This window comes from Thermobia domestica, chromosome 8 (genome assembly GCF_964235325.1).
Source record: "Thermobia domestica chromosome 8, izTheDome1.hap1.1, whole genome shotgun sequence".
Lineage (NCBI taxonomy): Eukaryota > Metazoa > Arthropoda > Insecta > Zygentoma > Lepismatidae > Thermobia > Thermobia domestica.
The window spans coordinates 203,110,719-203,182,807 of NC_137461.1; the positions used below are offsets into that span (position 1 = coordinate 203,110,719).

The 72,089-nt window shown below is 34.9% G+C and overlaps 1 protein-coding gene across 2 annotated transcripts; it reads right to left on the reverse strand.

The window, feature by feature from the left end:
• Positions 1-15,578: 15,578 nt before the first annotated feature.
• LOC145691921 (uncharacterized) lies at positions 15,579-59,949 on the reverse strand. Of its 2 annotated transcripts, XM_081767229.1 has the most exons (7): positions 59,855-59,947; positions 57,442-57,458; positions 54,767-54,801; positions 44,045-44,180; positions 38,272-38,427; positions 24,896-25,044; positions 15,579-15,933 (listed from the first exon to the last, which is right to left on the reverse strand). In XM_081767229.1, exons 1-7 carry the CDS (start codon positions 59,925-59,927, stop codon positions 15,747-15,749), a joined length of 753 nt encoding a protein of 250 aa, XP_081623355.1. In that variant the 5' UTR covers positions 59,928-59,947; the 3' UTR covers positions 15,579-15,746. The 2 variants fall into 2 exon arrangements, with proteins under 2 accessions (XP_081623355.1, XP_081623356.1); XM_081767230.1 differs by lacking the exon at positions 57,442-57,458 and having other exon boundaries at positions 59,855-59,949.
• Between the last annotated feature and the right edge of the window lie 12,140 nt (positions 59,950-72,089).

Here is a 72,089-nt window from a genome sequence, read left to right on the forward strand (position 1 = left end):
AAATAGAAACTAATTATAAAATAAAGTTGAAGGACAATTAAAAAAACAATAAAACTTGAAAGTAAAATATACTTTTAAAACAGTTTTGCATTTATGCAGGGCTACAAACAGTGAGGAATGCCATGTAAATTTAGTAACAAATATAATATTGGAAAATTATTTCGAATTAAACTAGCTGTGACTACATTACTTCAAAATGGACCTTGTGGAATATACAGTATGAGCGTAGCTCAAATAAAATAATCACTAAGAATGGTCTTGATTGGAAGCTCGGACCATCCACGTAGGAGTAACTTACATTAACCATTCACCTAACAGACAATGACGCACAGGGCTTGGCACTACTTTATCAGATGGTTCTATCAAATGTAACTTAATTAAAACAATAGTAACAAATTTTAAAGCTTTAAAAAGTGTCCTGAAGAAGAGGAAGTTCATTTTGCACATTGTAACTAAGTTACAAGAGGTTTACGTCCTATCTGAACGGCGCATCCCCAAAGGCAACTTTTGGAATGTCTCCTTAAGGTAGCTTGCAACGCAGCTAAGGGAAACGTATGTGAACCAGTAATAGAATTCTCCGTAGCAGAATGGATAATGTCATGGTTCGATAACCACAAGGTTCGTGGTTCGAAACACGTCGCCGAAATCAGATTTTTTAAAATCTTAATTCCTCAGTTCTGAAGATCTTTCTCTCCTTTCGTAATCATCTGATGCTCTAAAAAGAGTTCTCCACATTAATTCGACAACTGCCTAATGTGATCCTCGCAGTTCGAAAACTTCCCTTCTTATCTTTCATAAAATCAGAATTTTCGTCATAATACGAATGCTGTCCGATCATTTTTTCCCCAATTCTAAATCTGTGTATACAAATCATCCCTCTCTGTCTCCATACTTGAATCCCTCTCTCTATCTCTCTCTCTCTTTCTCTCAATGTCACCCAGGAAGTCATATGGCTTGAGATCAAACCTTCGACTCTTGAAACCAAATGTAAGCTCTTTAGTAATGTGCTATCGTAGCTCTATAAGTTTGTTGTTAAAACCAGTGTCTTTTAGACTTTATTCGGGGGGTGGGGCGGTGGAAGGAAAAGATTCTCCAGCAACATAAGATTTTCACTTTTTATTAGTGTATTACTATACATTTGATCAAAAAATACGTATTTATGAAGCTCAAGAGAGGGGGAATTACACCCTCCTGTCCTGCCCAAATGACGCCCTGAAACATTTGCTTGCACTTACGGAAAAGAAATTAAATGAATCATTGAATAAAACTCGTTTCTGTCCGTAGATATTTTAGAGCTCTTGGCAATTTCCATAGATTTCTTAGGGAGAATCTTTCTAGCTTGCACTCTTTAAAGAAAGAAAAGAATGAAACGAAAGATATTTATGAAGCTCTGGGAAGATTGTGTGACTTTCCTTTAATTTAGGCTCTTAAAAATATTTCAGAACAAACGAATGGAAAAGACTGTTTTAAAGCTATAACGTTGTAAACTTGATTCCTGTTTCTTTTTCAGCGGAATGGAAAGAGTGTACTACGTCACACACACTGTTTTAGACAAGGAGAGGTGGAGGACGGGGAGGAGTTGGAATAAATTCTAGAAGCAACAAGATTGATAAATGTATTGCGGGAATGCATAAGAAAACTGGGCAAGAGTTTGTTATTACTTTGGACTTAGAACTTTTGAACCAAATTTTATGCCGCGGACTGTACCGTGAGCTATTCCGTATATACATAAATCAGTGTTTAGATAAGAATTTTTTTTAAAACTGTATATTTTGTTTCAAAAGAATCTTTTTAATTATCAGAAAACAAAATAGAGAATAATAAAAGCACTAAAAACTAGACAATAATAATAATAATAATAATAATAATAATAATAATAATAATAATAATAATAATAATAATAATAGTAATAATAATAATATAGCTCCTGAAAGCAGAAAGTAATTTATTACTATTACTTATATAAAATATTTTGAAGTCGTGCCAAGCTGAACATAATATACAATTATTTCGATGGTAATTCTATAAGTCGTTAATCTATTTGGCTTGACTTATTCTTTGGTTTCGAGAGCTTTATTATTATTATTATTATTATTATTATTATTATTATTATTATTATTATTATTATTATTATTATTATTATTATTATTATTATTATCGTCTACATTTTAACGCTTTAATTTTCTTCTTCCTTTTTTAAAGGCAGCTCATAGTTTTTGAAAATACATTTTCTTTTCAGCTTTCCAGTGCGTTTTTGAAATAAATTATTTCTCTACTAAGTTTTACTTATGTTTTTAATTTTTTCATTCTTTCGCTACCCAGTAGTTTAGTTATATACCTAAACCAATGGTAGGTCAAACTCCCTACGAAACATGCGTGAAGAAATGCGTAATAATTAATTATCAAATTATTGATTTTTTTTTCTGAAATATAGGTAACAGCCTTCCTTGAGACTAACTCATTATATTAGTGGAAAAAAAAAACTACAACAAAATATCAAGTAGTCTAAAATGTACATGCGATGGTGTTAGTGTACCAAATCACAAAATGTAGGGTATATCAGTCGCAAAGCGTGTATCATCGGGTCCAGCTAAACATCATTTTACAGTTGATAGTTGAGGTGTATGTGATATTTGTTGATCTAGAAAAGGCGTGAATAGGGCGTTATTATTACAAGTCCTACACTTAGTTCGGTTGGAATGGAAAGGTCAAAGACTCATAAGAAACGAATATGAATATGAAGAAGTAAGTGTTAGAATAGGAGAGGAAATGACAGAGAAGAGTGCAATTGTGAGGGGATTTCGACAGGGATGCTGTCTTTCGCCTACATTATGTAATATCTGTCTAGAAGAGATAGTGAAAAAGAACCTACAAAAAAAGAGGTAGGAGGTAAATGATTAGGTGTATACGGTCTGCAGATGATATGGCACTTGTTACAGAATCTGAAGAGAAGATCAAAACGTTGTTGGAAAACGTAAGGAGGGGCTGTGAAGAATATGGAATGAAAATGAATGTTAGGAAGACAAAAGGCTTGGTGATTCGAACGGGGGTCAGTGTTAAATATAGAAGTAGAAGGGGAGAAAATATGAAACGAAATCTTTGAGTTTTAAGTCCCCAGAACAGGTGAGTAGTTTTCGATACCTGGGTACTATCATTAGTGATGATATGAAATTTGAACGAGAAATAAATGCAAGGATAGGGATGGCGAAAGAAGCCTTTAGGAAGAAGAAATACTATTTTGTGGGACCTTGAATAAAGATTTGGGGGGAAAAAGACTTATAAGATGCTTCGTGTGGCGTATTGTGCTGTTGTGGATCAGAAAAATGGGCACTACGCAAAAATGACGAAAAACGGCTGGAAGCTTTCGAAATGTAAGTGTGGGGAAGAATGAAAAGAAATAGCTGGGTCGAGCGCAAAGCGAATAAGAGAGTGTTAGGAATGGTGGAAGAGAAAAGAACAATTTTAGATACTATTAAGAAGAGGAAGAGAAACTGGTTGGGACATTGATCAGAAGGATCTGTATCATGAGGGACGTGCTAGTGGGAATGGTAGCATGAAAGAGAGGGAGAGGATGAAGGAGACTACAATTAACAGACGATATCAAAACAGAAAAGTCGTACGTGAAGACAAAGAGGTTAGCGGAAAACCGTGGAGCATGCAAGCTTTTTAGTTGCGGCAAGTGAACGATTCAGTTGCGGCTAATATTGGCAGAATACCAATGATGATGATGAGTTGAGACTACTAGATGTGAAAAATGATGGAATTCTCAGAATCAAACGTATGGTATTGTGTGTTAATATTTGTTAACTTTTCGCAAAACTGCGTTGTACACAATTATTTCCGTAAAGATGAAAAATTGTATAAAACAGCCGCCATCAACTCATTGTTTGTAATATAATAATGCTTCCATTCAGAGAAGTTCGCCTGGACTCGTTTACTTACAAACTACTGTAACAAATGGCATGTTCTTCAGTGTTTAATTTCCTTTGTTTCTCAGTAACTACATGCAAATGTTCATATAGTTCTTGAGAACTTTTGATGTAGATATGTCTATTTTGGCTATTTTATATGCATATTTTTAGTTTTTGTGTTACTAATTTTTATCTATATTTCCTGTTTGGAGGACCTAAATATCTGCAGCCTATTAACAAAACAAATGGGGGCTCACGATTGTTCATTGGTAGAATGTTTATATCCGGTACCAATAGTCAGAGATTTCATCTCAGGCCATGTGAGTGCGTGGTGGACGGCATTGCGAGAAAGCAGTGTTGGGTAAGTTACTTGTGAAAATGTAACGCATTACAAGTTACATTACTTTCTCTTAAAATGTAACGCGTTAGTAACGCGTTACTTGCCCCCAAAAAGTAACTGTTACTTTACTTCGAAAGTAACGCGTTACTAACGCTTTACTTTTAGGTGCGAAACTTCAAAAATGTGAAAAAAAATTATGACTTCAATTTTCCGTACTACTATTACTACCATTATTACTATTATTATTATTATTATTATTATTATTATTATTATTATTATTATTATTATTATTATTATTATTATTATTATTATTATTATTATTATTATTATTATTATTATTATTGCACGTTCTGAATCGCTTTATGTAAATGCAAGTACAAATTTTTACTTGGTATATGAACATTTTCATATAATGTAACAATGATAAAATGCCATACTGCGTTACTCGTAGGGTTGGACACGAGCGAGCTTTCTTTGAAACTCGATTCGACTAGAAACAGACAGCTTTGAGCTCGACCCGAGAACTCGACTCGAAAAACTTCCTCTAACTCGACTCGAATTGGAGTCGAGTTTCGAGTCGAGTCGAGCCGAATCAAATCCGGTGTGTAGTTTCGAGCACATTCTTCAAGTATATTACATAGACAGTATAATTATTATCAATGACACTACTACTACTCTACAACTTTTATTATTATTATTATTATTATTATTATTATTATTATTATTATTATTATTATTATTATTATTATTATTATTATTATTATTATTATTGCACGTTCTGAATCGCTTTATGTAAATGCAAGTACAAATTTTTACTTGGTATATGAACATTTTCATATAATGTAACAATGATAAAATGCCATACTGCGTTACTCGTAGGGTTGGACACGAGCGAGCTTTCTTTGAAACTCGATTCGACTAGAAACAGACAGCTTTGAGCTCGACCCGAGAACTCGACTCGAAAAACTTCCTCCAACTCGACTCAAATTGGGGTCGAGTTTCGAGTCGAGTCGAGCCGAATCAAATCCGGTGTGTAGTTTCGAGCACATTCTTCAAGTATATTACATAGACAGTATAATTATTATCAATGACACTACTACTACTCTACAACTTTTATTATTATTATTATTATTATTATTATTATTATTATTATTATTATTATTATTATTATTATTATTATTATTATTATTATTATTATTATTATTATTATTATTATTAAAGTATAACAACACTGTATATAGAAATGAAAGATGGGCGGTTTGTATTTGAATACTAAAAAGCTAGTTGATTGCCAACCTCGGTAGTCATGAAGTCTAGGAGTCAAGGACATTGTTCATGAGCTTCTGAATTTGGGTTGAGGGTCTGGGTTCAGTATTCGGGCTCGAGCCAAACACTGTTAAAAGTTATAGGGCACTGGCCAAATATCTTCAAAATTGCTCGGCCCGAGTTCAGAATTGTCAACGACTCGAGCAGCTCGGCTCACAGCTCATTCACTATCGATCCGAACCGAGAAGTGAGCCGAGCCAACAGCTCACCCAACCGACTCGGCTAGAGCCCTCGGCTCAGTTGAGCCGAACCGAGCAGATGGCTCATCCTTACCAAGCCAGCTCGAACCGATGGTTTACCCCTAGTGAGCCGGCTCGATCTATCTTCTCAGTTGAGCCGAGCCGAGCTGAGCTTGTTATAAAAAAAATATCTTGTGGTGTCGCTATCGAGACAAGACGAGATGCGAGCAGTGTCCCCTCTCGTGAGCAACACTAAAAGTATTCCATATTACTGTTTATCTTACATTTCTCATGACTTTCGTTTTTCAGTGTAATCAGGCCATGATTTCAAGACGAGTTAAAACGAACGAGCCATTTATCAAACTCGACTGGACTCGAAACTCGACGCAAAAAAGTGAATCGGCTCGGAACTCGACTCGAGGATATTACCTTTGACTTGACTCGAAACTCGACTTGAATTCGAGTCAAGTCGAAGTTTAGATTGACTCGTGCTCATCTCTATGCGTTAGAAAAAATGGTCGCATATTATTATTCTGCTAAACTAATTATATAATAATAACAATGTTGTTATGTAAAATTAAAAATACAGAATATAGAGAAAATTACACTACAACTAATAAAATGAGAACACATGAACTGGGAGTGAATCAATATTTGCCAGTAACTCTAAAATCGATACATGCTTTTTAAAGCTAGTTTCAAACTCTATAATCAACGGGCTCTAGGATAAGTAAACTGAACTGAAAGAACTCCAATATTACATACCATCAGCAACTATTTTCTAGTAGTAAGGTAGGCCTGCTCATCAGAACACAATTTATTCATATTAACCCTTACTATAAATCGTTAATTATGGCACCCTAGTAGTAGATAAATATTTTCCACCGGGGCACTTCCGACACTTTACTTTTAAATTCTGTCCACCATTATCCTCAGCTCTTAAGAAAAAAGTATTCTTTCATATGTTCGAACGGTAAAATATTTTCGTTCTCCATCTTTATAAAAACAACACCAATCAAAGTAAAATAGACTACCGGTACCATTGCACTCGTAGTTCACTCACTGAATGTATTGATTTGGAGCTGTCAAAATCTACGACAAAATCTTCCAGGTGCTTGCAATAAGTACGCGTGATTTCCCTAAGGCTGTCCTCATCTTCAAAAAACAGAAAGTGGCACTACGAACTTGTCTGTTTCTCTGTTTGTCTATGGCTGTGGGTCACTGACATACGTAGTTCATGCTCAATTGTTTCATTCTGAGAAATTCACTTACAGGAAAGAAACATTTGTTTCCGAAAAAAATACGTATACATATATTGTAGTTATTCATCCGAAATGTAACGCGAAAAAAGTAACGCAAACTAGGTACATTACTTAAAAATTTGTAACGCGTTACCGTTACAGTTACTTTAAAAAAATGTAACGCGTTACTAGGAAACGTTACTTAAAAAGTAACGCGTTACAAGTAACGCGTTATTTGCGTTACGTTACTTCCCAAGACTGAGAGAAAGGAAGACAAATTCAAATGTAGAGACAGAATTTGATACATTTACGTACGCAAGGTTAGAACAGGAGGAACAAATTATAGGATAACATACACATTCGGAAGAAAATTGTGATTTTGTGAAGCATAAAAATCAAACTTTCTCAGTCGAACATAATGTAGAAGTTCAAGAAATGTAAATGTTTAGATTTACTTCCCATGATTATTCCTTATATACTAAAGGAGACGTTTAATAAAACTGAACGATTGAGAAATTAAAATTTTGTACTCTTCTACCGGAAATCGAACCCGGGACCACGTGCATCAAAGACACAAGCGCTAGCAACTGTTTTCTCTAATTATCATTATTTCTCACTTCATTTTATTTTTCCCATTAATATTTAAGAACAGGAACATGAACACAGAAACATCGATGACAGTTAAAATTACCAAGATTCTCCCACCAGGAATCGAACCCGGGACCACGTACACCAAAAGCGCACTAGACCAACGGGGAGGGCTTCCACTAGACAAGCAGGGAGAGCTTGTAGAAGCTTGAGACTAACGTGTAAATAAAATTTTGCATAGAATACACTATTAGCGTTAGTTTATTCTAACTCCTATACCCTTTCATCAGATTTCGTATTTTTGCTGATTTAGATTAATACTTTACGACCATGTCTAGATTCCCGATTATTAGGTGAGAGCGTCTACTTGTGAAACCTTGTAGTACTTCTGACGCTCAACTTTATCGTCTACTGCATTGCAACGCTTCTTTGAGTATTTATAATAAATAACCATTCCTAATAGAAGTAAGAGTATATTTCTAATTTTAATGCCTCGAAAGCATTGACATTCTTCAGATCTATGATAGATCTATGATGATCTATGGTCCGTCACTACGCATCATCTGATGCTTCTAACAAATAAAAAAAAAATCACCTTAATTCGATAATTGCGGGTGTGATGCTTACAGATTGTATTGAGAGCCTATGATTCTTATTACGGTTTAGAAAAAAAAATCTTACAATATGTATTATGTCTAAATCTTTGTTTATCCAATTCTAAGCATATATAGGAGAATGTATCCTTCTTTCTCCCTATATTTGAATCTCTCTCCCTATTCTCTCTTTCTCTCTCTCTTTCAATGTCGCCCGTCACAAACTCACATGGTCTGGGATCAAATGTCCGACTCTTAAAACCAGATGCAAGCCTCTACTAATGGTCATTGTGACTCAATATAGATTTGTTTTTGGTAGGTTGCTGACATTTAAGCACTTCAAACAGGAAGCATAAACACAAAAGGCAGTAAAACAGTCGCTTCCATTCTGGAAATTTCGATCTCCAAGATGCTTTTTGCAGTGGGCGATCATCACAGGAAAGTTGCATGATGTTCTGGCAAAAGTTCAGCAAGACCAACACGTAAACAAGCATGGCATCGCGACTGATCTAAACATCCATCACCAGTGTTAAATCGTTCGGAGGAAGCTGGCTGATTTTGTTTCTTATCCCTTGGTTCTATACAACCCGACATAATTTGTTGAATTTCTAGTTGTAGTATATTTTAGGATAGTTTCTGACACTCCAGGAGTTATTTGATTTTTATGTTAAAAATAATTAATTAAATGATTATTACTTTTTTTAAAAAATTTTATATGCATAAGCTTTCTTTGAAATTGTTTACGTAAATCCGCATTGAAATATGACCAATGGTTCTCGAGATAATCACGTATAGCCATACATACATATTTACATACACACATACAGGTTAAACTGAGAACTTCGTTTTTGTAAGTCGGTTAAAAAGGTTTTGTTAGGTAGGTGAGCTTGGTCCTCCAACTTGCAGAATTAAGCATACAATTCGTTAGTCCATCGTGTCTGCACGTTTGTGCACGAAATCCAGTAGTTCGTGCTTCAATAGTATCGGACATATAAGGCGAAAACTGGTAAGGGGCCAAGTTCACACTGGCCCCCGACTTCAAGCACTAACAATGAAAATAATTTTATTCGTTAGTCTATCGTTTGTGCTCGAAACCACGTTGTTTCTGCTTCAACAGTTTTTGAGATTAAGTCGAAAATGGAAAGCAGACTTAGAAACTGAATACAAGAAGTAACGATCGGATAAGTAAAATTGATTGGTGCATTGTTTGTGCTTAGACCTATTTGTTTTCGAAAGCTCCTTGTTTGATCTTCATTAGTTTTACAGGTATGAAGAAGGTGGTTGGTAATTTCGCTTCAAACACTAACGACAAAAATAGTACCACTGATCACTACATCATTTGTACACAAAATCCTGTGTTTGTACCTTCGTCGTTGCTAACATATTGCCCTAAAACTAAAAGCAGAATTGCAAATTGGATACGTATTATTCTTATTTGATTCCGGATAAAAGGTGCTCCCCCAACCCCGCCACACACATACACAAGGAGATAGATAGATAGATAGGTAGGTAGGTAGGTAAGTAGATAGGTAGATAGATAGATAGATAGATAGATAAATAGATAGATAGATAGATAGATAGATAGATAGATAGATAGATAGATAGATAGATAGATAGATAGATAGATAGATAGATAGATAGATAGATAGATAGATAGATAGATAGATAGATAGATAGATAGATATACAGTATTAACGATTGGGTTAGTATCATTCATTAGTGCATCGCTTGTTCGTGGAATCCATTTGCTTGTGCTTCATTATTTTCTGGAATATATTGACTCTCCACCTTCAGTTTATTACTTTCTGAGATACAGGATGAAAGTAAAAATAAATTTTTAAATTAGGCTTAATTCGATTTTGGGTTATTTCTTTCAAGATTATCCCAACTTCCTAGGCTTGTAATCACGAGGGAGAACTGATAAAAGCTCAGTTTTACTCTTCTCAAATGGAGTTAGTCCGTTAATGTTTTTAATACACTTGTTTAATACTTTAATGTTATAATCTGCCAATATAAAATAATTCCTGACTGAGTGGTTGATGAACGCCTACGCCAAACAGTTTCAGCTCGAGGCTTGAAATTTGAACAGAGCACGAAATTTGTGCCTGAAGATAGCTCTAAGAAAGGTTTATTTTTCAATCCGATGAGAAAGGAAAGAAATGGGGTTGCAATTATTATAAAAAAGGAATTAATATCTCGGAGTCCATTATAGATTGTCATTTTAATCAAATTATTATTTCTTAAATTGAATAGCGTAGTTTTAATACATGTTGATTCTTTTAAAACATTTAAAAATAACTTTTATTTTTCATTTCTTTGACAAAAATCAGCCTATCGGGATAAACATGGTAGATAAACATAGCCTATCAAGATAAATCAGCCTGTATTTATATCTTGAAATATTTTAAATTTAACTTTTAATGATAAGTTGTAAATTAAGGCGAATTTTATATTAGTTTGTGCTCGATACAATTAAGTTACAATGTTTATAATTTAAAAAATGAGAGTGGGAAAAGTGTATACTGTAAATACAGCATCAAAATCTGAGATGACTATAGATAATTCAATACGTTTTTCCGCGTAAATCATCATTTTCGATTGCGTATATTTATATAAACGTCAACGTGATTTTATTTATTTGTATTATTTGAGGGTAAAACTTACAATTTAAAGTTATTTTAGTAGTATTTTTGTGGTTATTTTAGTAGTTATTGTAATGTTTGTAACCTGTGAATTCTGTCAATAAAGTAAGACAAAATGGTTCGGAAAGATAAAAGATACCACCGTTCTACCGGAATGTTAATATACTTTGAAGATTTAGAGAAGTGGAATTCCATTACTTAAAGAGTTTTCATTTAAAATAATTAAACATATATTTCAGTTTTCTTGGTAATTTACTTGGAAGAGAAGTTAAATGCTGGAAGCGAAAAGAAGTGAGGATTGCAATTATTATAATAAAACTAGCTGAAATGCCCGTTTTTGCACGAGCAAGTTGATGGATTTTTTAAACTTTGAACAACGTTTTCTCCCCTTTATGATGGGCATTTGAATCGTAAATGTACAAAACTCAGCTCAACTCAAGTGTTGTGTTGAGTAATGCATTTCATACAGTACAGCCATTATTCTTCCCGAAGAATTTAAACTCCTTCCTCCCTTTTCCCCAACGTTCCTTTAGGGCACGTGCTCACTTATTTTCAATAAGGAGTACATATACCGAGTTTCGTCTCACTAATATTAGAGACAAGTAATGAACACTTTTTCTTTTAGGCGAACATGTTTAACTCCTCTTTCCCGTAGGGTAAGGTTGCCATATTTCAAAAATGAAAATCCGGGACGCTACTAAATTAAGGGAAATGCTTAAAATAAAAAAAAGTTACACTAATTCACTTTCTTCCATTAAATAGAGTTGTTCAACTATTACGTAATCACATTTGTTAGTAATTTAATAAACCTTCTCCTCTCTAGTTAAGCAAACGTAAGCAGATGATTTAATCCCTCCCCCTGGTAAGCATTTTTTTTATCTGCTATGTTTCGTGGCTTTAAGAATCTGTTTTAGCTCATTCAAGGTATGATGTTGCCTTTCAGACGTTTTGTCTGTTCGTGTGGTATCCTATTTTTTTAAAAAACGGTTAATACCAGAGATGGCGCGGGTCAAAGAAAACTTGACCCACGAACCACTGATCCACCACCCATTCTGACCTACGACCCACCGTGACCTACTCTGAACCACGCACTATGACCCACGACCCATCGTGACCTACTCTGAACCACCCACTATGACCCGCCATGACGGTGCTGGTGGGTTGCAGTGGGTCACATGATGTTGACCCACTCAGAAAACTTGACCCACTCCATCTGGTTAATTCATTGGCAATATGTTCTAGTCCAACATTTTATCATTATTGTCTGTTCAGTTTTACTAATTAAAACAATAATTTTTTCTTTTTAAATGGTCGCGGAAAATTACCAAAAATATCGGTCAGTGATTATTGATTAAAATATTTCAGAAACAAGATGCAGATTGAAACAGAATACTAAAGATAACAATAAGATTGAGCAGTAAAACCTTTTGTTCCTGACCTAATGAAACAAATGCTTCGTTCAATGTCAAAGTAGTTAAATCGTGAACTTAATTAAATCCATGTTTTATGTATTTCCAATAGTTCTTCAGTCACATTGCTTTCCAATAGTTCTGCAATCTGTGGGTTCGTGATAAATGTTTCGTCAAAACTTCGAAAGATATATCATGTCAAAGTAGCCAGTCTTTCATTACTACCGTTTGGCGTCGGGTTGATAGGGTGGCCGCTGCACGACCACTAATTTGCCTGCACTATTAGGAAATGGGGTCCTGGACAACTCCACAAAGATAGCCAATATTCTAGGCTTATTTTTCTTTTATCTCTGAGTATGCACGCTATTATAGCGAGTATAATCGTTTAAGTATTCGTATCTAACCGAACCCTTAAATTTCTGGTATGCCAATTCCGTGGATTAGCATTCTGTTCATTCCTCTTGAGTTCAAATCAGCCTTACGCGAGCCGTTTATTACTGGTTTTAGGATTGATCTACATTTTACAATATGTTGTGAAACGTCTCCCACTACACTCATCTGCATTATTGCGACTGATTAATTGTATCTGGAAGACTTTCCCGCCTCGATGGGCTGAAGCTTTGGTCCTTCCAATTTTGAAACCGGAAAAGGACACATCAGTGGAAACACCGTTATTCTTACGAGTTGCGTCTGCAAGCTTTTTATCTTACGATGAGCAAGGGATTAGTGTAATATTTAGAGTCACACTTCCTTTCGAGCAAGTTGGTGAAGGTTTCATCATTTTAAATCGAGTATACACAATCTTACTCATCTTGAACACAAATTCCAAAAGTCTTCTTCCATCGTTACCACCTGGTTTCTATTTTTTAATTATTTATTTATTTGAGAAGGCTTATTACAAAATTTGATATTAAGGAATTTCTAAAAAGTTTTATGATTGAGATCTTCGTTGCCCATGGTAGAGTTCAAAAAGAACATTTCGGATGAACATTATTTTAGGCTGCGCGTGTTCTGGTCCTTCAGAACGATATCTACAAGAAAACGATGTCTTCCAAGGCAGTTTTCTCAATGTCACACTCTTTGTTGTTGCTGTAAACAGTATTCTATCTCAGATTGAGACTCTTGTCTGTGGTCTGCTGTAGGTTTACGATCTCGTTACATACGAGTATTACCGCCCCAGACAACTTAACAGCATGACTCGAAAGCTTGAAAGTCAACTACAGGAATAGAAGTGTGTCAACATTTTCTGCTTGGTGACATGACGCGTTAACAATGGAGTCTAGAATGTCAATTGACAGTCTCTGTAGATTTTTCTCCAACAGATGCCTTCTCATTGGTAACCGGCTTGGAACCAGGCCAACCAAAAAAAAAAAAAAACTTCACTCAGTAAAACCTATTTTAGACAATAATTTGCAGACTTTTTTGCATAGCAATTACTACAATGAAGTGATCCTTGCGGAGTTGGGTATCAGATACTTTCATCTCACAATTTTTTAGTGCATGATGGTTACCAGTGGTATTATAAAAAGTGTGTCCACCGAGTATTCGACTCATTGTTGCAAAATATTCGCAATATTCGGGCATCACAGATATCAGACATTAGCATCTTAGTCACCCACATTTTCACAGTTATTCTTGCAATTGAAATAAGCAATATTCTCTGAGGCTTTTCTGAGTATTTTGTTTACCTTTTATTCCTGTTCTTTAGTTATCTTTCTTACGTGTTTTCATTTATTTCAGCACTTTCATTATACTTTCTCGTAGGCTTCGTGTTATTTTATTATTCCATCGAGTTTGCATTCAATTTTCACTTTTTAGAAGTTTTCTTTTTGATCAATCTTTTAATTTTGAGTGATTCTTTATGGGAAGGATGTGTCGGTCATTGGACTTTCCGCGATGGAAACAAATTACCTCGAAGCTACTTGGCATCGCTAACAAATAATAAAGCAGTCAACGTTTGTTTTCTATGTGAAATTCAATGAGCAATGTATTACAATTCCTAACTATATATAAAACTACATGAACTGACATAAATGAAAGAGGTACTTCCCGTTGACGTGGAAAGTTGAAATTTGGCATGATTGTAGCTTTCCGATACTAACCAACAGGAAAATTGCCAAAGTGAATACTTTTAATATTTAGGGGGACTAAAGGGGAGATGAAGAATTTCCCACGTTACTTAAATGGGTTTTATTTTTTATTTTTTACATATAATCTCATGTTTTAGGTACTTTGAATTGGAATACAGACTTGAAATTCTTTATAATTGTACGTTTTCGTCGGTGTTATCTAAGTAAATCACTAAAAATAAAATTTGCCAACTTTACAGTGATTTTATGGAGAACTGAATAAATTTTTCCCATATTATTTATATGGAACGTCTTGTATATCCCAAAATGTTTAAGCATTCCGGCAGGATTAGAATGATGAAATTTGAAAAAAAAATGAAATCTTTGAGTTTTACGTCCCACGGTTATGCCGGTTAGGCTAAAGGAGAAGGTGATGATGAATAATGAATGAAATGGTGGAATGAAGAAAGTGGGAGGAAACGGGAGAGCCCCGAGAAAACCCATGCACACGGTGTTTGTCCACCACATAGCATGATGAAATTTGGCTTGCTTGTAGCGTTCCAAGAGTAATCGACAGGAAAATTGCCAAAAGTGATTTTTTTTTTAATTTTTAAGGTGTCTAAAGGAAGATGAAAAAATTCCCATTTTATTTAAATGGGCATTTTCTGGGATACAAAAGCCCCCAGCTGGATAAATTCAGGAAATATGAAGAGCAAATGCACGAAATTCACTGTTAATGCAAAGATTGATACACAAGAGGTGCGAGGCCGTGGGCCGAGCAAACGAGGAGATCTGGGCCAGAGCCCACAGCTAGCCAAAGTCATAATTATAAAAATCGAAATATGCCAATGTGAGGGTCACGCTATTTTGGAATGTTATACAGCCCTGTTTAAGAGATTTGTAATGTTGGTTGTAAAGGGACAAGTAGAATAATGAAAATTTCTTGTAATAAATGACAAACCTCTCAGTGCCTCACGCAAATTTCTAATACTAAACAGTCACGTTAACAGATATCACTTGGTTACCTTAGGATAGTAGATGTCGCCATCTGCTGGACAGTTGTATATAGCGAAGTCGTTGAATAATTGTATAAAACTATGGTATGATGTTGGTTTGTAAACTAGAAAGATATCTTTAAATGTAAAAAATTGGACCTTTTAATTCACCACAACTTTAATCTATAGTGTATAGCAGGCCGCAAGTTTCGTCACAACTATTAATGTATGGAAGGAAAGTAAACAATGTAATCGTCAAATACGTTTATTTCAACTTATGGGTATTAACAAAATTTAATAAAATTAGAAATAAAATCGAATAGAAAAATATATTTTATTATTAGTATTCCTTGCGTAAGAATATCAGTATAAAGTTCATTGCCTTTTTTTTTTTTTTTTTTTTTTTTACATTCCATTTGTCATTTGTGTTGAGATCTAGGAAAACAATGTGTATTATCCAATGATATCACCAATATTAAGATTTCCAAGAGCATCATTAACTGTGGACCTCAATTTTCTTTCCAATATGTTTGCAATTGGTCCTCTCACAAGATTAGTGATCCACTCGGGTATGATTGAAAGCAGGGAATCAACAATACCAAGAGGACCAGCTAGACCTTTAATATGAACGTCTATGTGCCTGCAAAGACCGAAGAATAAATAGATTATTATCTTAAAAATGATAGGATATATTATGGTTTAAAAAACTAGTGGAAAATAAGTAAATCATGTCATTGAATTTCTTATTTGTACAAATGCAATTCAGACCTTTATAAACAAGTATTTTCATTTCTTTCAAGTCACTATTTTAAACAGAGCACCATGAACAGTATCAGTATTCGATTATTTGAGAAAAATTAAATTTAGGAAATCTAATTAATTGCGTTCCGTTTTTAGAATTGAAATGATGGGTTCGTCAAAACAAATGTTCAGATCATTTATTATTGCTTTCTTATATAATTGCTTCTTCGTTTATCTCAATTATATCTCTTTTTACTTGCGCTTATCCGCCCCCTCTTCTGTCGTTATGCGCTACGCCTCTGCCCTCACTTGTCAAAGTATTGTCGAATGTAATGTCACATTGTAGTATATGTTTAACTGTGCTTCTATGCATATTTTCATCGTACTCGTGCCATATTTCGTCTCATTATCCACAACGCGTTTTGTTGTCAGTGCCCCTACTCTTCCCCCCATAAGTACCGAACGGTTGTGACCGAGGGTTTTTCCCGTCTATGGATTTTCTTGTTCACTAATACAAATCGATTGACCATAGTCTCGTTCCACATTTCGTGTGACACCAGAAAAGGTTTCTTCGTTAGAGCTTGTACATCTTGCATGATGGAAGACGTACTGATATATAATGAGCAAACTGCAGTTGGATCACGAAGAAACGTTCTCCTTTAATTTTGATATTTCTAATATGCCATTTCTTCAATATAACGTTAATGCCTTTAGCAGTTATTTGACCACTCTGCAGCATTATATTTTTGCAGGAAATATTTTTTTCAGCCAACGCAACTCTCATTCAATCTCCCTATATACTCCACATAAGTAATAAGTGCACTGATGGTTGAATTGCTAGCGTCGTCTCATTGGTGCATCCCAAGGTCTACATTGAAGGAATATCTTCCTCATTTTTCGTTTGAAAGCAGTTTACGTTTGTGTTTTCTTTTTGCTCAATTATAATTTTCTCCTTTTATGTGTATTACAGCAGCGATCTACTACAGCTTTCAGCTTTAACATTTGCTCGAGATTCTTCAGTTGATTGTTGGAGCTCTGAATATATGGAGAAGCAAGGTGACCTACTTCTTTGAAGGGAATGGAATCTTACTTCAAACGAAGACAACTCTTACTCACTTTCCGCCTGCCCCTCGCTACATATTCGTATATTGACAGTTCAGTGTGCAGTGTGGCTCTTACTGACTCGTTAACAACATTGAGTGTGCATCACGATCTATCTGATAGTAATTATTTACCCATATTCACTACAGGCCTGCCTGTTGTCAATCCAAATAACAACCCACTCTTTAATATAAATCGTTCTGATTATTAAGCATTAGTCTATAATGTGTTTTATATAGAAAGTTTTAAAGATGAGAATTCTATTTGTTGTGCCTCAGTTACAGATAAGTACAAATCAGGATTTGTTCAGCATTGTCTGAGATTAGTATTCACTCCTGTCCTAACAGCACGTTTAGCTTGCCCCCGATTCTGGGCTTTATCTTTCGCTGCGTCATGAGCTTTCTGCACTCTCGCACAAAGCGTTATCATAATCTTAAAGAAAATATTTTCGAAACCTCAAGTCATTCTTCTCGGAAGCTATCAACAACAGTAACTGGGCTGCTTCATTATTATTACACATAAGTAGATAGGGATGCCATTAAGAATTAGGATCGTTACTAGAACAGTACCCCAATTTTTAAGTATTCTGTATGGACAATTCTACAAATGAAAATTTTGTCGGCTGTGCCTTTGGTACCAACGATGCGAGCTCAGGATTTAGTCTACATCAATTGACCTCAGTAATTACTGCTGAACTAACATCAGTTAAGCTTGCCTTCAGCTACACGCTTGAGCCTTCACTGTGTAGTGTGGATATCTGTACCGACTAGTAAACTGTTATTATAAGCTTACAGAATGTCTTTAGTAAACATGTCCTAGGGCAAGACATTCCAGTAAGATTAAGTTAACTACAGCAATAGGAGTGTTCATATTCGATTGCTTGGTGAATGGCTCGCTGACACTGAAGTCAATAATACCAATTGGCAAGGTGTTGCATTGGAGCCTTAACATTGATAAGAAAATCGTATTAAATGTCAGATTACGATGTTGCCAAAATTTCGATAAAAATACACAAAAGATATATCATTTCAACGCTTTATGGTATAATGTGGAAACACTGCAGTACTAGAAGCTCTGTACTGTGTAAAAGGACTTATTACACTGTACTCCGCATTATAGCGTAAAAGGTCTTAATAAAGAAATATCAAAAATTTTCCTGCGAAACGGTCCAGTACCTACTTGAATCTGTACGCTATTATGGCGAGTATAATCGTTTACGTACTCATATCGAACCGAATCCTTTAAACTTCCGATGCGCCAATTACGGAGATAATAGAATTCTATTCATCTATTTCGAGTTTGGATCCGCTTTACGTGAGTTGTTCAGTACCGCTTTAGGATTGATATACATTTTATAATATGACATGAGACATCTCTCACTATACGTACCTTGCTTTATTGCGAATTATTAATTGCATCTGGAAGGAGACTTTCCCGACCCCTTTGAAACTTTGATCGTTGTACTCTTGAAACTGGAGAAGGACATAAGTCACGAGCGAAAACCCATTCCTCTTACGAGTTGCGTCTGTAAGCATTATTATTCTCATGATAAACAAGCGACTGGCCTAGTATTTAGAATCATGCTTTCTTCCTAGCATCCTAGCAACTTTCAGAGAGGATTTCATCATTTCACATAGATTATATTCAACGTTGCTCATCCCGAATACGAATTCCAAATCCCTTTTTTCATCGGTACCACCTTGTTTGTATTTTCTTCGATTTCAGAAGGCTTATTACACAACTTGCAGAATTTAAACAATCTTTTAGGGCAGAGGTCTTCAGATACCACACGTTGGTGTTAAAAAACGTTTTTGATAAACGTTATTTAACGTGCTCATGGTTCAAGTCCTTCAGAATGATATCTATAGAAAACCGATGTTCTCCAAGACAATTTACTCAGTGTCATACTGTTTGTCGTTGCCATAAACAGTGTTTTGTCTCAGATCGAAGCCCTTGATGTGATTTACTATACGTTGATGATCTAGTAACGAATATTACAACTCGAGATATCTTAACAGTATTATTAGTCGGAGACTTCAACTTACATCACATCATCTTCTAAGACGAGTTGAATGAAATAGCCTTTAGGTTTCCTGGCCAATAAGCTCAGTGTGTGTATTACCTCTGCCAACGAACTTCGTTTGTTGATGCGAACTTGTATCTGGTAGCATTTATTCTTGTTTGTAGTTACGGTACGATTTGTTAGATTGAATTTTGATCGCTCCTTAGTGTGGGTATTTCATATGTCAAGTCTTCTCGTCTTCCAGTTCTTCATTTCTTCGTTTTCTCTCATCCCTTACTTAGAGTACAGATCGTATTGTATTCTTATGATTGTATCGGAGTCTAATTCATCCCAACTTCAATTATGGTTATATTGTTTACTCGTCTGCTCGTTTCTCCTTACTGATATAACTGTAAACTGTTCATCATCTAGGCATTCTGTTAGCCACTGATGCTTTCCGCACTAGTCATGCTGCTAGCCTTCATATTGAAGTTAAGGAACTATCATCATCATGAGTGATTTCTGTACAATTATGTAGCCAGTGCAACTGTACTACTGACCACACCTACAATTTTCCTATATATACCAGTCGTTTAGATATATAACCGGTATATATGGTATGTTCGTGTGTACGAGAGTTTCTCACAGATAAATTGGTGAACCATATTTTTATTTGCTATACGTATGTACTCTTATACCACGTCTGTTGCGTGTACCAGGGTTTGACTTCTGGTTGTCATCAGACAACACCTACCACACAAGGATATTATGGCACTAAGAATTAGGATCCTTACTAGAACAGTATCCCAATTTTAAATATTCTGTACGGACAATTTTACAAATGGAAGTTTTGTCAGCTATGCCTTTAACACCAATGATGGGAGCTCAGGATGTAGTCTACATTCATTGTTCTCAGTAATTACTGCTGAACAAACATCAATTAAGCTTGCCCTCAGCTACGCGCTTGACCCTTTATTGCGTAGTGTAGATATCTGTACCGACTCGCAAACTGTTATTACAAGCTTGCAGAATGTCTTTAGTAAACATGCCCTAGTGTAAGACATTCCAGTAAGAGTAAGTTAACTATAGTAATGGGAGTGCGTCATCATTTCTTGCCTGGTGACATGACCCGCTGACACTGGAGTCAAGAATGCCAATTGGCAGATGTTGTATTGGAGCACACTATTCCGTGCTTGGATCTCTATAGATATTTTCTCCAACGGATGTGTTTTCATTAGCAAGCGGCTTGAAACGAGACTACCCAAAAAAAATTCACTCAGTAAAACTTGTTTTAGCAATTGCCAGATATTTTGCGTAGTAATTACTGCATTGAAGTGATCTCAGCGCGGTTACGTACCAGACACTTTCACCTCAAATTGTTTACTGCATCGTGGTCACCGGCAATTGTAAAAAGTATATCCGCAGAGTATTGGACACATTGTTGCAAAATATTTGGAATGTTCACAGGGGAAATCACCTTATTTTGTGACAGCATTCTCAGTGTTATTCCTGGAACTGACATAGGCAATGGTTTCTGAGGTTTTTCTTATAAACGTTTGAGAGTTTTGTTTATCTCTTATTCCTATTCTTTTAGTTATGTTTCTTGTTATGTGATATCTGTTTTCTTTATTCTTTTAGCGTTTCCACCACATCAATTGTAGTTTCTCATAGATTTTGTTGTCTTATTCCATCGAGCTTGTATTCAGTTTTGACTTTCTATAAGTTTCATTTTTGATTAGCCATTTAATATTGAAATATTTCTTATGATAAGGATGGCCATTGGACTTTCCATGATACAAAACAAATAACCTCAGAAGTACTTGGCTTCGTTAACGGAATAATCAAGCAATCAACGTTTTCTATGTGAAATTCAATGACTCAAGTCTTAGAAGTCCCAATTATGAAAGGGAAACATATCAGTCTGTGTGTCAGGCTATCTTGGAATGTTATACAGCCTTATTTGAAGATTTGTAATGTTAGCTGTGTAAGCACAAGGAGCACAATGAAAATTCCTTTTAATAAACGGCAAACCTCTTCACGCTCATTTCTAATAGTAAACAGTGATGTTAATACATGTTACTACGAGTGCTAGCCCTTACCTACGTTCCTTTCAGCTTACAGGTATAGATAGAATTTAATAAAATCATGCATAAAATCGAATATAGAAAAATTTATTTAGTTATTAAATTTATTTTATAGAAAAATTTAATATAGACAAATTATATTAGTACGGTATTTTAAAAGTCAGATGATTATATTGTGATTTTAAAAAGGTAGAAAAAACACGTATACCGTGTCATTAAGCAATTCAGATTACTATTCCGTACTGATCAACTCATTGGTTTTATATCATTCCTTATCAGGTAGAATTAGTTTCTTTATTATTTGTTTTTAATTCTTTTCACTTATATTTTAAGCTCGGAACAGCCGAAGCAAATAAACCTATAAGCTAGAAAATTATACTTGATCAATGCAGGGTTGTATACCTACTTTTGGGCCACCCTATATTTTCATTTATTTGAAGTCACTATCCTAAACAGATCAACATAAACTGTATAAATATTCGATTATTCATTTTTTTAAATGAAATTTTTAAAAATTAAATTAATTGCGTTCCGTTTTTAGAATAGAAATGGTTTTCCTCAAAATAAATGCACTCAGATATAATATTATTGTTTTTTAAAATCATGTTTAATGCACAATTTTCTTGAAACCTGAAACTCATAAGTCTAAAAAAGTATATAATTGGCTCCTTACAATGGACATATCTCCGAAGCTCTTCAAATTGTTTCCCGCACTAGAGTGATCTTATCCTAACATAAAGTAAGAATTTGAACGTCATAATATTATATCAATAACTTTGGTAAAAAAAAAAAAAATTTAAAAAAATACATTTACAAAAAAGACTTTTACTTGTACTTACAGCTTGAACATCTGACAATGTGGAAGACGTCATATATAAAGTGAATAAACTGCAGTTGGATTGCAAGAAAAGATTCTCCTTAAATTTTGATCTTTTTAAACATGGCGTATCTCCAATGCAACATTAATGCCTTCAGCTTGACTATTCACTAGCTGTTATATGTTTGCAGAAAATACTTTTTCTTCAGAGTACGTAACATTTTCTTCAATCTTCTAATATGTTTTAAGTAAACGATAAGTACACTGATGGTCTATTTTTTAGTGTCGTCAGCATTAGTACATCACAAGGTCTACATTAAAAATTATCAACCTGATTTCTCGTTTGAAGTCAGTCTGTTTTTTAGTTTCCTTTGCTTGCTTAATCGTAATTTGTTCCTTATATGTGTGCTATAGCTTCCCGCTTTACCATTTACTTGAGAATTTTGTTTAACGTTATTTTACAGGGTGTCCAATATACAATGCAACTCGTAATTTAGGATAGTAGAACTTTTGAACTTGAAGTGATACCAAATAATGGTTATACCAAAATGAAGCCTTGTTCATGTATATATTTTTAAATTAAAAAGCAATGATTGAAGTACAATAGGTACCACACACTGTTGCCAGATGTAACCGAAGGTGTAAATCTTTTTTTTTTTTTTTTTTTTTTTGCAAAACATGTAAATTGACCCATAAGTCATACGTATGGATGTTCTGTCGTTAATTTTCTGTTTGTTTAGTTGGAGTATCTTGGAAACTATGGAGCAGAAAAAAAGAATTTTTTTTATTTACACCGATAACTAATCGGATGAGGCCTCTGTAAGGAGGAACTACGGAAATCGTAGTTTTCATAAATTAACACTCTGAGTTGGTAACACTGCTGATGTTTCACTGCATTAAAAGGTGTGTTAAGGATCTGTTTACATTACGCAATTACCAAAAACAATGAAAAACAAACTTTGAAATTATCATGATAAAATTTTTACTTATATGAACCCGGCAACACTGCTATTCATTTCTATGGGTACAAAGCAAGAGGTATACAAGAACAATTCTCGAACTACTCAAGACCTGGAAACGAACATTCGCAGTGCCATTGAGAACATTAACACTTCCATTCTTTGTAAAGTTGTTGCCAACCTGGTGAAACGTGTGAACCAGTGTTTGAATCAAAACAGGGGACACTCAGCATCCGCTGTAGAGCTGGTAACTGATTTCTGATAGTAGCAGTGTTGGCGGGTGCATGTAAGTAAACGTTTTATCATACGTTAAACGTTTTATATTTCAAAGTTTGTTTTTCATTGGTTTCAGGAATTGCATAATGTAAGGAATTTTATACATTTATTAAGTGTGAAAAATGGCTTCTTAAAGCAATTTCCTGTCGTTGAAATATAAAGTTTAAAGTATGAATTTCATTTTCTAAATATAAAACTATCACGTAAAGTTTAATATACTTTTGTTCATCTGTTTCGAAAATTTTAAAGAAGTGGCAGTTACTGGTAAATACAATAAAATGGTCAATGCCGAGTTCACTTTCTCATTTAACGCACAATGTATCTATTAAGCTTATTAGTGAATGTACACTCATGTCCAAAATGATTGCCTCATATCTATAACTGTCTTCTTGTATAAATATAATTTGATAATGATTTCCCAGGGTACTTTTAATACTGACACTATATGTATAATCGGGCAATGTATATTTGTGGCAAATGTCATAGGAAAAGAATTATAAATTCGAAAATTAGAATGAGTAAAACAAAATGTTACTAAATGGACAAGGACATTTTATTTTCGTTTTATTGTTCTTATTTACTGCTCTTTTGACATGAAATTCGCCACATATATGTCTTTGTCGATTATACACATACCAACATTATAAGAAATACCGGGCGAATTCGTTATTAAATTATATTCCTACAATAACATATTTATAGACATGCGACAATAATTTTGGACATGAGTGTTCTAAGGATATGCAGAATACAGTTTCCAATGCACTTTTGTTCACGATAATACATTTCCGTCCCATGGATGGGTGCGAACAGAGATACTTCAACTTAGACCTATATCATAGAGAATTTTGAAGAGTGCCGATTTTTTTCTGGAGTTGGCAACCCTATATCTGTAGCTATTTCGTCTGTGCAGTTTTCATCTGACACATTCCTATTTGTTGAGGGCAGTAACCGTCCGTATTGCAAGGAATGCATTCACTCACTGAATATTCGATATATTCATGTAGAATGTTCGGAGTACTCAGTTCTCAGTGTACGTTTAAGACTACCTAAAACATCAGAAGGTTTGCGTTATAATGCGGTTTCTAATTATAGTCCTTTCGCCTTTATATGTGCAAGAACGTGGTTAACGTTCTCTGAGACTTTTCTTTCTAAGTCTTAATAGTTTTGTATTATTATTACTATTCTTTTATTTTGTCTGTGTAATTATATATAGTGGGGCCGCAGTGGCTCAGTGCTAAAGTGTTCACCTCTGGTGTGTAGAGTCCCTGTTCGATCCCAGCTCAAGCCGCATGGACTTTGGGGTGGACAAACACGGTGTGGTTGGGTTTTCTCGCGGTTCTCCCGTTTTCTCCCAATTTATTCATTCCATCTATTCATTTATTTCTCATTATCATCATCTCCTTTAGCCTAACCGGTATAAGCGTGGAACGTAAAACTGAAAGATTTCATTTCATTATATATATATATTTGCATAACTTTTTTAAACACCTTGCTTCAGCCATTGACGTTTTCTTGACAGGATGAAATAGCCTAAATGCTGGCATCCGCATTAATCATTCAAATAATACAATCCAACTTTCTTCCAAATTCATCTTCGTTCGAAACACAATTCTACTCACCCAAGTCTCAAATTAAGAGACAGTAAAGATGCCTTCATTCCAAGAATTTTAATTTGGAATTTCACATCAGCTTTTGTTGTTGTTACAACAGCGCTAATTGTACCCTGAGGTCCCAGGTGCATCACTTCAGCCACAAAATGATATTTCAACTGAAATTATTTAAAAATTAAAAAACAGCCATTATCCTATGCTTAAAATACTATAAACTCTAATGTCAGTGTCAATAAACATATAATTATCTTCTAATGAAGAATATTAAACTAAACAATAACAAATTAGAACTTATTTCTAGATCACTTAGTTCGAAAATAATATTATCTTATTCCTTGTCTTATTAATCTAAATCTATGAAATTCATGGGAGAAGAAGGTGGTGACAATCACTCAAGGAAAATATAATACCAGGAAATGAAATTATCTCACTTTAAGTTAAAGATCTAAGTGCACTACAACACAAACTTTTTTTTAAAAAAGAAAAAACAACTAATTATTAAGAAATACAGTACATCAAAAAACTAAATTACAAAAATATATCGATAGTTTTGAATACTATTCCTTTTCAATACAGACGATCGCAATAAATACTTTCACAATGGAAATATAGAAAATTTCAAAATAGTAATGATTAGTGATAATATACATTGAAAAAGTAAGCTAAGGACTCTTTTTTTAATTAGAGATTGTCATCCCCTTATTCATTACAAATTTAACTGTCTTTCATAAAAGTCGAAGGATTTTCAAGAAACTTTCCAGGAACATAAATATTTTTAATTGAAACAAGAAGGTAAATTCACTCCGTCATTACCGACTAATTCTAAGCCCAAGCAGTAGTACGAAAGCCACAATGAACATATCCTATGAAAATAGAATGTTTTCTCAATGAAAATTATCGTGGAGCATATTCCTAAAAAAATTACCGGGAAGGGGAGAAGAGCTAAATGTAGTCCTTCATTTTTGAGTGGTTCATGCAGGGAGAGATATTCATGCATATATATATATATATATATTCATGCAGGGAGAGATATTAAGTTCAACCTATCATTTTTGACAAACTTGAATTTACCTGATAGTACGGTGATCTGGTAAACTTAAAAAATAATAAAAGAATATATTGCATCAAAATCAACTATTTTTTATAAAAATTACAAGATAACCTTATTCTTTGTATCGTATTATTTTAATAAGGAAATTTTAAAGTTTGGAGGTCTTTTAGCCCCTTTCACCAGCTTATATTTAGCCGATGTCAACCACAAAACTTGGGAATGATCGGGGTCGCTCCTGAAGGAAGCATAACTATGTTCTATAAGAATCGGTTACTTTATATATGGTTTATACTGGATTTATGGCATGTATAGTTGTAAACTTGCAACGTGGGGTGGATTAGTGTCGATGAATTGCAACCTCAAACGATAGGGTTTTTGCAGATTGAAGGAAGGTGCGTAAGTTTTACGGGAGTTATTGTGGAACAAGCAGACATACGCATAAATGGTGAAAGTCGAACTCGCTTCCAAAATAAATGTGTACATAGGCCTAAGAGTTACTTTAGAGATCAGAAAAATCTTTGAATGAACTAAGCAAATAGATAGTTTTAGGTACGTAAGTAAAAAAAAAAAATAAAAAAAGTAGATAGAGTATAAGTAACTATTATAATTTACTTGAATACTCGTTACAAAAGATCAAACGGTCGGTTCAGAGCACAAGAGAATCAAGTACAATTACCACAGTTGTGAAAAAGAAGAGAAAATTCGTACGGTATGCTAAAGTACATGAAAAACGTAGCACTTAACACTGTTTCATTTTAAGATTAAATGATTTATTTACAATACCTGGACATAAATCTTTTATGTTCTTTAAAGGAGCTCCAGATTGATATCTTATTAAATACTATGTCCAAAATTATCAAAAATAGACTCAATTTACTTGTGCACTGAACTCAAAATTTCAATTTCGGCAATATAGTAGGGGTGCATATGTCATCCCGTGGCAGCGTTTGTGAAGATAAGATGAGACGCTGATTTTTTGATTTAGAAGGGCCTTCTGATTAATAATTTCGATGGTGTCACTGACTGGTGTGTGTCGTGTAGACACGATGACGTCATCAAAGTGACCGACAACTAGATTGAAGAAACAATCACTATCTCCGTTATTTATGGACCGACTTTTTCCATTGCTCATTTTAATAGAAAATAAACTATCAATAGGATGATATGTATTTCCCCTGAAACTAAACGTACAGGAGTAATTTAATAATTGATGAATTATTGACCAGTTGTTTATAAAATATGTTATATCATGGTTATAATTAGAGCAACCCACATTATGCTTTATTTTTTCTTTAATTGTTTTATTTTTTCTTAATTATGCTTTATTTTTTTAAAATTATGCTTTATTGTTAATTTCAAACATTGTTTTACATTAACCGTGTATAATGTATAATATTTACTACCTGTATATATTAAGTATTCTAAATATCTTGATCTATTTATTAATATTTTATGCAACCAGTTTCTTTCATATTTAGGGAATTTTTCACTTAATGCACTGTAAAGAGATGTACTTTACTCCTGTCAGTTTTTTCTATCAGTTGTGTGCGTCTTATATAGTGCATATACAGAATGGAAAAGTAAAATATGCCACCAAAAGGTACAGAAAGTGCTCAAGTTCAAGAGATACACATAACAATATAGTGTGGAGTTCTTGTGTACTATTCATTGTTGGCGGAAAGTTTTTTTTTCTTTTTTTTCTTTTCTCCACATCAGAGGATTACACCGAAAAGTTTTCAGAAATAAAAATAGCTTTTCATTGCTGCATTGTTATGTTCTCAATGATTTTAAATTGTAAATATTGGTTTTAAAAAATATTAATGCAGCATGTTAAACCTGCAATTAAACAGAATTTTCCAAGAATTGTGCTATATATTATAAATTATGCTTTATGCTTCATTTTCTAAAATTATGCTTTTAAAATTAGATTGTTCTGGACCCTTAGACCAGCGTTTCCCAACCGGTGTGCCGCGGCTGGTGTGCCGCGAGGAATCGAAACAAAATTACTAATTTTATAGCAATCAAAATGCAAAAGGTAGGGAAAAATGTATATTTGTGTTTCACATTACTATGAACCTCTACTATGAATCTACAATTTTAAGTTTCATACCAGGTTACTGTTCTATATATTTCTAATGTTGAAAAATGGTTATTCTTGTTATGACCATTATTGCTTCTTTATTATTGCAGACTATTTCGTAACTTGAAAATTTAAAATATCATTCAATCCTTTCGATAAATTACCTACATTTGAATTTTAAAAGTAAAACAGATTTGTTTGTTCGTTCGTTATTTAGTGATATTCCTTCTTAGTAAAAGGTTGGATACAGTTTTTTTAAAACAAAGCGTATTTTTGAAAGCCTGAGTCCAATATTTAATTGCAATTGTTTTCTATTTTAAAATTAGAATGAAAAATAAGCATAATGAAAAATAAGCACGGGGAAAAAAACAGTGATAGTGCTTTCTTCTCTGTAAGAAGGAGATCAATAATCACAGAAATATACCACAGTATTTTATATTTACAAATAATAATATTTGTAAGTGTGCCGCGAGAATCCAAGTAACACCCGTAGTGTGCCGCAAGTTGAAAAAGGTTAGGAAACGCTGCCTCAGACAATCACAACCATGTTCAAGACACCAACCACATGTGTAAATTGCTGTTACGTATGGTTTTTTATGCTTTTCAGTTGCCCTAGTTATAATAAAAGGAAATCACAGAAAAAAATACTTGAGATATGATGTGTAATGCCTTTGTGTGTTAAAATCTCGGTTAATGGCAGTGATCTTGATAGCAAAAGTGGATCTAGCCAGGCTACCGGATTGAGCCCCCCTGTTTTTTGATTGACAAAAATAATTTAAGCTATTATTTATATAGTTTCGGAAGTTTATAGCAAACTCGTGATATACCTACCATAGTCTGGATTGTGGCTGGCTCCCCAGTTCTCACCTTCTACACCCGCCTCTCCTTGATAGCCAAATTACTTTCGCTGTTTATGAGTTGGCTATTTTCTCTTAATATTCTACCTTATTTGCAAGGTAAATAAATTTCCTTGAAAAGTTCATACTGTATTTTTTGAAAATCGAATACATATTTTGAACGGGGATGTAATATTATTTCTAAAATGAGTTACAGTAATAAACAGCACAAGTATATATATATGAAATCAGTTGCATGAATATGATTGATTATGGCTTTGCAGACTATCTCTAGGCCTCTCATTTTCACCAATTTCCGAGTCAAACTCTTATTCCATTAGATTATTATGTGACAAGTTTTTTATAAAATTCCTCACTATGTAGCTTCATACTCACGCATTTCAGTACACAGCAATCTACGTGAAGAGCATCTACGTGGTGGGGCGGACTTTTTTCTTGAGCAAAAACATTTCACCAAATGAGGAACGTAATCTATAGCGCATGCCATTTTACATGTAACTGGAATTGCCATTTTTTGCAGTCCAATTGCAGATGGAATTGTTGGTTGGTAATTACAGTCATGATTCCAAATCATAAGTTCATAATTAACACTCTTCATGGTAGGTATAAATGAACACTTTGTTGGTGCAACTTTTCCCAGTTTGTCTATTTCTTCGAGAACACATTACCATCACAAATCTTAAAGATTTCAAAAATTTGATTTTGGTTGGTAGAGTTGGCAGATAATTTTTTCTTGAGCTATCATCATTTCATCAGGAATAAAATCGTGATTGCCTAGTGAACAAAGGACTTATTATAGCATATCGTTTGATGTAGAACAGAAAACTTTCCAATATGAAATCTTCCATTTCCCTGACAAAATGTCTGTGCTATCACATCCAGTAAGCTAATGTAATGCTGGATGTGCAGAAGCTTTAAATGCACATAAAGCATCGAAATGCTCTAATCCAAATTGTGTCTTTTGATTCGATACAAAATATGACAGCACTGGAAGTTAAGGATATATTGGTATGTTGAAAACCAAAATATCTATATCTTGGGCAAAAGTTTAAAAAAAAATGTTTACCTTCTCTTTTCCGCTTCGACAGAATGGAGAATTCTGCCTCTTTTAAGTTCTACGTAGATGGTCCAATGAGCAATGTGTAGAAGATTCTTCTGAATACCATGAAACCACAAAATTTTTCTTCTTCGTCTTTGATCAGTAAAGCGTTATCTGGGCCAAGTATTCTGTTAGTTCATCTTTTTGTACCAAAGTGCGAAAGCAGTTTCTGCATCATGATATTTACTATAGTTTTGCTGTCAGTGATTTCGTATTGAGTGGATATAGTTATATGAACAATTTGACAATTGAACAATTTGCCATGAACAATTATCATGTTCCATGAACAATTTGCCATCCACGTTTCTTAACGTTTAAACTGTTAAATCTTATTTACAGAAGGAGCCCTTGCCTATTATTAAGATTGTGTACAGTTAATAATGTTATACTACTATTATATCTCAAAAAAGATAAAGAAATTTCTGATGTGGTTAATGCATCACTTAGTCTTCTTCATCACTCTGTTCAGTAACCGATATTGATTTTTTACACTCGCTTGGTCAACTACACATTGCAGTGCACAAGATTCTTACATTTGCAAACCGCGATTCTCACATTTGCATTTCAAACTTACACACTCCAGTTTCTGACAGCTAGACATTGTAATCTCTAACTGACACTCAATCATAGTCAGCGTCATGCGAATAAAATCAGAAAAATAAACACACTACTGAACAAGACTGCACTTATTTAATATAAAAACACATTTACACGTGACATTTCGATCTTCTAGCCAAGATCCTCATTAGTCGTACCCTCCTGACGTCGTGAGTGTACGTCTGATGAGGATCTTGGCTAGACGATCGAAACGTCACGTGTAAATGTGTTTTTATATTAAATAAGTGCAGTATTGTTCAGCAGTGTGTTTATTTTTCTGGTAATCTCTAAAGAAGCCTTGGGAATATCTTCGAGTGCTTTCAAAACTGGCTCCAGAATTTGGTCCTCCAAGTACCATCCGGAGTCTTCTGGCCTTGGTAGATCAATTTCACACTTATCAGCGTTTCCCAAATTGCTGTTTGTTAATTGTATGTCTTTATGTTTTTTCAGAGCATTACTAGTTGGAGGTAATCTCTTCAGGCTACATTTTCCTAAAAGTAGGAGCCTAGTTCTATTACAGATCTTTGCATTAACCTTGAGGAGTTTTGTGAAAATCAGTTCTGTAGATTCAATAGCGTTTGCTGATAAAGAAATCTGTCCTACGGAAAATAAAAGGTCACAGTTCTCTAAGTAAGTAGACCATAGGTAGATATTGCATTTCTGGAATTATCACCTTCAGAACTCTTTGTTGTTGTTTCCGGTAGTTTTAAAGATCAGAAGACTCTTAAATCAAACTTCGAAATCGGTGTTCGAAATCTTGAAGGACAGCTTGAAGAAGCAGATTCTAAAATGTTACTTCATGCTGTGAATCACAATTCAGAAAGAATTCTTGTGATGAGTAGAGACACCGATGTATTCCTGCTGTTGATACTCCATTATGACAGAATTTCTTGTAAAGAATTGTACATGATGGCGGGATTTCAAAGACAAGAAGATTTATTCCAGTTCACCTCTTTTGCCACCAGTTATCTGAGAATGATAAGAGAGGTAATGGCTTATCACGCTCCACTTGATGAAACATAACGTCACATCCAGTTGTATCATTAAAGGTCAAGAACTGTCTACTTACTCATGCCAGAAAACTGTGACCTTTTATTTTTCTTAGGACAGACTCCTTTAAGCGCTTTCGAATCTGCAGAACTATTTTTCACAAAGCTCCTCAAGGTTGATGCGAAGTTGTGTGATGAAGCTGGGTTCCTACTTTTAGGAAAATGCAACCTGGAGAAATTACATCGTACTACTGATGCTCTGAAGCAACATATAAAAAATCCCATTACGAAACAGCAATTTGTGAAATGCTGATAAGTGTGAGATTGATCTACCAAGGCCAGAAGACTCCGAATGGTACTTGGAGGACCAAATTCTGAAGCCAGTTTTGAAAACACTCGAAGATATTCTTTAGAGATTACCACGTGTAGCTGTCATACTCGGGTATGCTGCACGAGTTCAAACTGGGATCAAACACCGCTGCAGCGTGGCGGAAGATATGCTATTCCTTAGGTGAGGGTGCCGTGACTACGCGGACAGTGCAGTGGTGGTTTAACAAGTTTAAGGACGGTGACGAAACACTCGAAGACGCACAACTTCCCGGAAGACCAACGCATCTACAAAATGATCTTCAGTCAGCAATTGGGGCGAACAGTGGCTAAACATGAGAGGAACTGAGACTACAACTCAGTGTGCGTGGAAAAAACATTCGACAGTACCTCCATGAACTTGGGAAGCACTACAAGTTGGATCGATGGGTCCCACATAATTTGACTCCGGGACAGAAGGCAACGCTTGCAGACACCTGTGTTTCGTTGCTGTCTGGTCTAAGAAAGGAACCATTTCTGGACAAGTTGTTGACTTGTGACGAGAAGTGGGACCTGTACGAAGCTCCATGGTGCTGTCATTATTGGTTAGCATCCCATGAACCGGTTCCAAAACAGCCTAAACCAGCACTGCACTAGAAGAAGGTCCTCCTATGTGTTTGGTGGACTGCTCGCGGCATCGTGCAACGGGAACTGCTACCAGCTGATCAGAGCATTAATGCAACTGTGTACTGTCAACAGTTAAGCCGTGTTCAAAAAAAACTCAAAACTCTGGAGCCAGCACTTCTGAATCGCAAAGTGATCCTTCTGTTACAGGAAAACGCTAAGCCTACGCGGCTAGGATGACCCGGAAGACCATTCTAAGCCTTGGATTAAAAACACTATTTTATCCGCCATACTGCTCGGACACTGCACCGCCTGATTATCAGCTTTCCCACTCCTTGAACAATCACCTTAACGGACGTCAGTTCAAATCCCTAGTACATGTGCAAAATGAACTTGATACTTTCTTCGCTTCACGGCCCACCAACTTCTACCGAGATGGAATCCATGGCTTTCCAGAAGGTTGGCAGAAGGTCGGAGACGTTGATGGGAACTACTTTTGATCTTTCAGGTACGCCTTAGGAGACATATCGATGTTCAAATATGTGGGTGAAAAAGCGACAGAATTTTCTTGTTAATTTCTTATAGGAGTAGCATAATATCGTTCAGAACCTGGTGAATTCTAGAAATAAAATAATTTGTTCTCTTGTGTAGATACTTCTTAAGTATATAGTTTCCTTCTATTATGTTTCTTAGTATAGAATTAGTGCATTATAGAAAATGTACACAATCTTAATAATAGGCAAGTGCTTTTTCTCTAAATAAGATTTAACAGTTTAAAAACTGATCATTTATAAAATGTGTTAGGCACATTTATTGCTTTTTTCTTACCGGTGCAGTAACTATTAAGAGGAAAAAAGTGGTAATATATAAAATACGTAAATATCAAATTGTTCATGATTCTCTCTTGAAGGCAATTTTGAAATTTATTTCCTGCTCTATTTCCCTCAGTACCATTGTAGTATATAAATCGAAGGACTTGTAGCAAAAACCCTTCTCGAAACAAGATTTTTTTTTTCAGAAAAATGAATAGAAAGCTGCATGTTTGTGTATGTTTTAGAAGGTATCAGAGACACGTATAAAGAAACAGACCTGAAGTTTCACATACTGTGTACTAGAGAAAGCTCTCTTTTCATTCTTCAGAGAAATTTTGTGTATTTTCCGAAAAGCCCCTCAATTGATATTAAAAATGGATATTTTTAATTAGGTCATAGAGATACTTAATTATTAAGATTATATACTGGCAGGCAGACAAGATTATATATATATTAAACATCATCAGCTGCTAATATCTACCGTTTGTATGAGGGTAACTTTTGGGTCTCACTATGATCAGTTTCGCACACGACAGAACTCAGACACTATTAGTTTTAAACTAATATAAATATACATGTTTTGAAAGAGCATATAATGACGAAAAACGTTTAGAGAAAACATTTTTCCGAATTCCATCTTTTAAGGAATCTATGGCTAAAAAACTGACGTCACGCGCAACCAAAACTGAGTAAAAATTAAAATAATACGAAAACTACTACATTTAGCTCAAAATACACTAGAATTAATTGTAGAGAACAATTAGGAAGACAAAATGAAAAATGTTTGGATGTTCTAGCCCTATAGTTACGGACTTACAGTGAATAATAGAAACGGCTAAAACTTCGACTTTCTCCCCTTCCCTTTAACCCTCCCCCCCTCTCATGATGTGTTTTATCTGGCATCCGGCATTTTTGTGATCAGTGATGGGTATGCATTCAAAATATATCGGATGCCAAATGGTTACATGATTTGACCTTAGAATTCAATTTGTAGACCCCGATTACTAAACTATAACATATTATTGAGAATTTCTTTTAAAACGAGTCATGAGAAAAGAAAATAATTCCATAAACAACGGAGATAATGCTTGTTTCTTGAATGGAGTTGTCCCCCATTTTGATAACATCATGCCTACACACCATGCATCACTGAGTGACACCATCGAAATTATTCATCAGAAGGCTTCTCGAAATAAGAAAAAAAGCACCCCCTCATCTTATATTACGCAAGCTGCCACGGGATGATATATTTAGAAGTAAAATTTTATTCGTGACCGCCAGTTTGATGACGTAATTAACATATTATATGTCATATCTCCGTTATTTATTAATCGATTTTCTTCGTTAATAGCTCATTTTAAAGATAATTAAATTTCTCATTTAAACTGTAATGTTAGTACTTTCTGTAAAATTAATATTTTCGGTGTTATTTTTGTTTATTTCATAAGTAAATTCCCATGGAGTTATCAAAATATTAAATAACTTCTATACCTTTAGAAGTTATTTACCTTTACCTTCTATACCTTCTTATGTGTTTTAGAATAAATACATAACAGTTTTCATGGGAAATTAATTTGTTTTAAAATGAGCTATAAAAAAGAAAAATCGGTCCATAAATCGGAGATAATGCTTGTTTCTTGAATCGAGTTGTCCGCCATTTTGATGACGTCATCATGTTTACACGCCACTCACCAGTGAATGACACAATCGAAATTATTCACCAGAAAGCTCCTCTAAATCAGAAAATCACCCTCTCATCATATCCTCACTAAAGCTGCCACGGGACATGTTTTTCGTACATATGCTCCCCTACTAACACGTAATAGCTGAATTGTAAGATACTATAAGTTAAACTATTCTAGAATCGAACTATTAGATTGGCAGATTGACGAATAATCAATCCTTACCCAACATATACCTGGTACTGTATAGAAGCTTATGAAGATTTTGTAGCTAAGGTCATGTAATGGAAATGTGGAAAGCGCCATGTTCTCAAGTTAGTAGTAGAATATATATTTCATATGTAAGGGTACCTACCATGCCTAAATCGGGTGCTCCACAATATCTGAGAGAGTCTTAAACGATGTTATTAATACAGGAGCTTTTGATACAATGAAGGCCCGCTCTTAATTTCCATATAAACTTTCAAAGAAACAGTGTTGAACTTATCTGTGCTTTATTCAGACAGTTTTAACATATTTTCCTTACCCTTGTTTCATTTTAACACATTATTTATATCACTTCTACAACTCTATTTAACCACCGTGCCAACCCGCTGCTATTCATTATTTAGAGAAGTGTGGGAACCAATCAATCTCACAGAGCCTGTAACTCTCCTTCAATTTCATTGATTCTCTGTACTCGTATCTAAGCCCAGCAAGAAGGTGGTACCACTGCGGCACAACAACACTTTGACAGAAATGAAGTCGCTTGTTAAGAATTCTATATATTAACCCGTACATGTTGAATTCTATAACTTGTAGTGTCTAGTTCCGCTTTATACAACTTCCTCATTTCTCCTTAATGAGAATTTCAAACTCTCGCTTTTAAGAAAATATGTTCTCAGTGCACAGAAAACCGCTTAGGTAAATATCTAATTGTGCTTTTTAAAATAATTGGAAAATACTGAATCCAATGCACCTACTTTAAAATATATCGCAAGAAGAATGACCTCAAACTTGAAATCTTTGAAATACCATTTATGCCAATAGTGAAAGTGCCCTCGTTTGGACATATTTCTAATAGAACTTTTTTACTAATTTTAGGACATTAAATTCAATTGAACTATTTTAAAACATATCCGCACATGATGTCACGAAAACCAAAAGACCTCTGAAGTACCGCTTATACCAATAGTAAAATTGCTCCTGCTTGGGTACACACCGCTTTCTAATGCACATTTTATACTAATTTGAGAATGAAAAATTCAATAAAACTATTTTCAAACACAACCGCCTAGGAAATAACAAGAAGAATGATCTTAAAGTTAGGACTTTGAAATTCCGTTTATGCCAGTGGTAAGAAGAAAGCCCCGAGGATTCTGAATCCAATGAAGTTGTTTCTAACAAAATCCGTCCTTGAAGTCATGGGAAAAACGACCTCAAAGTTTGTCTTTGAAGTGCTGCGTATGTAAAAGTGTCAACGGTTGTATCCTGGATGATTTCTAATTACAGTTTTTATACAAATTTAATGTCGCTGAATCCAATGGAACTTTTTTTTAAATATATATGCGTCCACAAGGATCCCAGAAAGGTTATCTCAATTGGTGGAATATAAATGTAAATATCTCTATATCTCACAAATTTGAAGTAATTTTTCTCATGACTCCATGAATTGATATGTTTCAAAATAGTTTCCAGTGGATTCAGCATCCGCAAATCAATATACAAAGCGAATTGGAAATGTATCCTAATGTGGTCAGTTTTACTATTGACATAAACGGTACCTCAAAGACCCCAAATTTGAGGTAATTTTTCTCGTTACACCACAGACGGACATATGAAAAATAGTTTCATTGTATTCCTTATCCTCAAATTGGTATGAAAAGCGCAATTAGAAATTTATCCAAGCGTGGCCATTTTTTTTACTAGTGCGAGAAATTCGTTTTTCAAGAAAGTATATTTCACAGTTATTTTGTGCCGTGGTTTTGTAGTCTGTGTCTTCTAATTGGATGGAGTGGGTTCGATCCACGATGGGGGCTGGATTTGTTCTTGTTCTAGTCTGATTCTGAAGTTTTCCCAGCCTCTTTAAAATGTACACCTGAGGCAACCTGAGGAAGTAAAGTAGTACAGAGCATGGTTCTTCCTTGGTGTTAGAATTAAAAAAGTGTGAAGCCATTGATTCTTCATGATTTGTCCAGAAAAGAAGGCGAATTTCACTTCATTTGGATAGTTTCTTAATTATTAGAAATATAAATATTAAAATACAAGTCTCGTTATTTTAACTTTTACAAATACGAATAGTTTCCAGCTTCAGGTTAATACAGTTTTGATTTTTTTTTTTTTTTTTTTGGTCATTGTTTTGAAATGTTATTGTATCATTTAGTATGAGTTATAAACGAACTAATATACTACATATTAAGATTAAGGAGTTGATAAAATGCAATTTTTCTGTTGGCTATGCAGTCTAAACATTAACTACGTTATCCTAATTGTGACGTAAGCTATCGATTTTCATGTAAAATTTTTTCTAAGATCTGGATACTCGTTTTCTAATATTAAAAGCAAGAATTTTTAATAACTTAAAACTCACTTTTCAGTAACTTATAGCAAGATATTTATAGAACTTCCATAAATGCATATAAAGATATTTTGTTCGACCTAATGATATGATACTACTTCCTTAGTCATAAGATATATTTGCTAATCATTCAATATTAGAAGGTTACCATACATCATATTTTTTAAATACATATATATATTTCTAAGTCGGAAAGTCAGAAATCATTATATATCTATTTTACTATCCATCATTACGTAACTGACAATTTCAATACTTCCTAATGAACTGTGAAGACTGCATAGCAGCACAAACAAAACATTAAGTAGCAAAACAAAACATTTTCCAGATATTTAGTATTTCAATACTTGCAGTGCCCCTTACTCTATTAAAAATGCATTATTCCTTTTTAACGCACTTTTCTGTTTGTGACATTTTTGTAAATTTGTGTTAAGGTATTTTCTAATTGTGATAGTATTACTTTGATACTGTGGGAATCCTAAACGCAACTCTGACATTGTAACTATTACTCACAATTGATCATATTCTTCAAACAATAAGTATGTTGAGCTACACTGACTTATGTTAATATTAGAATTATATATTTTTAAAGATGGACGCTAGCTATTATTGTAATCGTTCTATTTGATGCTTTGAATGTAAATGGAGTTTTTAATAGTTTTTTTTAATAATTACTGATAAATGTATATAATCATGTTTATTTCTTGCCTCTTTTCATTGTAAATACTCACATTAAGATTATCAAAGGCCGCAGTCATGGTAACGTTCATTGCACCTCCTTGTCTGTCCATTGTTGCATTACCTTCTCTATGGATTGTGCTTAGACCACTCAGTGAACCATCCTTAATACCAATTTGGGCTTGATAATGTATACCCACCAAAGGACCCTAAAATAAATAAATCAATACATATATATCTCCTATATTTTTGAGAGTAATAAAAAAAAAGCATAAATATTTGTAGCAATAAGTCAAGTATGGTTCAAACATTAATTAATGCACACATCCAGGTTGGAAAGAAATAAGAAGTACAATGTACTAACAAAATGATTATTAGAATACCTATGCAAGCTTATGACAGTAACTTATCAAATGTTGAATAGATCAACTGATAAACTCCCTAGTTTCCTATAGTTACATCTAGAGAAAAGCGGGACACAATGAAACAAGGAGCACAATGAAACAATTTGATTTACTCAATGCCTATCAGAAGCAAACAATTGAAAGTCAGATGGTAGCAATGCTGCAGTGGTATTGAAATCAAGTGCTAATTTGCAATGGTTATCAAGTGTGATGTCACTATTTCATGCGATTTCTGGGACTTCTTTTATGGAAAGTAAAATTTTGAACAGCTTTATAATTGAAATGCTGAGTTTAGTACATGTTGTTAATACAAAATCTGTTTAAGTTTACAAAGCATGTTAATTGCAGTCAAGCTTTCTTGGTTTTAAACCTATCTTCTATAATTCGAGCATTACATAACTTGAACACTACAAACCTATGTAGTCAAGATAAACAATAACATTTTGAGTAAGACTATATAATACCAGGTGATCAAGAAAGTATGTGCCGTTTTGTTCACCATCGCTGCTTTTCAATCTCGAGCAATCGGAGATGACGTAATTGATAGATGTGTGTGCTCTTGTCTGAAAGCTTATCCAGTGGCACTTCTGCTATCGTGGAGAACACGTTACATTGAATCGTGAGAGTTGAGATATTCAGTGTGAACTATGGCTGTGTCAAAAGCATTGCTTAGGGCTTGTTTACTCTACGAGTTCAAATTGGGCACAAAGGGTACTGAAACAGCAAGACAAATTTGTTCGGCAATCGGAGAGACTACAAGTAGCGAACGAACCGGTTTAAAACCTTTTTGACTGGTGGTGAGAGCCTTGAAGATAAAGCTCGATCTGGGAGGCCAAAAGCACTCAATGTGGACCAGCTGAACGCATCTATTGAAGAGGATTCGAGCCAGATATGTCAAGAACCCGCTCAACAGTTTAAGGTAAGTGATGAAATCAGTCGTTTACGTTTACATGAGCTTGGACGATCGTAGAAGATGAGGAAGTGGGTCCAACTCCAGCGGCTGAACATTTGCTCTTCCTTGCTGAGTAGGAACAAAGATTGTCCAATTTTGGACCGTATTTTCAGGTGTGATGAAAAGTGAGTGATGTATGATAACAAGAACCGCTCGTACCATTGATTGCTACCCAATGACCCAATAAATCTGTCTTCTAAACCCAATATTCATCAGCGCAAAGGTAATTCTGTGTGTATAATGGACTAGTGCTGGGGTAGTGCATTTTGAGTTTTTGGAAAGTGGTAAGATCATCACAAAAGATGTTTACTCAACACAACTGCAAATGGTTGCTACTAAACTCGCCCAGAAACTGCCAACACCTGTAAACAGAAAAGAGATTCTGTACCACCAAGACAATGCGAAACCTCATACAGCAAGGATAACTCATTAAGTGACCTCGTCACTTGGGTGGTAACTTTTGCCTCACCTTCCTTACTCTCGAGACGTCGCTCCATCAGATTACCATCTTTTTTTTTTGGCCATGGACAATTACATGCGCAATCGTCAGTTCAAAACTCGGAAAGAAGTTGAAAACGCACTGGCACAGTTTTTTGATTCGAAGGATACAAATTTCTACAAAAATGGCATCTACGGACTTGCTCATAGATGGGAAAAGGTTGTCGAAACAGAAGGAGGCTATTTTCCTGAGTAAATACTGTGTAAACCTTTGTATGCTCTTATTTTATTTTCTATGGTTAAATAGCACGAACTTTTTTGGTCATCTGGTGTACTCTGCATATTATACATTATATACTATATGTATGATGGCCTTCTGAGAAAAGATCTCTCAAAAGCTTACATGAGTCTGCTTCTTGTACATATTCCATTATCCAATGGTAGCTCATATAGAACAGTAATCTACATCTTGAAATATATACCAAACAATCACTGAAGTTTGTGTTAACAATAATATGTAACTCTCTCCAAAAGCCACAGATTCTACACATAGAATTTCTCGATGTTCAGGTTACTTAACCATAATCACACTTCCAACCCAAACCTATTTTCATCTCAACAAAGATAAGAGAATAGATATAATTTTAAAGCTACTACACTCTTCAAAACTCAGCTAAAATACTAATATTATATCACTTAGCAGGACAATATATTAATCCATACCCTCGTTAATCCACTTACTTAAAAGGACAATATATTCGTTAACTTTGATAAAAAGAGAGCAGAATGAGATATTTAGCTCTGGGGTACATGGAAAAATTTCGTGCCCTATTTTGTTTTATGTTTTATTTCATTGTGCTTCCTATTTTAAAATAAAAACCTCTCACTTCATTAATGCGATATTATAAATCGCTGCACTAAAGGCTTGATCAACTATATCATTGAGTTTCTTACTTAATTTAAATTAGTGTAAGATAATATACAGTTTTACATAGAAGTAGTACTGTAAATACATGAAGGAAAGTTGGTTTTACTCACAATTAAATATTCCGTGATCTATAATATGAAAGCTTCAGACACTTAAAATATTGTAATTGTTTAAGAAAAAAAACTCATTTCACTTAAAACAGATAGGTAATATATTTACACTGTAAAAAATAAGATGTTGAAACAACACAAAATGACCACCACTTTAGCGTGTTACTTGTGTGTTACTTCAGCACCAAACACATCGCCTTCCGAGCATATCAGAAATAACTCGCTACTACCTGAGAGAATTTGCGTTGGTATTTATCGTTTAATATGAGCAAAGCTTTGCGAATTATATTTGGCACTTACGCCAAGTAGAATCACCCAGGCTTAAACCTCCTCGACGATTTTCATATTCGCTTTTATCACCCACTTATAACTTCATCTTATCCTGCACAGTGATTCACCTCCGTTACTAACATGATCTTCCCTTCCTCATCATAGCCTAGAGCCGCCCCTAGTGTTTTGCACATCATCTCATCTCTCGTCCCCATCGCCATACCAATCGATACTATTTTGGACTAGTGTTTAAATTATTTCCATCTGCATCTGACTATAACTCTCATTACGTCTTTAACCATCGCTTCTTGATTTCTCATCCTTCTTTCTATGTTTATTGCATTTTTTTCATCCTACGTATATCATGTGTTCTACGTATATTATATGTTATCTTCGCATTATTTTGTATGTCTACCAATCCATATGTTAAGGGTGCAAAAGCCTTAAGTCCAGTGTTTATTTATAGATTTTAATAAATAAAGATAAATTTTATATCTACCTTTCCATAGACCATCCTTCATACATCCACTATCCCATTCTCCAAAATTTCCTTCCCTAAAAGAGGACGTAACCCTCTAACAGGGTGCTAGCCATCGGCTAGCTTGTAAAAAATGCTTGGTCTTGAATTGACCACAAGTAACTCGCTAAAGTGGTAGTCATTTTGTGTTGTTTCAAGACCTCATTTCTTGCTGTGTATGTTTAATGTCCTTCGTAACTATGATATGAATTGCATAGTATTGTTGTGGCCAAATGTACTTTTGCAGCAAAACACCTGCACACACAGGTTAAGAAGATGTGACAGATATGTTTTATTAAGCGAGTGACACAGCAACTACTGTAAAAAAAAGTAACACGAAAGGAAAATTTTCTACAAAATTTCCATGGTTTTTTTTTCCATATCGCGAAGAAATGTAAAAACTAAAACTAATGAGAGGTATGAAATGTTTCCGTATTATGTAGACTCTATCCATAAAACCTGAACAGTTTGCAAGCATCCTGCTTCAATATCTCAATATCGAGATAACACCTATTCCAAAATGGAATTACTATTGCTATTAATATTTTACTTCAATCAAAACATATGTCCAAGCGCATTATTTTTCGTAAATTGTTTATTTCTTCTACATTGTTCAAATACATAAATAAATATGTCTGTAATATATTTCAGTTTAACGTTCCACGATTATGACCTTTAGGCTAAGAGAGACAATGATTAAGGCAAGTCAATGATGATGAAAGAATTGATGGGATGCGAATGTGTAAGGAAATGGCAGTTGTTGATTGAGTTGATTTTAACGTCCCTTTCAGCAGCGAGGCTATATGAGACGGGACCTACTGATTAACGTGGAATCTTAACCATATCAGCTCAAGCCGGGAATCGAACCTGGGTGTCCCACGCCCAAGGCCCGTACGCTTACCACTCAGCCACGAAGGAGCTCTAGAAGGAATGGGAGTACCCGAGAAGACCAACGGACAGGAAGTTGTTCCCGACAAACTTACTTGGCCGGGATCGAACCAGCGATCTCACGTATCTGAGATAAGCACCCTACTACTGACCTACCATACTCCCCAAAATAAGTCTGTAAAGTAATTTGGTTTTGATGTTTTTGATGTATTAATTACAGCTTTTAGTTTTATCGAGCTGAATCTAATCTCTCAGTAGAAATTTATTTGAAAGCTGCAGCTGGAAGAGTGTGAGTGGGATACGAGGTGAAGTTGAAGAGAGAATATGTCAAACCTGCGACTAATACATCTTTCACTCATCAGCTTTCATCAGAGGACAAATATTTTTTTTAAACACGAACTTTGAATCCTCTTTTCAAATGATACCTCACAGAAGCAAGTGAAATATACTCGAAACATGAAACAACTTTCTCTTGGGTTTTACTATTATAATTTCGTCCTGCTACTTCTTGATCATTTTCTTCAAGTCCTTTTCATTATTTGTGCATTTCCATATTGTGCAAAAGAAAATAAATACAATTGTAATTATATAAAGAAGTCTTTTATCTTTTATTTGTCAGTTATCTGCACTTGTTCAGACAGTCGCCTCACTGCTGTAGCCAGAACGAAAATAAGTGTCTACTGCACCTTTTTATGTTATGTAAAACGTACAATCTTGAAGAATAGAGACATCATGCTGGGAAAACAATTATGTCCACAACATACATTAAACGTTCTTGTAGCTTGAGCTGATTTTGTCTTAAGAATTAATAAGTTAAACATTTAACTTTCTGGTAATTTCGTAAGTTTTCTATAGGATTCAAATACACGTATACGAGATTGGTCTTCTCTATATATATCGATCTATAGATTGGAATTATCTACATATATTCTATAAGAGATCAGCCTTATGTATCTATATTTATATGACATTCGTCAAATCTATCGTTCTATATAAGATTAGTGTTATGTATCTACTGTATCTCTATATGAGACTGGTATTATCAGTACGAGATCAGTCTTATCGATCATTTCACTGATTGATCTTATTACATTTGAACATTACAAAAACATATTAGATATATAAATTTAATGAATTCCATACTTAAAAAGTTACAATGGCATAAAATATTCAAAGTAAGACTTATTATTAAGAAACACAGCTTTGAAGAATTTCATTTGAAGAAAGTATGATTACACAGCATTGTTTATATACAAAATAAAAAAATAATTATCAATGTTTTTAGTGTTAGCGAAAGCCATTATATCTCATTTACTTACTTTTATATCAAACCCTTTAGTGAACTCTGGCAATGCCATAGGTTCTCCTCCGTTATTTGCTAACATTTTAGCAACAGCCTTCAGAATTGAGTCAATGGCGCTATTCCAAACTGTACTTTTAAATCCTCCAATTGCTCTGAAAAAGTAAGTATGTTATTAAAGAAATAGAAGACAAAGTCAGTCCAGTCACAGATTCTTATTGTTGTAGTATGTTAAAGGCCCAGAACTTACAAATCTTCCTTCACGCACGAACCGTTAATGGAAGGCTTCTTTCTTTCTTTCTCTTTCTCTTATTATGGGGTTGAAGTAAAAAGCAGTATACAGATGGTGATCAGAGAAATGGAAACACCTGTACGAAATTGCAACTTACCAGATTAATATGGTGTCGGGCCACCTTTCGCCTTCAGAACAGCCTTGATGCGACGTGGGACGGAGGCATAGAGGTCGCGAATGGTAGCAAGTTGAATTTTACACCATTCCTCGTGCAGGGCATCGGCCAGTTCTGTGAGAGAGGATGGAGGTGGAAATCGTTGCCGGAGTCGTGTTTCCAAGACGGACCACAGATGTTCAATTATGTTGAGATCTGGGGATTGGGCGGGCCAGGGAAGGTATTGAACTTCATCCCGATGTTCCTCAAATCACGCTGCAACAATGCCAACTGTGTGAATGGGTGCATTATCATCCTGGAAGATGGCGTCATTGTCCGGGAAAAACATACGGACCATAGAATGCAAGTGGTCTCCTAAAATTGCGACATAATCGTTGACAGTGATTCGTCCGCTAAGTGTGACCACAGGACCCAATGAAAACCATGATATGGCGGCCCATAGCATCACCGAACCGCCGCCATGTTTGACAGTTGGGCGGAGACACTGCAGATCATAAGCTTCTTTGGGCGTTCTCCACACATAAACACGGCCCGTGGTTGGGAATAGGGTGAAGGATGACTCATCCGACCAGTGGCGTAGCACACTTTTGCGGGCCCCCCCGCAAAGTATAGAGAAGGGGCCCCACTTGTAAAGCCGACACAAGTAAGGTGGAGGTTCTACTTCTTTAAAACTTTATTCATCGCAAGACTTCGGGGCCCCTATACATCGGGGCCCCCCCGCACTGCGGGGGTTGCGGGGGCAGCTGCTACGCCACTGCATCCGACCATATCACACGTTTCCAGTCCTCAACGGTCCAAGTTGCATGGTCGCGGCACTATTTGCGGCGTGCGAAAGCGTTATGGTCCTTGATGAGCGGTTTGGCCCGTGCTATATGACCCCGTAAGTTCATGTCATGTAATTCGCGGCGGACTGTGATTGTCGAAACAGGGTGGGGGAGGTGCTGATTGAGTTCCTCCGTCACTTGCTCTGCAGTGGCACGATGGTTCTGCGTGACATTGCGCTTTAATACCCGGTGTGAACTGTCACTCATGATTTTCTTCCGCACACTGTTCCGCTTCCCCAATGTGATTTTCCGTGTGTTGTGTAGGCCGTCATCACCTTCGACACTGTCCACGCGACACACCTAACACAGTAGCCACTGCCGTCGCACTCACTCCACATAACCGCGCACCAACAATTTGCCCTCTTTGAAAATCTGAGAGGTCTCCCATTTTACACTACCTCCGTCTGCTGCAGCCACTGGACACTGCTGTTCCACTGCGCCTGACGTAGTATGGAGACCTAACACACCATCACCAGCGGTCCGGCGCTGCGGGTGCTACGACACCACTGCCAACCCATACATCTGACGTGTTGCCATCTACAGGTGTTTCCATTTTTCTGATCATCATCTGTATATTACTTCTACTATTGCCAACTGCGAAAACATAATTTATTCAATATTTATAGACCTTCCCCAGTCATACTCTTATGGTAAAACCGACGTGATAAATTAAATTGTATGGTTCTGAAATAATTAGTAAAATGAAAAGTGCGATAGGCAGAAGGCAAAACCCTGATTAAAGTCACCCATGCAAAGTGATTACCAAAATTTTACTAGGAAATCCTCTGTGAGGCCCACGTCCTCTCGTGTTGTTGTTTGCAGAACGAATTGTGATCTCAACTTTTAAATCAAGCTAATCAATTGCAAACCGTAAATATACCAGATTATGATGCAGCAAACAATGGATTTTCTAGCTTGAAAATATTGTGTTTAGAACTGTTAGAGTAATGTTCTACAACAAAAATATGTTAGTAAAAATTTAATCATGTTAACAACAACTTCTGAAAAATAAAATTGTCATGTAGAACGTAAGCATAAATTACAGTGAACTTCAGTTTCTAACGTGGAGCTAGAGATATCTTATGACGGAGATTACGTGAAACAAGTTGATCTACTTAACTATATGCATAACATTTATTGAGGTCGTTAAAATTCGAGCGGGAAAAGATTAAGGTACCGTACCAAGTTTTCCATTTCAATTACATTGAAACGATATAAAACTAAACAAAGAATAAATTCTTAAATTATATGTTTTTACTTTCCTTAAACTAAAACTCATATCTAAAGAAAAATAATTATGGCTTTAATTCTGTAAATTCAACTTATATCAGGTTTGAATAAAATATCTAAATTTCACAATAAACTGTTTCACGAACGAAGACTCAGATGTAAGCCAAATTCTATATCAAAACAATAGTGGGTTTGTGTCTGCTTCAGAGCTTCTGATAGTTTTTCTTTGCCAGTTTAAGCTTAGGCAACCAGTAAAACACATTACTTTTAGGCACTTTGTACGACGATTAGGCAACCAACATGTCCGTTCAAGTATACTGGGTTCCTAAACTTATATTTGCTGCACACCTATGAAATGCCAATTCGAAAATAAGTAAAAATACAACTGAATATAAAACTCATAAGTAATGAATATTGTAAATGCACTTTTTAAAATTGTAGAAACCACTACGGAGAAACAAAGTTAATACTTGAATAAGAAAATTATAAATAATCGAAAAAGCGATTCTTTTATGGGAAAGAAACTCCCCTCCCAAGAATGCCGACTTTAGTGCATCTCTAATCAGAAATCAAGCAGAACCCCAAATCTGTTAAAACACATTAAGAAAATTAAAATATGGATGGCAAACCTAATCAATACTAATAGTGCGGGTCCAAAATATATAAATTTCGTTTCTGAATATCCACACTATGCACAAAGTTAACAAGTCTTCCTCATGATATTTACTAAATTTCAGGGTTTTGTGACCCTCTCTACCCCTCGCACCCCCCCCCCAACCATTCACTATATTGTATAGTAGCACTGAGTAAATCAGTAATAAGAACTCTTTAGTCATTTTCTGAAATAACAGGTATTAAATAGGCAATTTATACAGCTGTAAAAATTCAGGCATGTACCAAGAAATTTATTAGAGGTTCAGAGGTTTTTTTTTTTTTTTTGTACGAGTTTAATGTATATAGAAGATATAAAAATATCGCATAAAATTTTAATATATTTTCAAACATTTTGGAATTCCGAGGGTATTGACTTAAAGACCCAACACGTGCGTACATCACAAGGAGTGATATATTATACAACGTGTAATAATACAGATAGTAAATTGAGGCATTAATTAGAGTAGAGGTGTGATATTCTTTTGGAAATTTGAAAAAATAATCGGTAGTAATAAATAATAGTGATGTTTTGAGATTAAAGCATTCCCTACTTTGTGTAGTAATCTGCGTGTTCTGCGTTTGTGTAGTAATGTTCTTTTTCAGCCATCCAGAAGAGCAATCTAACTTTCAGCAAATGAAAACTTTCTCTGGTTGACTGTTACGTACTCGATACCACTGATCAGTGTGGAGATGGCAACAAGAAGCAAAACACAGAATTCAGCGTTTGGACAACCTGCACTACGGTTTCCTCCATCCATGATACCATCAAAAGCAGACGTGTTCAGACATTATTTGTAAGAAAAGTGAAGAATAACTTTCTGTTGCTAGCAGAACAGCAAAGGAGTGATACCGAATAGTTGCTAGAGAAGGGCAAAATAGTTGGGAAAATTTTCATTTCACATATTGGGTTTGAAGGAATAGTGTTAAAAGTGCAACGGGTAGTAGAATCTGCTATTAAACTAAACAAGGTTACTCGTAAACGGAGAAATGTAAATTTTTAGTATAAACTAAGATCATTCGTCGACATGTTCGACATTTGTACTTGTTCGTGTTATGACAAAGGTATTAATAGAATGAATTGTAGATGTGAGATCAGAATTCCTGTTCTAGAGTGGGATTCATTCGTCGGACAGAAAAGAAGAATAAATCAGCTAAGCTCTGTTGTTAAACGCGCAACTGCCGCACGAAGGAGAACAGCAGATAGGAGAGAGGCACTTCAAAGAAGACAGAGATGTTTAATTGCAGCCTCAGGTATTGATAGTAATACGATATGTGGCGATATTGCTAGTGATAGTGTTGAGCCTCAAATGTGGAATGACAGTGACTATGTTCCTAATAATGAACTCATGGAAAATCAGCAGAACCGATTCACTTACGAAAATTTGGCAATTACAGCAGACAGATTTCGAGTCAGTTCCAGGGCTGCGGCTGCTATTGTAAATTCTGCTTTGAAAGACATGGGAATCCTAGATCAGTCTAATATGTTAGATAAGAAGAAAGTGGAAAGGGAAAGAAAACGATTTGGAGAACAGCATACTTTAAAAATCAAATCAAAATATGCTCAACTTGAATGTATTGGATTTGACGGAAGAAAGAATGAAACGAAAACTGCAAATGGGATGGAGAATGAGAAGCATTATGTTATAGTAAAGGAACCTGGAGATATTTACATGAGCCATGTAACTCCAGACAACGGGACTGCTCACTGCATTTCTGAAGAAATCATTACTTCTTCTAAGAGCAAAGCAGATTCTGAGAGCAAAGAAACAGTTAAAGCGATATTATGTGAGGGTACTCCGGTAAATACAGGGCGACGTGCAGGTGGAGGTGTCGAGTTGATTGAACTACATCTCAACAAACCACTTCAATGGATCATTTACCTTTACGCACAAATGAGCTTCCATTTAAGCATGTTTTTTAAGTCATAGATGGTAAAAGCTCAGGCCCGCACGCTTTTAAAGGGAAAATCGGGCAACAAATTAGCAAGGATTTGGCTCAGTTGAAAATAGTCAAATTTGACGTAATAGAAAGCAGTGTTCAAGAAATTCCAGCAGAGGTTGTGGTCACTTTGAGCTGAGATCAAAAATAGCTTTATGAACTGTGTTACAGTATTCATCGTGGCATGTTTCAGACCGGGTAGCTAAGAGAACGCCAGGGAAAATGCATCAAGCAAGTTGGCTTACAAAAGCCAGTAGAATACTTCGACTATATGCTTCTCTAAGTGAACCATCAGAAAACGTAAAATACCTAGTGACATTAATTATGAGAATGTATGCACCTGGTTGGTATCGGATTAAATCGCATCCAAATATATGGGAAGGAGTAAGAAACTTCTGGTATATTAGCAAATTATTAAGAGATACTGCTGATATAAAAGAACAACACAAGGAAGTTATGAAACAGGTACTGAAAAATAATAGTTATTTTGCTCATCTCGAAAATATTCTTCTTTCAATATTGACTGACCCAAAGGATCTTCTTCGAGCTCTTGATGGACCATTTCCAATGGAACCTATACCGTGCCATAGTCAAGGCTTGGAACGTGCTGTGCATTTGGTGACCCAAGCTGCTCAATTAAGAATAGGTTATGCTAATAGACACAAATATATCTTAAATGTTCAAGAATCAAGAAAAACACTTCCAACATTTGACTGGAAAGGCCAGTGGTTTTAATGCATAAAGTGCTTTTGTACGTATGTTTGTTGTGTTTGGTTTGTTCTGTTGCTAAGGTGCCTCGTAAACACCGAAACCAAAAAATATAGAAATGTTTAGTTTAACATCACATTCCACTACCCTAAGCTGTATTCTATATTTTCTTACAATTAAGACTGCGGTCGTCCATTGTAACCCTCACAATCTAACTCGTAATTATATGCTATTAAATACGAAAGAATTCTATTTTAAATAATTGCATTATAAACAATAAAATTTAACACAATACGGCCGGGTTTAAATCCATATCTCAATTAAGCTACATTTTTGGAGAATTGTCAATTTGGTAACACTGTAATTTCTACGGATGGCAACTCTGATAATGCTTCTGTCATCTCTTCCGGTGTAGAACATTATCTATGATTGTGGTAATTAGTTACATTTCATTATCTGCTTTCATTTACGTAAGATGGGCAATGATCACTTTTGTAAGACATTTGGTATCATTGACTCCTAGGGGAATATGCTGTGCACGGGGTAGGAGTGTCGCACAACTGTTCTTTTGCATTCCCTTATTCAGGGTAGCATAATGAAGTCCAGGCAATATGTGAAATACAAATGTAGAATTTCGTCCCCCCCCCCAATAGGTAATCCTCCCCAATTGACGTTCACGCAAGCGCTGATGAAGGTTGTTCTAAATTTTGTCTGTCAATAGCCCTAGTAGCGATCTGACTTATACACACGAATGTTTTGGTTAATTATGGTAAATGGAAAGTGACTGCAGTTAATGATCTTATTTTCTATATTTACAGAAGAAGAAAAAATGTTAAGCTTGTATTAAAATGTCATAAATATGTACTAAGCATCACCTCAAAATATGTACTAAGCAATAGATTTAGTAATATTGGTAATATTGGTAGGGTAAAGTAGATTTTGTAAGCTACACGATTTGTTGCTTCAAGGTTTGTACTTTTAATCGAATGGGTAGAGAAACTACGGTGCTATGTTAAACATCAAATCGATCTAAATACATTTCTATATACAAGTCACGGAAAAGCCTCATTTATAAAGGAAGCAACCCATTGACAAAGTAAGTAGTGTAAGCTAACAAGACATGGTTTTGCAGTTGCACAACTTTATGGTTACTTGTAAGTACACTGTAATATTTCTAAACAATTTATTCAACCTCAATCTCTCGCTCTCCGCTGGTAGCGTTCACAGAATTTCGTTAAGCTGGGTTCAAGAAGGTAAGCTCATATTGTCACAGAATGTGCCTGATTTATTATTATTATTATTATTATTATTATTATTATTATTATTATTATTATTATTCAATAATTTTCCCTCAAGCTTCGTTTAAATATCATTTTTACTTTAATTACAGGTTTCTTCACTGGTCTAGTTGTCAGTTTGTACACCTATGATGTATGTGATTCTGTACAAGATTCTCAGTGTGACAGTTTTAAAATTTGAACGCATTGCTGTAGTTCGGATTTCACACTGAATACTAGGCTCACGTGTCATATAGCCTCGGTGTTGAAATGGGATGCTAAATTTGAACAAATAAACAATCAGTTTAATTACCACGCTATATATATTTAAATTGCTAATTACAATTGTTGATTTTGCAGGTAAAAGAATCAGTTGCTGATATTACGATTGGCTTCGTTTCCTTTCAGCGGCCAACACATTATGTAATTTACAGAAGTAAGACATGTTAGAATACGTAACGGTCATTTAGAGAGCAATGAATCGTATAAAGTAGGAGGATAAATTTTAAGTATTAATTGAGTACTCGCTGCGTCGGTACAAGAAAATTGTGGAACATAGAACTAGAGGGCATACTACAAATGTTAGTCAGAAGTCTTGCAATATTGTGATACACAATATACTGTACCTTATTTATTACAGTACAATGAAAGCGAGTTAACATTCCAAGTATAGCCCCTCGTGTTGAATTATCTGCAACCATCTTCCTTTGAGTTTCTGTATTCTAAGTCGGCAAAGAAGTCAGCCACTTCTTTTTCCACCTTCAGCTGACTGGTAATGCATCCTGATTTTGGGAAGTAAGCCATAGATGGAAGCAGATAGTAATCCGAAGAGATAAGGTCAGGACTATATGCCGGATGTGTCATAATGTGATGCCATCAAGTTCTTATTTTTCTTTTAAGTAAGCTATTTATGGTTTCACGTTATCTTCTTGCAGCAGAGTGCTTTTTCGTTTACCAATGCAAGATATTTTTGGCTCAGTACAGCATACATATAGTCGAACACTTTTTAATGAAGCTTGGCCTTGATGGTATGACCGTTAGGAACGAACTCGAAGTGAGTTGCTCCCTCGTAGTTTCACTACACACAAAGCATTACTTTATGCTCAAAACACCCTTGTTTGACGACCGGTTCTGGAACTTCGACCTTACTCAACCATTGTTTTGCACATTCAGATTTCGAAAAAAAAAATCACTTTTCGTCGCCTGTGACAATCCATTTCAGGTAACGCACATCGCGAGGATTTTGCAACAGTTACAGGCACACATTCACTCTGCTCGGGACCTGAGCTTGGTTAACTCATATGCCACAATGCTACAGCTCTTGTTGGTTTTCCTGAATTCATGAAAGTGACGTACTACATTCGAGTTGGTTTGACAATCGTCGTGTGCTGGTGGACGATTTTCCTCAATGGCCTGTCACATGATCTCAGAATTTGTTATTCTGGGGTGGCCGAACCTTATCTAACTTTCGATATTTTCATAATCTGCACTAAATTTCAGGGACCAACAAATTGCGTTTTGTGGTTCACTGAACCTTCCCCTGTCACATGGCAAATGTTTTGGGCCGCTGCCGCAACTTTAACCACGAATTAGAATTCATATAGTAGAGTTCACACATCAAAAGTTGTAGAGCATTCATTATGATTGACACTAAATACTGATTGAAGATACTGACGGAGTGGCGGCCTCCATGTTAAATAGTCTGCTTGCCACATTACCTCTTGGGTCAATTTGACCTTATACTTATGGTCGACAGCAGTGTATACACGCCCCTGCTGTCTTGGTTGTGGAAACACTGTAAAACTTAATGTTTATCCTTGTAGCTCTTGTGTAATTTCTTGAACTGCTTGCTAGAGGAATTTAGGAATTTAGGAAATTTAGGAAACGGAGCTCATTAACACTCTATATTTAAGTCTTTTAATTGGGTTATAATTATATCCAAGAGAGAAATACATATGAAGTCTAAAGAATGGACATTTTAACTGATTTTTTATTGCGTTATAAAGTGCTTCAGAGCTAGCTGGCTACGGAAGCACTTTCTTTCACTGATTCTAACGTGTAGAAATTTGCGATTCAATTTCAGTCTGTTACTTGTGCGCTTAATACAATGACCGCCATGTTTGTACGTCATCTGTCGGTTCAGGGTAAACTGTTTGGGCCACTCAGTACGGAAACGGCTTTAAAAGGATATGATCCACGTTCTTCAAGCGTTGGTAATAAAAGGAAGAATAAAAAGAGTAATAGAACTTAAGGTTTCTTGAAAAGTATATTGTTTGTATATTCGTTTATAATCAATTACTTGAATATACTCAAATACTTAAGGGCAAGGTTATAGTGTACTAATTTGCAAGATTATACAACAAAGTAGCTAATATATATATATATATATATATATATATATATATATATATATATATATATATATATATATATATATATATATATATATATATATATACATGTTGAAGTATTACACAATAATGAAGTCAATGCATTGAATTTACTACTAAACACTCAATAGGTAACTGGTGTGACTTTCCTTAGTAGTACAACACAATCAGTGCCTATGAACATACATACTCATTCAAGTTTTGCAGTTCTCCTAAAAGCTACAACGCAAGCTACACGTACAAGCACACGAAAGATATTGTGGTATAGTAACAGAAATAATTAACTTTCTCCAGACTCTTTCCTTGAGCGACCCACATGCATAACAGAAACGAATGAAGTAAAACGAATGAATTTTTACATTGCTTCTGAGTCAATTATCATAGTATATTAACATTATAACTTTAAAGATGTTTCTATATTTTTGGGAGAATATTTATATATTAATTTCATCTTTATATGAAGTTTTATATTGTTTTTAGTGAAATACTTTATTATATGTAAAATATATTTTTAATATTTATTTTATGTCATTTGCTGTCATATCCATGTCTCTATATGTCAGTAATCAGCCCTCTAACCCTATATTTGATTTTTTGATAGTACGTTTTTAATAAAAATTAAAAGTAACGATGATAATCTGTCATTTAGGTGAAGTCGTTACGAATCCCGAAATAGTCTTCATAACTTTACTATACTTATATTCTACTGTACAATTTCTATATAGAAACCTTCACTAATCTTACGATTTCTTTGGATTCTTTTTTTATAAGATGTCTAAAAAACTTTTCTCTTTGAACCGATTAATACACTTTCTTAAAATCAATGAATGATTGATAATTGTAACCAAAATTTCCCTTTTTTGTGTTATTTTTGTGACAGAAAATATTAACGTTTTATTTACAAATTATACCCTAAAGGCAAATAATTATATCAACATAATAATAATAATTGAATTACTAATATAAATATAGTTATTGAAATTATTTGTTCACTATATAAAATATGGGTGAAATTACAGAATTATTAATTAACTAATTATTCAATTTCCGGTATAAAATTCCAACGTATTATATCTGGAACCATTCACATGAAAAAATAAGTTTACTATTGAACAGCAACTATTTTTGTAAGCAAAGTCTATTTTTCTATTAATATTTTTTTAATAAAGAAATTGTAATTACTTTCAGTTGCTATTTTTAATTATTTCTGTTATCTATAACTGTCATCCCTATCGTTTCGAATACAGATCATTAGAAAACTATAAGCTATATCAAGTTAATAATTGTTTAGGCCATATAAACTTGACACTTACTTCATAAGCAGTGATTCTTCTGTAACTTCCACATCCTGAAACGAAAATATAGTCATAATTCGACGCTTGTCTATTAAATCTCTGACTTATTAATTTTTTTTTCAATGTTTATCACTGTTACACTTACTATAGTTTTTGTTCTTTTTTCCTAAACCTATAACATTATCTTACAGTTCAGGTTTCTGTATGTATTGAATTATAAATTCATCGTATCGAAAGCTTTAAAATCTATCATTACAATTTCCAGATATATTAGCACTAAGTTCTCAATTGGAACGTTTTGCAAAGCTATGATGTAGTTTACAGGTCTCCAAATTCTATGGACTGCACCAAACTGAAATTATTACAGTGTGTCACTTGGTGCAATTTCGTTCATTTAGGCGATTTAAGAAAAAAATGTGCCAATTGAAAAGTATCTAAATTTTTGAAATTTGAAAAGTATTCCTTAATTACAACGAAAGTACTAGATGAAGTGATTGAATAATTGTCAAAAAAGAAAATCTTGTAGACATTTCGTAAGAGATTTTACAGTTGCTCCTGTAAATTCCCAATCCACATCAGATGCCCATTTGTGTCAAACTTGAGCAAAAATGTCATCATTTTTGTCACGTAACGTCTTAGCGACCCTGAAAACTTTGGATTGTACACTAATATATGCCTTTCTTTTTAAATTATATATAAGTTTCCTACTTCCCACGCCTTACACGGGTGCTATGATGTCTTACCTCTATTCGGACTGAACTTGGACTTAAAGGATATCGGAAAATTATGGGTTCGATGTTAATATCGATCGTTTTCGATTATATTTATATATCACTATTCCCTTTCTTCAGGTATGCTAGAGTGCTCTCATCCCACTATATTCTTTTCCAGATTATAAACTATATATGTACCAAGTTTAGTTGAAATTGCTCTAGGCATCCAGAGTTATGCTGGAACACAAATATATACACACAGACATTCATCCAGTTATATATATAGGTTCTGAACAAAAAATCTAAAAGAACTTCATAGAGTACACGTAAGTTTGGGCCTCCACTGTCCAACACGTGTTTTGGTTGCCGATCGCTTGTTGTTTTCAATGTGTTATGTGGACCTTTCTCTTCCATCAGCAGCAACCAGTTTACCTGTGAGTGTCATGGTGTGAAAGTGCTGCGGTAAAATGGGCGACCTGACAGACTTCCAAAGAGGCATGATCGTTGGTACCCGTCTGGTTGGAGCTTCAGTGGCAACAGTGGCAAACATTGTGGGGGTATCGAAAGGCACTGTATTTAATGTCACGAGGGAATACACAATTCATGGGTAAACAACGTCTGCAAATCACAACAGTGATCGAAAAACAAGAGGAGTATCCAATGGTGCAAGGACCACAAGGCGTGAACTCATGAGCAGTGGAAACACGTAATGTGGTCCGATGAATCGACCTTCACCTTGTTTCCAACAACCGGTCGTACTTACGTATGGAGAACATCGTCGCAGACCTATGATACAGACTGTCTGCTCCCAACTGTAAAGCATGGGGGTAGTTCTGTTACAGTATGGCCAGTGATATCGTGATTTTCTGCAGGTCCCATCATATCCCTGCTTGGAATGATGAATGCTAAGTTGTATGAGGCCATTTTGGGGGACTAGGTTCTAACCATGGCCCAAATATTGTTCCCTGATGGTGATGACATCTACGAAGATGATTTGGCACCCTGTCACGCTGCAAAAATGGTGAAATCATGGTTTGAGGAGCGTGACCTGGAGCTATCACACCTCCCCTGTGTACCACAATCACCAGATCTCAACATCATTGAGCCATTGTGGTCTTAGTTAGAATGGCGTGTTCGGTCTCATTACCCTCCACCATCATCGCTTCAGGAACAGGAGCATGTTTTGGAGAAACAATGGTATAAAATTCCACACACCACGATTCAGGTGCTGTATACGTCCATTTCACGTCGAATCCAAGCCGCTTTGGACGCAAAAGGAGGCGCCACACCATACTAGGTATGATTTTCAAACTTTTGCAAACGTTTTAGATTTTTTGTCCAACTATGTTTGTGACTTAATAACTCTTGAACCACCCGACCGATCTCAATCAAATTTTCAACATTGATAAGATTCAACCTGGGATGCTTTTTTTTTTACTTTGACGATGCAACTTAAAGGAGGGGAAGGGGAAGATATTGAAAAATATTAGAAAATAACCGATATTAGTGTCGAATCCATATCTTTCGGGATTGCTGAGATGAACAGTGACACTTCCGATGCCGTTTAAATCCAAATTCAGTCTCTCAACTTAGGGGAGGGGGGAAGAGAATATGTAAAAATGATCGAAAATGACCGATATTAGTGTCGAATCGATAGTTTTCGGAGTCGCTGAAACGAACAGTGAGACTTGCGATACCTTTTAAATCCAAACTCAATTCGCATTAGTACTTTATGTCACCAATGAAACATTTTCTCCCTGCGCGAAGAACGGGTATTCAGCTAGTATATACATATATATAAAGAGAAAGAAGAAAAGTACGTATTTATTATTATTATTATTTCAGTAATAAGAAGAAATTGCTATATGTTTTGTATAGGAAATGTCATTATGATGTCAATCGATTTAATATCAAACAATAAGTGTACTTATAAATTGAAACATAATCTAAATAAAAAAGATATAAAATTTTCCTACATACCTCAGCAACTTCATTATCTGAAATAAAAATCGGAATTTCAGATAAATCATTTCTATTTCGTTTAATAAAGTGCTATCATTACTATTTGAAAGTACATGTGCACGAGTACTGCAGTTATTTAAATTTTGTGTTTTGTTATTATTTCCGACAGAGGTAAATTAAGTTACGTTATATGTTCATAGAAACAATGCATGACTGAAAATTATTCTCGAAACCACGATCTGAGAAGTTCTATTGAAGTCAATATCAAAACCTTGAAACTTAAAATTATTTCTGATATTTTTGTTTACATTTATGTTTGGTCATAAAGTAAAATTGAAGAAAGTACATAGGGAGGACGTTTCAATTAATTAGAAACTATGCTTCTAAAAACCTTTAGTAATAATTGGTTATAATTGATCTCGAAATTTTAGGGCACTGTGGTTTAGTGGTAGAGTATTCACCTCTGGTGCGTGGGATCCCTGGTTCGATCCCAACTTGCTCCAAGTGGGCTTTGTGGTGGACAAACACAGTGTTCGTGAGTTCCTCCCACTTTATTCATTCCACCAATACATTCCTTTCCCATCATCTCCGTCTCCTTTAGCCTAATCAGCATAACTGTGTGGGACACAAAATTGAAAGATTTCATTTTATTTCACACTATGAAAAAGTCGTATGTGGCGTACGTAAAATGGTATGTTACATTTGCAAATCCTGTAGTATTTGGATTTAATGTACAGCAAACGTATAACTGAAAACGCATGTTTTATAATACGCGTACTTTCTGTATAAGTGTTCCATCTGTACGTATTTTTCGTATGAAACAATATAGGCGGTCAGGAGCTCACACATACAAATGGACGTATAAAACAGCTAACGAAGGTAACATATATATATATATATATGTAATGTAAGGAAGACTGTTAAATATAATATATCCTGCAACGGCATGATGCAACATCTAAGGACAGTGCCTATGTATCATACGGATGCTCCATACTGATTTCTGTAGTAAACAAGAGGATTCCGGCCTGGCACAACAGCAGAATGGACTTGGTAACAAAAAGTTAAAGAAAGTATTTTCACAATTAAAAGTCAAGTTTCGATTCAGGAATAACATAATGGTCTGATGGATCTTTCCTCTCATACATGAAGTAAATAAACAAAAAGAAGTGCTAGTAATAGTGTATATTTTTCATCTTATACACTGGCTAGAGCCAGACCGCGAGCTGTTATTTGGCCACTAGTGCTCTAAACAATCCTTTAAAACATACAAAGTTACAAATCCTGCAGTTCAAGTATGTACTCAAATATTTCGTTGCATGAGAACCAGAGGAACGTAACTCAATTTTTCAAGATTTACTGGCTGGAGAACAAAAATATTATTTTCGTAGAAAGATGTGTTTTTAATAAGAATGCAATTGAGCTACATTACAACAGATGATCGACAAGGAGAGCAGATGTCGGTACGTTTCATTAAGAATGTAATTGAGCTACATTACAACAGATGATCGACAAGGAGAGCAGATGTCGGTACGTTCCATTAAGAATGTAATTGAGCTACATTACAACAGATGATCGACAAGGAGAGCAGATGGCGGTACGTTTCATATATACCAAGTGAAGCTTCCTAAATTATATCCAAACATGAAGAAAAAAACGTATTTCTGGAGTTCCTCTGGTTCTCGTTCGACGATTTGTCATGTTGGCTGATATAATCAAACACTTTCAACCAGTAGCACTTTCTTGTAGTGATAAATATAAGTGGTGGATCTACTGCCTCCGCAACCACAGTAACTGCGTGGAAAGGGGAACAAAATTTCCTTACCAGCTGTATTTTAAGGGTAAGTTTCTTTTTAATGAAACAAGAACTAGCCATTATTATTTTATTTATTTTTTTTTAACTCTCCTTGAAAACTAGGTATTACTTCAGCAGAAGATGGTTGGTTTCTTACAGTTACTACACCTGATATACTGGTTCTGACTTGATTATAGTTGGGAGGAAAAGATCTCTATCCGTTCTTCTGGCTAGGGTATAACCTAATTTTGAAATGACATATAAATATCGTAATTACACAATATACAAGGTAATTTGGAGCAGTCCCGACACGCTAAACATATTGTCGTCTTTAAACAACTTCAATTTATTATCATTGAAGTGATTGCACACTCCGCAATATTGTACACATTTGTTCTCATAAGCATAATACTTTCGTACGCAATGTCACAATCGCAATGTCCGCAAACGCAATCGCAGTTGAAAAGGACACTAGTGGATCCAGGACGGTTGACCAACGGCAACCGTTTGCATAAAAGGGAGCTAAATCACTTATTCTAGTAGTACTTCGTTTAGAAATATTACACAGTAGATTAGCAGTATATTAGACAAAACAAAAACAAATCTAGAAAGTGTAGAAAGACGAGTTGAACGTACCTGTTACAGACACCGTCGCAGCCTTCACATAAAGAATAAACAACGTGAACAGAACAATTAGGAGCACTCTCATCTTGCAGAGATCGCTTGAGAATATCTGAAAATAACGTCACAAGAAAAATAATGAATTTAGGAGAAACATATTTTGCATCGCAGAAAAGATAACAAATCTCAAGTAAGAGATAATTAAGTTCTGTAAATAAAGTGATTTATAATTATTTTGTATATTTTGAAGGAAAGTAAGTTTTACTGATTCAAAGAATTTTATACATTTTTATAGAACATTCCATATTATTAATTAATTTATTTTGAATTATATGGAACAACAGGGTAGTACTGATTTAACATAGAGGTTTCATCTGGGTTTCCGTCCATCGTGTAAGCAAATGTATCAGATACCAATATAATGAAACCATGAACTAAGAATGAAAAGAATCAGCATTAATTTTATTGATAAAAATAATAATGTCAATTCTGTAGGTGAAACTGAACGAAGATTTGTAATATCTTAAATTTCGTGTACGTGCATAATATAATTTTCAAAAATCACAAGGAGAGGATTTGTGATCAAAAAATAGTTGGAAACAGAAGCAAGGTATTTGCCATAGTCAAGAATCACATGTTGTATAATAACATAGTGTTTATCAGTAGTAATTAACATTTCGGATAAAATCATGAAATAAAATGAAAACAAACGTCAGGGTAAGTTAAAGTTCAAAATACTTCTTATTTTTCCACCATTATATAACAATATTTTTGTCATTAGGACTTTCCTAAGATTTTGTGAAGTTTAAAGAACAATTTGATGGCTTTTGGAAAATTAGAAAGGAAAAATAATTGAAAAAAACCAGGACGATAGTCCATATAGAATGACCAGGCAAAAAAAAATCTTGCACAATGCATCGCAATGAAGAAGTCTGCAAGAAGTTACCACAACCTTAGAAGTATCAAAAGAAAGACCACTGACAGGTCAAAGCCAAACTTCACCTTCAATAGGTAAAGTACATCAGAAAATTTAAACTATCTATCTACATATCACATGATATTGGGATGTCTCTAAAAGTGACAGGCAAATTTGAATACTTAAATATTCAGCTTATTTCTGTTATAATTGGCCTAGCATTGAGTGTTTACAGTTGAATAATTAAATTGTTACAAAAAGTATTCACTGCACTACCGTTGGAAGCCAATTAAGTCATCAATATAATATTGTCATTCATGACAATAAGAGATTGTAACCACTCGCTTAAATTTGGTTTATGAATACATTGTTCACTTTTAGTAATTGATATTTATTAATTTGATCTTTATTTAGATAATAATTTTGTTCTCTTTTTTTTTCTTATCTAACACAAAATATGTCAGATAGCGATCAGCTAAATGCTTCAAACTCTTATTAACCTAAAAAGATAGAGTCACGATGCTGTAGCACTAGGGTGCGTGCCCATACCAAACAATCAGATGGATCGGGTTCGATCTTTTGGATCCCTTCTTTAATGGAATTAGAGGTTCATTCAGACTCGAGACTCAGAGGTTCACCCTATGAAATGAGTATCTGGGGGAAACCTGTAGGGTGAAGGAGACCGGAATGTGTTATTTCCTATACGTTCCGAAGTAGAGAAGTACATGACCTCCACAAAGCTTGTGAGCGACATTGGCTAGTTCCATATGTTAGTGTACCTTTTACAACAATAATCCGGAAATTATCCTCGCAAAAGTAACGTTTTGCCTTTTTATACAATAAACCCTCGATTATCAGCTTTGCCAATTATCCGTGGTATACCTTTCCACTTTTCTGACAAAATAATGTTAAAAGATTTCAATCAGTAACTAAGAAGTGTTTCAACACGAATGAACAACAGTTGACCGACTTTTGGTTTAAAAAAAAAAAAAAAAACTTGTAAGTACAGAAAACTACAGTAAATTAAGTCATAATTATAGTTTTTTCTTTTCATTTATTTAACAGTCACTAGAGACAGCTCGGAGGCTATTTTATATTGGATATCTAACAACAATAACAACAATCGAAGGGATTTCGGAATTTATCAACCAGGGCCTTGTTTGGTTTGGTACCATCCCGGCGTTTGCCTGATAGGATTGAAGAAAACCCTCGAATATTTCAGTTAGGATATGGCCAGCACGAATCAAACCCCTCCAATGCTCTACCACTGGAGCTACTTCGCTTGGTAAAGCTGGTTCCTACTGTAAATTTTAAAAAATCAATAACATCTTCGTGTTGATTTGTGTCCCGTTTCGGTCATTGGACTGATTATCCGTTTAATTCGCTCATCTGTTGTTGCCGCGCCACCCAAATCCGCGGATAATCGGCACTTAACTGAATCTTAATTTTTCATACCACTATTTTCACTAACTTCTCAAAATATTCATTAATAGATCATATTAAGCTCATGTATAGGATGCGATAGAAAGGATTCATCTATTTGGAAAGTTAGAGAATTCAAAACCAAATAAGATATGATAGTTATTATTATTATTATTATTATTATTATTATTATTATTATTATTATTATTACTATTATTATTATTATTATTATGTAAATACAGAAAACAAAATATCACTCAAGTTGTGGTCCCCATTATTGAGAAAGAGCGCTAAGTGTGTGTGAATGCATACTACATTGTTACCGGAAACCCGCCATTTCTAAAACTCCTCAACAACAAAGGAGAGATATTCACCTGACAACGTCATGCTGCACGCTGAAAACGGTAGTGCACTGCTGTTCGATAACATTTTTCCAACCACTGTTTACTGTGAACTGCAGAGTAAACAAGCTTTCATTCACATACGAATATGTAAAGTGGAGGTATTTTCGTATGAATATTTAAACTTTTGGTTCATTTGCATACCAATAGTCAAATTTGTTGCTTGAGTATTATTATTAGATGTTTATGTTTGATGTTCTGTTACAAACAGTTGCAACTATCAACACTGGCGCAAATCCCAGGGGGGACGAGGGGGACAAGTCCCCCCAATAATCTGATTTAAAAAGTGCTTTTTGGGATAAGTGTAATGATTTGTGTCCGACTGCCACAAAGGAATGTAAGATGAAATTGGTTTCTCTTGGCTTTTCCATTTTTTAAAAAGAATCGTATTCTGTAGTATTTCAAACTGAACTTCGTGCTGTAGTGCGTTTAGTAGTCTTGTCAATATGTATTAATTCCAGTTATGCTACTTGCGCACAAATTGCAATAAATGCCAGAGGAGGATATGTCCCTCTCCTCATGCTGGAAAGTTGTCTCAGCTCTAGATACGGTCACAAATTCCGGGGAAATGGGGACACATTCCCCCCCCCCCCAACATTGGAACTGGAGGTTCTCCCAATAATCCGTTTTTAAAAGTGCTTTTTTGCAGATAAGTGTGACGATTTGTGTCCGACTGCCACAAAGGAAAGTGAGATGAAATTTGTTTCTCTTGGCTTTTCCATTTTTAATGAAAATGAAGACGTGTGACTGTGCGTGGCGTAACCTGATATGAAATCTTATCTCCTCCTCTCCCCTAGGCCCTAGCACACGAAGAGTATATAGAATATCCAATGTCAATAGAACCCATCTTTTCAGTAAATGCGCATTTAATCTATTTGTAGTATCAGCCTAGGCATCTACTAATGCTTCGTAAGCTAACTATCTCTATAGCGTATGGAACCCGGAGGTTAATTGCCGCGTTCAGAAAAGCTCTCCACAGACTTCTATCCGTAGCCAATTTTATCCAGCTTCTCCTTTGTATTCCTACTTTTGCGAGATCCATCTTAATATTGTCTTTCCATCTGCGCCTAGGTCTTCCTAATGGTCGTTTTCCGATTGATCTTACCGCTAACACTTTGAAAGCGTTTCTACTTTCTTCCATCCTGGCTATATGTCCTGCCCACCTAAGCCTCCTAGACTTGATGATCCTAACAATGTTTGGTAAGCCGTATAATTTATGTAGTTCCTCGTTATGAAGTTTCCGCCATTCCCCATTCCCGTTCCTCTTGGGTCCGAATATTCGTCTCAGGATCTTCTTCTCAAATACTTTCAGTCTATGTTCTTCCTTCAGAGTAAGCGACCATGTTTCGAAACCGTACAGAACAACAGATATGATTATTGTTTTATATATTTTAAGCCTCATATTCCTCGACAGAATTCGCGACGACAAGAGATTTTGAACTGAATAATAACACTAATTCCCTGTTTTTAGTAGACATTTAACTTCTTCGCGAATATGATTTTCGTCTGTTAATATTGATCCCAGATATTTAAAAGTATCCACTTTATCAAAAGTATTATTTAATATTTTAACACATTCATAATTTGCCGTATTACGGTCCCGACGCACTTCCTTGTATTTAGTTTTCTGTGCATTTACTTCTAAACCCTTGTCCCTGCAAGCGTTTAATAAGACGTTTGCATTTCTTTCTATTGTACTCCCATCATCCCCTATTAAATTTACATCAGCGTATGCATAACCTGGTGAACACCGTTCAGCTCTAGGCCCTGGTTTCCATCTTTGATTTTCCTTATAACGTATTCCAGGACAAAGTTGAATAATAATGGCGACAACGCATCTCCTTGTTTCAGGCCATTTTCGACGTGAAAGCTAATGGCAAAAGATTTTCCTACCCGAACTTTACTTTAGGATTCATTTAAACATATTGAAAGCTAATTGATTGATCTAATTAGCTTTCTCGGTATTCCAAATTCTGTAAGAACGTTGTACAATGTTTCTCTCCAAATCGAGTCGTAGGCCTTTCTAAAATCAATAAATAGTTGATGTACCGAGCTAGTGTATTCCCACTTCTTTTCGAGTATTTGGCGAATGATAAATATTTGGTCGATGGTTGGTCAATTTCGCCTAAATCCACACTGATAATCTCCAATAATTTCATCTGTGTATGGGGTCAATCTTGCTAATAGAATGTTTGAAAGGATTTTATAGGATGTTGACAGAAGAAAAATGCTTCGATAATTATTACAGTCAGTTTTGTCGCCTTTCTTGTGAATTGGAACAATGATTGATTCTTTCCACTCTTGTGGCAATTCTTCCTTGTTCCAGATAAGGAGAATGAGTTTCTGTATTTGTTCTACAATATTTTTCGCCTCCAGCTAACATTAACTCAGCGGAATTTCGTTTACACCCGGAGATTTGTATTTCTTTAATTTCCTTATAGCGATTTCTACTTCTATTCGGTTGGGTTCTGGAATATACGGTTCTGCGGTGAGTATCTCCCTTTCTCCACGCACATTAGTTTTTGGCTGCGTGTTAAGCAAATCGTCAAAGAAATCTTTCCATCTATTTAAAATGCTATCTGTATCAGTGAGAACTGTTCCATCAGCTTTCTTTAATATAAGCACGAGATTGATAGCCTTTCTTAAATTCATTGATCCCTTTATACAAGTCCCAAATGTTTACATTTTTACTACTATTTTCAAGTTCCTAAATTTTAGCTTTCAAAAAATCGCGTTTCTTTGTTCTAAAAGTTTTGGAAGTTTCCCGCCTGACGTCTACAAAATTTTGTGTAGTTATTTCATTCGGAGTTTGTAGCCAACGTAATTTTGCCTGTTTTCTCTTCTCTGTTGGTTCGAACTATGGTTTGCTCCTATGTATTTCCGCGTGTCTTAATTTTTCTTTTGATGCTTCGTAAGCAAACAAGAGAATTCAATTGCTGGAATATTTTTCTTCATAATCTTAAGGTTACATCTGTTAACTAAAGAGTATATGACATGCGTCAGATTTCTGTAACGATTAATGTAATGTTATTGAGATTATAATCATTTTGCTCAAAGAGTATTGTTGTGTCATACATAATTGATATTCTTTCTTCATAGTTTTGGGGAAGTCATTATTTATATTATTATATTATTATAAAACAATTTTAACGTGGATCTTTGTGGATGCCTAATTAGAAACATACCAATTATAAATATGCATGTATTCAAATTTCAGAATGTGTTCAGGGCAGTGATTTGTAATACTTATATGTATTACTACTTCATCGGCATCGCCTATTGTATAATATACTCTACAACACTTGATCAGATTCATCTCCCGTAATATGAGTTTCATTTCCCTTCTCTAGAATAAGCCTTAAATCTGCCCACCTCCCAATGTTGAAGACAATGTCGTATTTAGGATTTTGTTTCAAGGGGCTATGCCCAACACAAGGAATGAAGTGGGCAATTGGCCACCTGAGTTTGAGAATTAAATATATTTTAATTTATGCATAAATTGAAGTTATAATGGAAGAATTGCAGACCGATAAATCCTATATGATATGATACAAAAATTTAGGAGTGAACATAACCCTTTATTCTATTCATACAAGAAAAAGAAAGCATCCTCTTGGCCTTTCTAATTTCCCGGGCTAATTATTACCCCGTTTTGATTTCCTTTAATTCAAACATTTCCTTTTTTAAAAAATAACTAAACGATATAAATTCCCCTTTGTTATAACAACTAAAGTCCTGTCATGTTGATATCCGCGCAAGTTGGTGTGGAACACCAGTTTCGCTTATCAACTCCTCTTAGTTTTGGTGTTACTGATGACGGCCGACTTGAATCACAACTGACAACGGTCGATAAAGTATGATAGGCAAAATGAAAGAAAGTAACTTCAAGAAAAAGAAAAAGAAAAGTAGAAAGGACGAAAGAAAGAACAAAAGGACACTGTTCTTACATGGAATGAAATTTGACAAATGCAGTATTATTTCTGAACAAAGAGCATAAGAAAATGGAAAGTCAATGACATTCTTAGAAATGGTAAGAAGGATTATTGTTGTACGTGGAATGCAAAAAACTAACAAATTTAAATCAAACATTTCCTTTTTTAAAAAATAACTAAACGATATAAATTTCCCTTTGTTATAACAACTAAAGTCCTGTCATGTTGATATCCGCGCAAGTTGGTGTGGAACACCAGTTTCGCTTATCAACTCCTCTTAGTTTTGGTGTTACTGATGACGGCCGACTTGAATCACAACTGACAACGGTCGATAAAGTATGATAGGCAAAATGAAAGAAAGTAACTTCAAGAAAAAGAAAAAGAAAAGTAGAAAGGACGAAAGAAAGAACAAAAGGACACTGTTCTTACATGGAATGAAATTTGACAAATGCAGTATTATTTCTGAACAAAGAGCATAAGAAAATGGAAAGTCAATGACATTCTTAGAAATGGTAAGAAGGATTATTGTTGTACGTGGAATGCAAAAAACTAACAAATTTATTTCGGGGGGAGCTTGAGCCCGATAGCCTCCTAAATACGCCACTGAAGACAATTCTGCTCCAGTGATCTTTCACAGCTTTGTTTTTCAACTTCATAAATATTTTGAACATCGCTTATATATACACACACACACACACACACATATATATATATATATATATATATATATATATATATATATATATATATATGGGAACGGTCTTACCCGTCCCCCCCCCCCCAATGTTGAAGACAGATTTGCGCCGATGAGTATCAACAATTTTATAATATATATAGCGTTAATTAATATTAATTAAATTTGAAAACGTATTTATTATAACATGAATATATAATTATATACTATTATGTAAGGACAATATTATTACAGATTACAGTATAGATTATTTTGATTTAATATATCATCAACAGAGATGAGAGGAAAGAGATAGAGATTTTCTTTGGGCAAGAAATTGGCGTTCAGCAAGCAAAGATTTTTTTAAAATTTTATTTTTCTGAAGATGATACTGAGCATCAACGGTGAAAATCTGTCCTCAACAGATGTGTGAGACCGTTCCCATTTTTTTTTTTTTATAGTGATGTTCCAAATATGTATGAAGCTGTAAAATAATGCTGTGGAGGACCAGGGAAGCTAATTCGTCTTCAACATTAAAAGGTGGGTAGGTTTGAGGCTTACTCTGGTGGGACATCAATTTCATTTCACTTTCCTTTGTGGCAATCGGACAAAAATTATCACATTTCTCCCCAAAAGACACATTTCAAACCAGTTTATTGGGGATATAGTCCGCATCAGTTCCAAGGTTGGAGATCAGTTCCAAGGACATGGCCCCTTCAATCCCCGGGATTTGCGCCAGTGCTGAACATAGCACTGTATTTTTTGTTGCCACTTCAATTAGTCAGTGCAAGCCGAAAATAACGATAAAGAAGGCGACGTTTTACATTAGTACGTATATATGCCTAAACCAGAAGAAATAGTCATTAGTTCGATTTTCATTGTGTCACCAAGAAGTCGCACATAGGGCATTGTCTCAGATTTTCTTAGCTGGCAACTTAATGCGAAAATGCATCTGTGTATTTGTACGATTTACAAATATTTCGCGTTTCTCCAGAGCAGAGCGTGTTTCTCAACGATTTTTAACTCTATTTACTGCTTGCTACCGTTCAAATTTGCAATTGTTTTTTGGCAACAACCACAGTCAAACATGTAAATCATGTCGTATGAAACAGAGTTATTCTTGGAATGTGCGCAAATAAGCTTACAATTGCATCTTACTGCGTCTCCTTCCGAAGCAGTGATTAAAAAGTCTATTTTTTGTCTCATACTGATGTTTAGGTAGGGGTAAGAACGGTTCCTGGAACAGCTAGTGTTGTTTCTGCTTACCAGTTAGAAAACCTGGCATATATAGAGGTTGATTCATTTATAGTGAGCCGAATACGATGTGCAACTGTATTTCTCATGCGCAACCCATCACCGTGAGAATGCCACGAGGTAAGCAACGGAGTAGAGTGGGGGCACTTAGTGGAAGAAATGTAACCAGATGCCCTATTTTTTGTAACCAGATTTAGTAACTTTTTATAGTCTTTTATCACCCCTTTTTTGAATGGTGAAAAAAGAGTATGAGTATGTGTGCTCGTTCTCTTTTACGACCCCCCGATTGAATATACCAGTGCGGTGTGTACTCTTTCTCTTTTTCAACCGCCATATAACATAGTAGAGATTACATAAGACTATGAATGCATATTTTAGTACCACTCCTATGTAGCATAGCAAAGACTACTAACGTAATGGGAGTATACTCGTTCCCTTTTATGAGCACTTTTCCAACCCCTATATAACATAGCAAAAATTAATAAGAGACTACTAACATAACAGAGAATAATGGGGGTGAACTCGTTCTCTTTTTCAACCGCTATATAACATAGCAGGGAATTTTCGCAGCCTTTCTATGTAACATAGCAGAGCTTATTTTCTTTCGGGGTGGCAGGAACATGGTGAAATGTTTCATTACCAAAGAATCAAATGGCGGTGAATATCTCAGTATTACATCGTTGTAAAGCTCATAATTCATACCTTCTACCCAATCGAAAAGCACTATTAAGCTGGAAAACTGAAACTTATAAATTCCCTATGTAACAAATAACTACATTTTATTTCCTATGTAACATAGCAGAACTGATTTGTGACCACATTTTAACTCCCTATATAAATTGTAAACGACCATAGAGCCGTTTTCCAAGCCTTATGTAACAAAGAAGAAATGACAGATCTTTGATTTCCTGTGACGAGCTGATTTATGCCTATGTGACATAGCAGAAAAGCTACAAGAATTTACCACTTGCCCGGGACATGGAAATACTTTAAAAGTTAATCGCAGATGTAAAACAAATAATAGCGCATTAAAAATTACAATTTTATCAACTGGTAATGCGCTCTGGAGAAAGGTGAAATACTGTTTTCCTAATGAAGGTGTAAATAATAGAAAAGGCAAGTGATATATATATATATATATATATTTTTTGTTTTGTTTTCGATACTTTATGGTCCTGTGGTGTTTTGAATGGAACATAGTGGTGTGTGTGTGATCTATTTTTGATTATTTTATCCGAAAAAGGATAAAACAGCACGTTTTCAACGTTTCTTAAATTAGTGTAACTTGTGGTGTAGTGTTATTTTGAAGTTCTGTAACATTATAAAGGCAAATATAAAAGGAAGTGACTTTTAAGTGAATCAACGTGTTAAGTCAGGTATGTAGTATTTTCATGTCTTGGCATGTTTTTGCCTGTAATTATTCTAGGGAAAAATAATAAATCATTAATAGTTATTAGGGCATTACGTAACCTGAATAAGTTAAAATAGCGCTCTTTACTAAAATCAAACAATATTCATTAACATGCCACGAATTAAGTTTTAGATATATAAATAAATAATAGCTTTGAGGGTAATTAAGATGGCGTCAGAGAAGAGACCGATGCATGATGGGATATGTGAGTCATTTATGAAAAATTAGAATTAAAAATTTCTCAAGCTGTTTTGCGTAGACCTTGCCTTTTTGTATTTCCGTATGATAAAGCTGTGTGTAAATATAATGAAACAAATAGCACATTTTAAACCTATTACTTAAATAATCAAAATAAATGTGTCTATTTGTCTTAAATTAAATGCAAATATTTCGTGATTACTAGCTCAAATATTTAAACGTAAATAACTTGTAAACGGAGCAACGCATTGAAGTGCAGTTTCTACAAGGGCTACCCATGACTAGCACCATACTTGTATCATATTTTCTATATATTGTATAATATTTTCTATATATTGACAACTATTTCAATGGTAATAAAAACACTTCAATGCCTACACAATTTTGAATTAGTGACAATTACAAGGTGTTATTATCGGATAATTTAAAAGGCATTCGTCAATGTTTTTTTCTTTCATCCAATAATGAATATAACGGCCAAGTAAATTTTTGTTTTTATATTTGGAGAAAACTTCTTTATTTGCCATGTATTCAACAGGCAATATCTAGCTGTTTACAGTTATGTGAAGATGTAACAAAATATGTCCAAACTTGTTTAAAACAGAATACTGGTACTATTCCAGAATTTACTACTACTACCACTACTACCAATTTATCGTCTGACCGAATTGCACTAGAAATATTGGCATTTTTAAATCGTAATAATAATAATGTTTTATTATATTCCCAATTATTTTATTATACATTAGAATATGGAGTGGGAAACCCCTTTTACATGTATGATAGCTGGCCCCATCGGATGTGGGGAAAAACACTTTGTACAAACATTTTTAGAACATTACAAAAAAAATGGAAAAATATTATATGGTGTTATGGTGAGTGGCAGCCCTTATATGATACTCTTCGTACGTGTTGTAGATTTGAAAAAGGATTACCGTAGGGCGATGAGTTTTCAGCGGAAGAAGGACCACACGGTATAATTATAGATGATTTAACGCGTGAATATAATAGTAGTCTCGTAGATATTTTTACTTTTGTTTATAACGAATTAAAACGGTAGAAATATTCAAATCAATTGTAAAATCTTTCAATATTCCATAGTAACTAGCAACGTAATGTAATCTACTTCGTAAATATATTATGGTTACCGCAGTCGTTGTGTGAAAAATATGTTTATGCTTCGTGTCTACATCTGTTGACAGTGTGTGCTTTACAAGCACTGGCGCAAATGGCACGAGAGATAAGGGGGACATTTTTCCTCCAATCTTGAAACTGAGGGATTGTCTTTCCCAATTTTCCGATCTGTAATGTGTTTTTTTGGGTGGAGAAATGGGATGATTTGTGTCCGATTGCCACAAAGGAAAATGAGATGAAATTAATATCCCTAATAAGAGCAATAACAGTGCTAATAACAGTAAGTCAGAAGTGCCTAAAGGACATAAAGAATTACAACGAAATTTTGTGTAGTGACAATACGAAAAAAAATAAATGTATGTGTTTTTTTCTATTTTATGCCGAAAAAGGTTTTAGAGGGTCAAAAGCCGCCACCCAAACTTTTGAAAGTTGACGGCTGAAAGGTACTAGGAAGTGGCCCGAAGTCAATGAAACTCTGCACAGATATTGTAGACGTAAAATGAGGGAAAACTGTTTCGAATTTCAACAATAAACTTTAAACCAGGCAGCAATAGCTCAGTGGTAGAGCGTTCACCTCTGATGAATTCAATCTCAGCTCGCGCCAAGTGAACCTTGTTGTTGAAAAACACCGTGTGCGTGGGTTTTCTCGGGGTTCTTCTAGGTTTTCCATTCCACCCCTTCATTTATTTCTAATCATCACCGTCTCTTTTAGCCTAGCTGACATAACCGTGGGAGGTAAAACTCAAAATTTCATTTCATTGTAGTTTAACGTCCCTTTCAACGGATGACGAAACTTATTGATTAACGTAAAATCCGAACCACATGAGCTCCCGCTGGGAATGGAAGACTAACTGAGTACGTAACAAGTAGTGACTATTTTCATGAATACATGTATCATATAAAAATATC

Bases quoted from the DNA above. Each gene is read 5' to 3' on its own strand.
- LOC145691921 (XM_081767229.1), bottom strand. From the start codon at position 59,927: ATGAGAGTGCTCCTAATTGTTCTGTTCACGTTGTTTATTCTTTATGTG. The intron at 38,428-44,044 runs GTAAGTAAATGA...TATTTATTTTAG, and splicing joins CTAAAGGGTTTGATATAAAA to GGTCCTTTGGTGGGTATACA. The intron at 25,045-38,271 runs GTGAGTATTTAC...AAATAATTTCAG, and splicing joins CGGCCTTTGATAATCTTAAT to TTGAAATATCATTTTGTGGC.